Source organism: Opisthorchis viverrini (genome assembly GCF_000715545.1).
Source record: "Opisthorchis viverrini unplaced genomic scaffold opera_v5_199, whole genome shotgun sequence".
Taxonomy (NCBI): domain Eukaryota; kingdom Metazoa; phylum Platyhelminthes; class Trematoda; order Opisthorchiida; family Opisthorchiidae; genus Opisthorchis; species Opisthorchis viverrini.
This window is the reverse complement of record NW_008751857.1, coordinates 724,636-796,724: the sequence shown is the minus strand read 5'-3', so window position 1 is coordinate 796,724 and position 72,089 is coordinate 724,636. Positions and strand designations below refer to the sequence as shown.

The following is a 72,089-nucleotide window of genomic DNA, read 5'->3' as shown; positions in this document are numbered from 1 at the left end:
ACTGTACATTACACTAGTCGCACTCGTTCCAGGTCGCCACGTGGCTCACTTGTTTGCACCCAAAATAGCTGTTTGTTGAGGAACTTTCTAGTATGAATCTATTTTATCAGCCAAACAAGAACATAGGAAAATTCTCTCGATCTGCTGTCTGCGTGAGACATGAGTAGGTTTCCGTCTTTCGAAATTTTGTATCCGCCATCAATTTGGCATTGTTTTGTGCTTAATGGCCGCAATACTCACTTTGTGCGTCATGTATCTCTGGCAAACTCGTCTACACATTATCACCAGAAGACAAAAATTTTCACATGTTAATCTTACTACTAGAAGCTTTCCGACAGGAATTATGGGTTTAGCGGAATTTTTGAATTTTTTTGTGGGTTCTGCAATTAGAGAGTGCTGTTATACATTCTCCCTCGTCTTGATACCCGATGGGCCCAAAGGGAATTCATATATGATCACCTTGATAACAGTTAATAGCAGCTTAGTGGCGGATCATGCACCCACCAACCGCTCCAGAGGAAATCGTGATTCGATTGGAGTGGCATGTTTTGTTTCTATCAACTATTAGCTCGCGAAAACATTCGGCGAATAGTGGGTAAAATCCTTCTTTGTTACATTGGGATTTGTGAACTGGTACAGCTTAGCACTGGCACATCACTAGCTCACGTTTGACGTAGCATCAATGATGCAAAACCCATACTGCTTTTGGTGGTCGTTCAACATCAGCCTCCTAACTGTTCTGTCAGCATTCTCATAGTTCCGGTCTAATGGCACACCTGGTTTTCTTTGACACAAAGTTGACGATGTTTCAGTCAACGTTTATGATAACGGACGTACCCAAGACTTGATGGTTAGCAACTAGCGTAAACTGCCAACTTACTGCTGCTGGATGCAAGTAGAAGGTAAACTTAGTTTGCAAACGGCTTCGTAGTTATTCAGCATGTGTAGGTTCCATCACCTCTCTTGATATTCTTTTTTGAATGCGTATACTTAGCGTTTGCATGTTGAAGCGTGTGGCCGAAAAAAAAGAATTAGCCTTGCATTTTCACAGTGCAATTAAGTTCCCACAACTCAGAAGCTGACGACTGCCTTAGAAGCACCGATTCTCTTGTCGAGGTATACGGACAGCTAACAAGCCACAAAAATTCACCTTTCCATGTAGGTTGTAAGAAGCTCAAGAAATGCCATGGTTTTGGCTGGAATGGGGGGATCAAAGGAGAAGGGACTGTTGGAAGATGACATCATCCAGTTTTGGCTTTGATATACGAAGATTAGAAAGACCAATACTATCAGAAAAACGGATCAGACTGCAAAAGTGAATGGAGTGATAATCCCACAAGCTCACATAGCAGATTAGGATAGTAATACTCCAAGGTCAACGTGGAGTCGGCCAATCAGAACGCAAGCCACATATCCACCCAGCACGATACTGAACTCGGTTAAGCGGTCATAATATGCATGCAAGCCACATGTATATGCATCCGCATCCACTAATACAGTAGTGCACTGCACAGCGGTTTAGTGCGGACAGAAATTTAAAAAATATCAGGCTCAGCCAGTAATTTTTTGCGAATAAGATCTCGTGATTTTAGGAGCTCACAGTAGGGCATAATTTTAAGCTTTGAAAGCCGCTTCATTTGAGTTGGGTCCCTCAGCTTTCTTTAAAAATGGGATTTCATTTTTTAAATGAGCAATTTTCTTACATTTCTGTTTATACGTTCAGTTTAAAAACATACACAAGTTACAGCTATTTTCAATGTGCGACTTTTGCTGGGAAGGTGAGGTTCTGCGTGCATGCCCTTCGACGTGTAACCGATTTAGTGAGGTGGCGGAATATGGTTCTGTGGTCAGTATTGCCATGAATAGAATGCTGAAATTAGCTGACAGAGGAGCAGCCACTATTCCACTTGATACTTTCAACATAGGTCTTCTCTATAAAGAAAAATATTGGTGGCTCAGTTGGCGTAGATAGTCATGAGTTTGTTCACTGAGCTGGGCAATTTGAGTGCACAACCACAAATCACTATGCGCCCTAACAACGTACTGATGATGTCACCTCGATTGGTAATGAAACGTTTCCAACCAAAATGCCCAGCTCAATGAACAAAACAACGACCATCAACATTAATCTGTGTACCTAATATGATACTCTCACTTATTCCACCTCACCTTGGAAAAAATATTTTTTGTTCCGAAATACGCGAGTTAGACCTTGGTAGGACCTCATTTCAGGTACTGACTCCACTGAAAAACGTGCGTCACGAAGGGGAGAATTAACCCCGGAAGGGTATTTCAAAGTTTATACTGCTATCAACTTGTGCAAGACAATGAAGGGGTGATACATTTTCGTTCAGTAGACGTCTTTCGTCCAGCATGAATTTAGCTAGCATTTAATGTCCCCATACCATGATACTAAACACAGACCACGTTTTTTACTTTTGACACTGAAAGTCTAAGCACTCCTCTCTGACGCTGGCATTCGTGGACCAAGAATAGAATGCATACATTCCCCCTGTCAGGCCACTAGAACCAGACATTGGTGCGCGCCGGATTTCAGCATCATGTCACATGGCATACAGAGTGATCGAATACGTCTGGAGTTCCGGTAAAGTCCGTGTGCTCGACAGAAGTAGAAGGAAATGTTTGTTTCCTTGGGTTAGTTTTTAGTTTATCGTTTGGGTGAAATGATATAAGCAGCCAGAAAGCAATGCACGATCTGGGGAGTTTAATGAAGCGTCTTCGCTTATGTCGCTGTTTTTAATGAATGTTTACAAGAAAAATCATTCACCACGGAACAGATTTGTCGGCAAACACGTGTACGTTGATGTTTTTACAAGTGTACAGTACAGCACAGGTGTGATTACTGGCTCGACATTTGTGCATTCTTATGAGATGATAATCAACATATGCGGACAGTTAAATTAATAACTAGGAGTGAAATAAGTAGCGATTGCGTGGTGTTCTTACGCTTTGAGTGGAACTTTCGAGTAACACGAAAAATGCTTTCATTGAGATTTTATACTTAAGTAAAATCTTGCGATTAAATTGCAACAGAACAGAGCCGGTTGCGTTGCAGGATATAGAAATGTTAGCACATGCCTTATCCCGCATGGGTGATGGTTGATCGGATGTCTTGTTTTGCTCTGATTTTTTATTCAAAAACAATATACATGTCTTCTATATTGTCAAACTGAAGTAAACTTTATTCACTGTCCAAGTGACTAATCACCAAAACGTTAAAAATCAATCTTTGTACACGTGACTTATCGGCTAGAACTTGGGTATAGAGTGAAGGTTTCGTAGTGGATTTGCTGCTTTCTATATTAACAAACTGATCAGTTTGTGGAAAGTCCCGTTTTGCAGACGTATTATATGTGTGTCTATGTCGTCGGAGGCCCAGTGTTTACCAGGGAGTCGAATATAAGACCAGATCTCATTTAGGCTGAGTGAGCTTACCTGAAACCAGAAGTGGAATGACCTTGGTATCACTTCATGAAATGTTTATAAACTCGTCGCACTAGAAATTTTGCTTACATTTTCTTCTTTAAACCGAGAGAAAACTGCAGGAACTCCTCATACTTATTGTAAGCTTTGTCGTCGGTCGTTGGAAACAGCGCTTCCCAAGGTAGTGCTCAAATCCCAGAAGGAGCGTTGGGATTTTCAGGTTAGTCTATTTAAATGCAGAGCGCCACATCTATGGTAGACGGTTTCCTTCTGAGGAGGAATAACTGAAATGAGGTGTAAGCCTCCCACTTGAGAAGTCATCATTCGAGAAGCCTATCAACATGCTAGCACGTGGCGTGGACTCCGTTAGTGAAGACTTAGTGGCGCTAAATCTTCTCTGAGTGCTAGTTGATCATATTATAGATCGGTTGCTCGGGGCTAAGTGGCTCAGTCTTCGGATATTTGCTGAAAGGTCGCGAGCTCAAATTGCCTCAGTGACTCTAAGGATACGCATTGTTGATGGTTCTCAATAGGAATAAAACGGCTCCCCAGATTTTACCATTGAATTGGTTCACTTAAAGGACAGAATCTCGTTCGAGTATCATATCGGTCACTGGGAGTCGTGCAAAATGAAAAGGTTTTCTCCAAAAGTTACATCCCATTGGTAGATGCTGTTAATAATGTTCTTCAGTCGCATCTGCACATTATTACAGCCAACCCAGAGAACGCTCTCCACTTCTCTTTAGTTCAGGCTTAATGCAGAACGTAAAAATGATTAGGGGTTCTGCATTTGACCGATCATCCTGCTTCAGCTCATCAGCCTAATGCTCTCTCCAACTATCTGAAACATTATTCAGTTCTTTTTTCAACTGACCGAAAAATACATATATTCCTTCACTTTGTCCACGTTTGGGACGTTCATAAATAACTATGATTCTCCAGCATCTGCGAAATCTTTCTAGCCTTATCATTACGTCCCTTAATTCTCTATAGTCCATCACTCGGCCTTCGGCTAAATCTGCAAGTGATTGCATACTAGCTATTCCTTAATTCCGACGAACATGTAACAGATGTCTATATGTGTAGACCATGGGTAGGGCTTTAAAACTGATCAGAAGAGCATGAAATGTTACGCAGCTTGTGAACTTTATCGTTGATGGATGTCCTGTTTTGGTCAGCAACGAATACTTCAGTTGTTGTAAGTCGATACTGTTATGTAATGGTCACTCGCACAACCACGTAAAGAAGCCAAAAACTTGGAACTCGCCCATAATAGCAGATTTTATAACAAACGACACAAATTGATTCAACATTCCGCAAAGCCAACCAAACACTGTGTTTGAAAACTGAAAACTGTTCGAGAGTTCAATCCACTTGGGTTAAACTTTCAGAACACGGAAAATCTGCAATCCAATACTCATACTGTAGGTAGATATGAGCATAAATTTCTGGCTAGTGCAGTTGCCAAGCCATTTGGTTTTCAAACTGTAGTTAGTGTGCTGAGTACAGGGGAAAATCCAAACATATCTGGTCTAAGGTAGACTTTATTGGGAGGCCATGGAAAATTCTACAGGCTTGTAGAATATAATTTTCTGAGCAAGTTCCTATCATTTGAAATGCGTTTTGAAAGCGTTTGCAACATAAATTATAAGGTAACTGGGCTGTCCATCAGTTGTTTGAGAGTACAGTCGCACTGAGGTTGTCCACTATTTCAGAAGGACTACCATGCGTGTAGAACGTGTTGTTAGCACAAGAAAATAGCGCAGCTATTGCCGACAAATTATGGTAATTTCGAAACACTCATGTGGAGCCAAGTATGTTCGTTTTGTCAGTAGTACATCAAATCAACAAATTACTCCGAATGTAGACTAACTCTAGAGGAGGGTGAACGAAGTAATTTGTTGTACAGTCTTTTTGGATGCGATAGGAGTGTGTAAATGGGCAAGAAACTTTCATCTCGGCAGTATCTGTGTATTAGGAGAAGTAGGTAGTCTAACAACAGAATATTTCAACTGTTCCAAAAAGACAGCCTTTTGCATACCATGTTGTCTTTCCCTGAATCATCTCTGAATTTCTCGTATATGACATTATTCAACTAAAAAAACTATGAGGTCGCTCGGTACGGCTTCACAAGTTGGTAAGAGATAATATGAAAGCGTCCATCTGAAAGGTTTCTATTATGGCTAGTCCGACCACTTACCAACTGGCACGTGACTAGGTCACAGGTTGGCCAACAGAGTAGGACGTAAATTGAGCTGTATGCTTAAAATCCATGTTTCCTTATAAAGACTTCAAAATTAACAATACGTTTCCCAAAAACAAAAGTGTTCTTTCTAGTCCATTGGCTAGAGGAAATTTTCCTTTAGAAGGTTGTCATTTATTGAGCTGTCGTTTCACAAAACCATGAGTCTGATCATTTCGGCTTCAGTTAATCAAATTACAGACGATCATTTTTGTCTTTTGCTCCAGTATGCAGATTTCCTTGAGGGAAGAGTTTTTGAGTTTGATGAAGGAAAGACCGAATGGCTGTCATCCGAATCGGATTAACCGGTCAACAATGGACAGGCCAGTGGAAGCTTACGCATAGATAACAGCCGCGAACTAATATCACACCAACTGTTTCCGGTTAATTTCCTTCCGCAAAAAGTGAATAATTATGCATTTTTTGTGTTGCTTTGCAAACCCTACCATGTCAGTCAGACAGTCTGGCATTTAGTAAATGGTAGTTCCGAAAAAGCCGATTACAATTTCACTGTGCTGGTTAAAACAATTCGTCCGGGAAGTGTCGCCACAAAATTTGACCAGCAGGAGCTTAAAAAAGTAGATAGCTTTGTCAATTTCTGCACAAAGAGGAGAGCTTTAGGGGAAATTCCTGCGGTGCCTTCATTTTTTGCCACACTGTCAAGTTATCAGTAGTAAAGCTCAACAGTGGACAAATTACATTGGTGCTAACCTGAATCTCTTGTTCGCTTTATTCTTCATCTGAATAAGTTGCACAAAGGTAGCCTCATCTTTGAGTGACACACTATGGAGAGGTTTTTCGTGACGTATTACATTACTTACAGTGAGGTTTTGAACACCATTCAATGGAGGTTCATGAAGTACAGTTAGCTGATGGATCTCAAGCGACCTCATACTTAGCAAGTTGCGTTATGAGCATCAATTATGAGGATACTCCATTCTTTGTCCTCGAGTTGCTATTGACGGAAACTGTGTCAAGTAGTAGGAAGTTGCTGATGGCCTACACTTGGTGCTTGCTTTTTGTTACTAAAGGATCAGTAAAACAAGTTCTTCACTTTATCAAATGCCTTTTTCATATCAAATTTGGCTGAAGGGCAAAAGATCCTGCTGTTAGCAATCACCAAGTGTAATTTAGGTTTTATATCATTATTGGGAACAAGTATCTGAAATTCTTGAGTCACCAATATACTGGTTTTTGGAATCGGTTTCCTACCGATGATAAATTTAAGCGGTGAAAAGTTACAAGTGAGACAAAGATTTCACTAGTTATTGACAGTTTAACTTAGACAAGTTGCTTTACAGCATAAAGAGACAAGTTTATTTAGTCTGAGGGATGCAAATCTGCGTTTTTTTATCTCAATTTAGAGAATTTTGTAATAGATGCTTGAAGATTCGTGACGAGTACACACAGTTGGGTTGACCAAAAGGTAATTCCCATGATCAGCTCGATTTGAATCACCAGAGTTGATCTTGCCAAATGGTCCCTGTGTATAAATGATAGGACAGTGTGAGACTGACCACTTGCGTAAGTGTCAAAATCTACTACTGCCCGTATCACACATTCGAGTGCGTTAAAACTCGAAGACCCGGGAATTTCATTATATTTGGGAGACGACTTGACGAACTGTACTTGGCTTGTGAGGATTCTGGATTCATGAACAACACTACTACGTACATGATGTTGCGTATTCTACTTATCTAGAGAGAAACAAATCACTATATTTTTCCCGTATTTTCAACCGGTTTCATTCAACGAAAGCGCTCGGTCTACAGCGTACGTTTATTTTTAGCCCACCATCCAAGTTAGCTTGTTTACAGTTCGTTAAACATGCAATCCTCACGCGCAAACGTGTAATTTTTCAGACAAAATTATAGATCTATGCCTCCGAGGTTGGCAACATGCCCGTGTTCAGCTAGAATATCCGGGAACGAAGCATAATGTATTCTTTTACATGGGCGATTGAACGTAAATTGCGATGTCCTGCCTCTGGAGAGAATAACAAAGGGTTGAGCGGACTCGTGCCACCGGATGGTGTACCAGCGCCACTCCAGAATCTAATTGACAAGGCCGTGATTGACAGTTGATAACAAAAGTTGCCACAAATCAAAATGTTCGAAAGCGCCATGGGCTAATCCATCTACTTCCCTTGAGGCACAGATGAATACCTTTGTGAAAACGCGTGATGATCCAAAATGACGTCCACATTCCAAAATTGGTTACTTATTATTTTCCTAAAGCATCTTTCACCTGTCTTCTTACCACTTACTTCCTTTGCGACAGCGCTCAGAAGCACATTAACAACAGTACGTATTCCCTAGAAGAGAACAGCATAGTACAGGGTTTGTGTAAGATTTTTACTCACAAATCCTTTACAAAACTAGTAGCCGATTGTCAGTCTATCTGCATGCTTTGGTTAAGCTAAAAAGGACCTTGAATCTCTTGGCTGAAAATCAACCATCGCTCTGAGGGTTATGAACGCCTCTTGTATATCAATGGAATTTTCCTTATTCAGCCAATCAGCGTGAGGCGTCAGCTGAACAATTTTGCGTTATCACTATCGTGTTTACCGCTGAGTCTAAAATCACAAATCTCGGGGCGGCCCAATGGTAAATATCCTGAACGAAATTGTTCTTTGTGCTACTTGCCACCATGTGGCCTGGCTATTGTGGTCGAAACGTCACTTGGTAGCCTTGTGCATTTGGTAACTTGTGTTATTATTAGAGCAAATCAAACACCGACCACTATTGTATATTTTAGTGTATTTCTTGGTCTTTTATTTTAGCACGTATTTTTCCAACAGTCCTTTCCTATCTCTTAGATAAATCTTTCAGTTTGCTACTGCGCCTAATATTCATTGCGGCAACTCCATAACTGGAAGTTAAAAGGCTATTTTTGTGCACACTATTACTCATCTTTCTCTTATAGGGAATGAGTTTTCCCATGACTCACCTAAAAGTGGGCGTAATCATTTTAATAATGATAAATTCTCATGAGAAAGCTACTCACAAGGTTGCTGAAAACACATCGACATTCCACAAACAGTTTCGCTGTTCTTGGGACTCATGAGGTAGGTGCAATCTCTGTAAAAACCAAATTGGTACGCGAATGAGTGTATCTGCTAAAATCAGTCCAACTGGGGCTTAAGGACAACGTACGATTGACGAATGATAATGATGATGAACCCCAAAAAGAGTGAGACTGGTTGTGGGCTGTTGAAGTGTTGGCAGGAACCTTGTGAGTAGTTCGTTTTATGAAAAAGTACTGCAATATTTTGAATATTATACCAAATAAAACATGAGGTGGCTCTATGCAACAGATTCAGTTGCAGAATATCAGAATGAATGATTCAGTTGAGTCTTTCTGTGGCAACCAGATTGATATACAAATGGGTGAATTTTTCAAGATGATAGATTGTGTTTGCATAATCACTGAATCAAGTACTTCATAGTTTATATATATATCATATATATATGTATTATACCAAGTAATTTCTTTGAAACAAGAAACGCCCAATGAGTAAACCGTTCGTCTCAATTTAATGTCAACAATGTTTCGACGTTCTTGTGCACAGATACAACCTTCGAAATAATTAGGAGAAGGTTCTGAACTGACCGTTTCTTATTCAACGAGACTTGATATGAGATAATCATGAGTTTGGTATGCGCGCGAGAGCTTTTTCAGCTGAGGAACGAGAGTTGTAAGTAACTTCACAAGCTGTACTCATTCTTTGGTTACAAGATGCTGTAAGCGTTTAATTTTAATCCAAATATTTTGGTGTCAAATAGCTTTCGGGTAAGCGCACTTTGACTTTATTCATATTTATATGGGTGACAACCTCTTCCAGCTCACAGTTTAACCTGTAACTCTCATTCAGAATTTATGAGGAGCACTTTTGTTTTATGCGATTAGTTTGCAAATACAAACTGAGAGAGCATGTTGGAATCATTACAGAAACTTAACTAGGGAAGCCAACATCCATTCGACAGGATTTGAGTGCTGATTGTAGAGATCGCACACCACTCATACTCAGTCAGACAAGGTATTTGTAAAATGATAATCTAGTGGACTAACTTTCGAGGTCTTATCATGTTAGTGCCACAAACGCATTTTTCTCTTTGTCGTCTGCTGCATTACACAACTTTCAACCCGGAGTGTCAGGTTGCTGGTTGGAATTTTCAAGTTCAGAGCCGTCAAGCATACCTTAGCAATAACGTTGTAGAAACTCTCTGCCAGTGAGTATAAAGCCCACAATTTTGATTGATTTTGGTCGATTTTCACCAAGAAATACACCTGTTTTTCACCCTTCGCCTATCGTTCACAAGTAACCAGTTCATCCAAAATCATTCTTATTATATCTGTGCATTATTTGATCAAAGCATCTTGGTCGCATTGATATATTAGTGACACCATCTCTTGTTTACTTTGTACCCTCTAAAGTCTTACGTGACATGCTGCTTTTTTTGACACGGTGGTTTTGATTTCACTCAGGCAAAGTGACATAATTTTTGGCCATTTGGTAGGCCTTCGCAACCCAGTCAACGTCATGGTCGAGTTCATGAATTTTTCGTCGAGGGACGGACAGAACATAAAGTATGTTAACTTTTTCCAGCAATAATTCATTAGCAACAGAGGGCGAAATTTATGTGGATAATATGACAACACCAAAAGTAGCTCAAAACAACGGACGTCGGAGAACAAATGCAACAGAAAAGAAGGCGTAAGTTTAGGAGTAAATTTGAGAATCTGTTCCGTTTCACATCATACCGAAGTATCTCGTTGACCAATAACTGACCATTGTTTCATTGACGTTTAGGGTGGGCCAAGGGATCTTATTTGCTGACCGTTGCCTTTACGCCCTTTTACGTGTCATTGCTTCTAGTCTATTACAGTAAACAACTTAAATAGGCTTTTACTGAACGTAGTTATGGAAGCAGCTAACTTTGGGCCAATGGGCAACAAATGATTTTGCCAGACGTCTCGCTTCGCAGTAAGTTAGTGTTGCCTTTTTGCATAAAAAAATCTTCTGGTTGAACAGACCCCACAAAGGAGAATCCACAGTGAAAACTGATTGATTTCTGCATGAACGAGGGAGTTTTTTGTATACATTGACGAAAGCCCCATTAACTGTTTAGTCTTTGTTTTCGAAAAATTTAGGTGACAGTCGGTAGGTTTATTGCTGGACAGAGTTTCGCTTTTGACACATAAGCTTCGTCAGGCCAACTGACTAGGTTCCGGGGTTGGTCGAGACATAAGGCGGAAGGGGGACCAATCATCTAAGGCAAGTTAAATCTCTGCTGAGTGTCGGCCGAAAGGATTTGTGTATTAGGGTGGGTGAACAAGTGTTGGGCCGATGGGGAAACCTACATGTGTTTGGGTCCAGCCTAGGGTCTAAGTTCTTCTGGTTTGGTCCATTAGATGGTTTCTTAAACGTTTGAAACTTCTCAAGGGTCTAGTTCTTCTGGTTTGGTCCATTAGATTGTTTCTTAAACGCTTGAAACTTCTCTCCGTCTGTGTGGATGAGCTAGTGCTAAGATAGTTGTGTAAGAGGGATGCTGTGACCTTTGGCCGGGTTGTGATTTTTACGCCCACCCCCAGTTTTTGCTAATGATTCTACGTGGACTGACAACCACACAGTCGCGTGTCAGCTCGGCTTACTTAAGAATGCTTTCCGTTCGCTTTGTTTTTTTTGGCATGCACTTCATCCTTCTTTCCCTTGTTGTGAAGCTTTCCTTTGTAGCATTCGTATGCCCATCACAAACCAGGTATTTCAGGTAAACTGGAATCAGATTTTACTATAACGAATACGTTACACTGAAGCTACATTCGGATATTTGAACAAATTCTGGTGGTAATCTAATCCATGAGTACGGTCCCGATAATGCAGTGGCCTTCATTCAGATTATACCGGATCCTGACTGTCCTCACATCCCAGGGCTGTGTTAGCTGGCCATCTCGCGTGACTATACCATAAGCTCCCTTAAGATATATTTCTGATAGTTGCATTTATCTTTGATCTTGTGCGTCCTAACTTGTATGCGCCAGCAGCAGAGTTAACTCAAAGAATATAGATGGTTTCGTCATACTGTCAATAAGTGAAAACGTTCGGTTTAGGGATGACTTTCGACCTTTTGCGGTGTGTAGTTCTATTAGAATGTAACTACAAAGGATGAAGAAACAATACTTCACTTACAAGAAATTAGAAAACTGTAAAGTGTGGCGAATGAACGTTCTCTCGATTTCTCCATTCATCCATGCATTTGCATTTAAACCCGAGCAACTTATTTAAGTCAGCTGACTAATAAAATACAAACTGTTTGAAACGGTATATTGTTATCTCAACGAATACAAAAAAGACTCGTGAAGGGATACTGTGTACAAGAAGGCTGAAGAAGCACTTTGCGTCGTACTTTCAAAGAAAATTGTCCGAACTGTCAGTCGACAGGATGCGTTCGATTTCTGATTGGACAGTGAAGTTAATTCGGGTTTGCACCTGAGAGAAGAAAAGCGTGAACATTAATTCCATGGAACGTTTATGATCATACTGGAATTGTGTGCACTGAATGATAAAGTATTGACAACATGGTGGATGTGATCTGTAAAGGCAAGCTTCAACCAGGCAAAACTTTGAGTTCAGTGATTACACATCCTTCTTGTGACTTTCCTTGGCGAGACATGAGGGTTTGTTTCAACAAACAACCAAAACAGTAACGTTTTGGCGACTGAATTAATGACAATTGAGTACATACCTTTTTAGTACAATCGGATTTACAAGGGTCGCAAGTCAACCATTTTAGACCAATTTATCCCTTTGCTCATCCAAAGGTTCTGCCCATTTCAGTGGAAGCCAGCACGGCCTTGTGCAAAAAATATTCAAACCGGCATGCAAGTAAACCTTCGGCAATTGAGAAAATGTCCAGTAATGCAAACATTCAATCAGTTAGGCTTTGCAAGTTCACCCTCAACGGACATGTGAGGTGTTTATTGAAGACTAGTCATAAGTAACATTCCCTGTCCCATTGTTTTCTTTTTTCTGATTCACTGAAACGGGCTGACATCAAGGAACTGGCCGAAATTGTTCCCTCCCAAAATCTAACCTCTTTCTATGGAAGAACTTTGCTACTGAAACGTAAGTGAAGAAGGACAATCGAATTGGAATCCATTAAGATGCCCTGGCTTTTAGGATGGTGTTTGTAAAAACGCATAGATCCAGACTAAATTCAGTGGATGCACAACCCTACGGAAAATCGTCAAAAACTAGGTTTTGAGTAAATTAGAACGTAAAAATAATGAAGCTTTTAGGTAAAATCTAGCGTATTATAAAGCCTGGATTGCATGGATTCGTAGCTGAACTCTGAGGAAACAGAACTAGAACCTTGGTTTTGAGTAGAACTTAAGACTGACGGAATTTCAGGTTTTGCCCCAAGAAGAACACATCAGAGACATCCACAGTGAATTTGACTTGACTGCGCGACGCTACTGAACAGTTTTTCCAACAATGGCGTCTCTAGTAGCTGTGAAAACCAAGCTGCTCTAAAATCATGTAAATCGGCTGTCACGCAACTTACTAAACTGATGTTCTGGGACATGTGAAGGACCCAAAATCAAAATAATCTTCAACAACAAATTTCAGTCTCGACGGGCCTGCTTAATGTAAACATTCTTTTATTGAAATTCACAGATCCAGTCAACTGAAGTTCTTGATTTAGAGCGAGGCACAACCCAACAGTCTGCACAAGGACACGGCCGACGTGGTTGCACCTTCAGAAGAACTGTGTAATGGGTTAAAGTGTGAATTCGTTGTAAAAACTGGTGTATGCATCAGAATTTTTATTATAATCAAACAACAGACAGCGTCTAGATAATTTTACTTCCTTCAAACTGGTTTCGGGGGAAACATCGCAAAAGTTTTGGAATTTGAAGGTATTTATTGAACAACTTATGTTTAGTAGACGTAGGCGGTGCAGTAAATTCATCAAGTCCCGCTTTCACCCCATTTTGTCATCCTGCCGTCAATCACTCATCGACGTTTGCTGCCGTGTATCATGTGGCTAGGTTCGAAAAATCCATGTTCAAACCATTATACTTCAACTGTAAAGCTATAGTGAGATCCCGGAAGCCTCAACTACGTGAGCGAAATCCTGTTCACTGAGACTCGTCGGTTGAACAGATGCCCCTAAATGTGACATTTGATTAGCTGCTTTCGGATGTTATCGCTGTATGATGCGTCCACCGGCCAGTTGTTGCAGGTAAGCGATTTGCTCTTTATATCAGATTGGCGGTCTCACGAGTCACTGACCGAATCAGCTCACCTGACCATTGGTATTACTACCATCACTTAAAATTAACAGCTTTGTAGGGTCCAGAGGAGTAAAAACAGCTGTAAATTAGGCAGCCTTTAAATTATTCTTTGGGTGAGTAACTTAACTGACACATTTTAAAACTAGTATAATCAACCGAAACCACAATATTGGTTAGTCGTTGATGTCTGCATAATCGGGTCGCGTCGATTGTTCTAGTCTGCGCTGGGTTAATAATGCCTGCTCAAAAAGTAGAGTTAGTTGTGTTTTTGCTATGAGTTGGCGGCGGTGAACTTTGTTTGCCAAGGGCAATCGGTTCCGTTATTCGAATCAGATCTTTGGCGTAGACAGCAAGCCTTGCACAAGAAAAAAACAAATCCTCTATTCCGATTTTGCGCAATGTTGAAATGTTTAAAACGCATGTCCAAAAATGATGGTGGAGAAAAAATCTACATAGTTGACAATTGGCAGGATCCCCACGAGTATTCGGTGACATTTTACCTAATGGACAGCACGTCGAAACAACCTAGTGTTGCATCTCAGGTGATGCATGTGCTGTGCAGATTGCACTGCTAACGGTCAGTGTCGCCGCTGATTAGCCTGCAGCCACGCTACTCTGTATGGTTTTTGCAGCAAAAAGTATCCCCAGGTTAGTGACTCCACTAATTAGGACAAACATGCTGGAACGAAACCGTTCTCTCCTGTTTTACTTTTGTGAAAACACCGACTCTTTAAAACCAAGGCAACATTACTTTATTACAGGCTTTAGCATTGTTGCTTGGCTTTATTCCTGGATATCGGTCATTCTTTATGTATATTTTTGAATTTGGAAGGGCTGTCAAATGAGGTTTTGCCCTAACCCCTAGTTAATCCAGTCTATGATGATAAGCAGAGAATCGCTGCACAGTTGTTTCACCTTTAATGACGGTTATAAGTAGTACGCATTCACGAGACCTCGGGAGGTTCGAACCAGTGACACTCCACCCAATGACTATAAAAGTCTGTCTACACGCAATTGTTTTTGCATATTAATGCCAATAAGTGAATGACAGGAAATCAAAAAGACAGTCATACGATGGGCGTTATTTATGAAAAACGTCCGGAATATTGAACGAACGAACGATAAGTCAACATAGAGAATGTTCGCAAAGAACAGACATAGTTACTTATTCGAGGGCAATTTAAATTCAGCTTGTATAGATAATAGCCTACTGTGTCAACGCCGGAAGGGTAAAAGGTAAAATATTTTACACTATGGCTCACCGGGCTACGTCATTTCCAGAGCCGCACTATGTTACTAGCCTTTTGTTCCATTCAGAGCGGTAGCTTGAAACACGCGATCCCGTATGAGGTGACAGAATCTATTCCAAATCCAAAAACCTGTGTATGTTGATCGGACTCTACGATACACTTCGGGGTTTATAGATACACATCTTACCTTGGCGAACCTTTAAACTTAACAACCTTTGTTTCAGCTTTTACAACCTGTGCATTGTAAATGTGCGTCTCTCGAAGTTTTCTACATTTGCTTTCTTATGCTTGCCAATTCCTATGTCGCTCCCCTTCAACAATTTCAATTGTTTCAAAAGGCATCCTTTAAGAAGTAACCACAACTTCAGTTACTAACAAAAGGTATTCAAACACAGGGAGAGTTATCAGACCAAAACTTGTGCAAGGCATCTTAGCTGCAAATTCTTCAGAACTGCCAGATGGTACATCAGTCATGTGATGTAATTGACAGTAAACTCCAAGTGCGTTCATGAGGTGTGCTTTAACGTCAGTTGCTCCTGATCTGTTCGGCAACCTTCTGGTGATCCACTCTTCCTAATCTTGAGTCTGTTTAGGCGCCATATTTGCGAGTAAATGGAAAATGTAGCAGACGCGTGCGTGATTCTTGGAGAGATGGTTGAAAACCTTCTTCAGGTGAAAATATTCCACCAAGGACGACAGTGTGAAGAACATGCGCTTATATGTGATGGTGATTAAGCGTCCAAATTAAAATTTTGCCGTAAGATTTTAAAGCGGTGAATAAGCTACCCGGAAGCCTTATATACACCAATCATCTACATTGCTTTATCCCTTACAGCTTGGAGTTTTACTACCGGATTCAGTGGGCTTTCTGTTATTTCACGTGATAGCAGCAGTCCAGGATAGCCAAGATACATGACACCCTCAGTTTAGCCATTCAGGCCATCAGCATTAAAACACCGGTACATCAAAGTTCATTCAAATCAGTTACAACGAACATGTGACCGAGAAATATTTGGACAGTATTAATTCATTCAAATGTTGGAATACTTTCTGCCACCTGCACGGCAACTTTGATTCTTTGTCTTTTTTGATGGAATTTAGGGAAGATCGAACTCAGGTGCGTGCAACCAATGAAATGTTATGAAATCTTCTGGTTTTCTTGTCCATATATTTGATTATATTTTTAAAAATACACAATCTTGCTCACTTGGATGGCTTCCAAATTCTCCTGTAGTTGATCCACTGTTGCAGCGCCAAGTAGCACACAGCTCAAAGTTGGCGTTTTCAGACACCACGCTGATTTGGATAAAAATAATCACAATAAGCATTGTGCAGTGTTTTTTCTATAAATGCTTTTCAACTAAACTTCGAAACATGATGGTATATGAATGTAAATTTTTGGTTTCAAATCGATTAACCACTTTAACTGCACATCGTCAAGTGTTTGGAATCTTAATCCTCTTTAGTTTAAAATAACACGTCTGATTTCACCCAATATTTGTAATTTATCCTTTTCGTTACGTTAAACAGCTTGTCGCACCATAACACAAGATACCAAACCCAATAATCATCTTTTGTTTCCCCGTTTATTCTCTTCTCTCCTCTCTGGTATCTTTTGCCTTCAAGGCAGCAAAGGTACCAGTTCGTAAGTTCTTTCTCTAAACCAGTGTGAAGACAAGCCGGTATTAAGTTTGATCATAGTCTACTTCTGGTTTTGGGATTCAGATTTGCCTAATGGTGGTTAGCCGAGAGAAAGTGAACAGCAATGATCACCTAATAATAACATTATGTTGCTTCTTGATGTCCAAAGTCGCTAGCCTGCAAGCAATAGCTCCGATAGTTGTCTTTAGTAGAAACCATTTGGAAAACAGTGGATTCAGTTTTGCACTCATTTTTACTGCTTGTTTCATCTTGTTATATTTAATATTACTGCTCTCTTTCGTTTCTGTCATGAAAGCTCCTAGTTGAAGGTTCAACACTCGGATTGCACTAAGTGCTTATGATATTGGATTTGGTGGAATCTACTCATAAGTTTGCTGAACGCTTTTCGACAGCACACGACTGGTTTCATCATCCTTGTGGCACATAAAGTAGTCTTAGTCGGCCTCATGTTCTTCATGTACTGAAGGTGTACTACACTCATTTTCCCACCAATTTGGTTTTCAATCGAGAATCAGGCGAATCTCATCATAAAATTCTTCAAATTTATACAGTGTACAAAGATGACCTCATATCTCACTCGGTACGATATTCAGACTATGAGAGTATGTCTTCCAGATTGAATCTGCTCACCAGTATAATAAGAAAAGATTCGGCTGTGAACTACTTGAGTGTTTAACAAAATTGGTGTACAAATGTGTGTCAGGGGAGGAGTCTCACTAAGTTGAGTTTGGAATGGTTGGCGTCATTACGCATCGAGAACTATTTAGCTTCACGAATACTACGCGAAACACATGAGAGTCTTATGAGCACAGTATATTTTAACAGTCCGCACTAACAGCACGCAAAACTCACCGGAATCAGTAAAGGTATACCTTAGTCTAAATACCTACTTGAAATACAACATCAGACCGGTTAACCGATCTGATCAAACGTCATCTGAATGATTGAGGAAAAAGCGTAACTTGATTAAATTCACATGCATAGTCGTCGGTCTCTATTGTAAATGGAGGTTTAACCACGGGATTTAAAGTAACCGATCAGATACTGCGATTTACAGTAAAGTACAGTAAAGTATGACTTACCAATGGCAAGTTGAGCACAGGTGCAGTGTAGCCGGCTGGCTAATTTACATAACTGCCTCACTTGCGTCTGATGCATCCTGCCTTTGGGACTAAGTATGTGTTCAAGCAGTGCCTGGTGCCCCTAAACCAGTAAAGTAAAAAATATCAACAAGTTGGATACAGCTCTTTTCGTAGCTCTTTTCAAGTAGATTTTTCATTTTTCATTATGTCTAACTGCGCTTTCTGGTTGCGCTCTTCCTGTGGGAGGAGCCATCGGTGGCTAAAATGTGACTAAAAGATTTTACAAAAGCACTTGTGGTGAAGACGATGGCGGTTGTGAAAACATATTGCCGAGACTCCTTCATATCCTCTGATGACACTGCGGACCTTCTAAAGCTCGTTTCTTATTGTGGTAAAAGGATATGCTTGCACCATCTGGGTGTGTTCAAAGGTCTGCTCAAAGCAGACAATGCAACGTAATAAAGTGTGAAATAATAACGACAACACATGTTTGTCAAGAAAAAAACTATGCTTCATTTCTAGGCTAGTCTCCCATTGGTATACAGGTAATCCAGCCCTCTCTTCTAAGCTGGCATTTTTGTGCAAGATCCAAGTGGGGTTGTTGAGGGAAACAAAGTTTTCCTGAGGAAGTCTTGCACGATATCCAGTAGATTGTTTGCTAGTCCATGCTTTGCTTACAAATACAACCTACAAGTCTGTCAAAGTCTATGTTTTCTAGTCGTTTAGTATGTTCATTCAGTGCAAGAACTTACGGGCAAACAGGCTCGTGAATATGTGGGAATTCCATCACAATACTTCCCAGAGAGGATACCCCCACACAGTGGTGTACCGGTGACCAATCCGAGATCCATAACCAAGAATAAAAGAAGAGTAAGAAAATAATAACTTCAATCGAATCAGTAGTATGAGCGTCTCAACCAACTTCTGCTATGAACGATTCTCCATTTAACTGAAACTTTGGATAATCCAAAACTAACCACAAAGAGCCTAATTTAGCGCATTATCATCTCTGTATGATTGTTCCAAGAACGTGTTCAACTATTTGAGCGTTTCAAGCCTAAATGAATCGAATTACGGTCTAACTGATGCCTAACAAAAAAAGTATTAGCCTCACCCCTAGACGTAGCTGTATTCCGAAATCTACCGATTCACGGAGTAAATAATAAAATGAAAAACTCACTAAGTTTTACGCACATCTCTTGCATTTGTTGTAACCTTTCGCGTTGAAAGATGTGAAATCCTGTCTGTTCAACTGCCGCAGGAATCAAGTTGAACTGTCGGGCCACAGACTGTGCTTGCTGAAGAGGACATAACAGGGAGACAGTGCGGAAATTCCTGAATCTAGTGCAGAATATCTCATGATAGTTAGCAAAGTGAACGCTCTTTAGTGCAAGGATTGCATGTTTTTCTTGACTTTATTTTTCAGGAGTGTTGGAGAGTAAGGCTAATTTAGCCAACCTGACGGTAAGCTTTTTGCATTTTGTTTCCATCAAGGAAAAGCACACAAAAGAATACCACCAGCAGCCTCGTCAAAATGATAACTCCGTAGATCCTAATGTTCCTTCACCTTTTCGCACACGTTAGACTAACGAGAGGACAAGTAGTTCTCCACTCTGAGTTGCCTAAAACTTGATGGAAAGTTGTTTCATCAAGTAAATAATTGCAATAGGGGGATAACCAGTACATGATTGAATGGTGCAATTTCTGCGATTTGGCCCACGTAGATGAATAGTCCTGAACTATCCGTAAAGAACATGCATGAATTATTCTTTGGCGAAATTTCAGGAAAGAAGTTTTGGTGGAAAATCTTTCACTGCAGAAACTCAGACCAACGTTATCTATAGAAATGATTTATGAAACGATGTCACTCCACGGAGAAATTATACACCACCACTAAATATAACCGGGAAGAGAGTAAAATTACCTAAACGCATGTTTTCTATGAAATGCATGCATCCACTTAGAAACCCAAAAGTTTGTCGTCGTGAGTGGACAGCATTTGAATACATTTGATGTGAACGCATGTGTTTCGTATCGGCAGGCCACCGGCGGAACGCTGTAGTCGAGGGATAGAGCAATCTACGCAAGCCAGCGTTGGCAACACAGATTTCGACAGACAAAAAGAAGACATACAAATCGTTAACCATTGGGAACAAGGAGCTTACTGCTCACTTGAATAAGGTCGTAATTAAATAACTATTATAGGTTGAGTCCATGAAAAGCTTATAATCCAAAAACATTTGCTGCTGCCACCATTTTATTGAAAACCGCGTGACGGTCTTTCGGCCGACAGAACGAGCGCGTGAACTCCAGTTACTTAAATGTGGGGTTGGCTTTGCACATTCAGAATGCAAAATTGTGGAGCAAATCTTTGATGAAGTCATCAATATTGCATGATTTCAAGCTCTGACACGTGTACTCAGTACCACCTTGTAGTTATTCCCGAACTCATCTGCAGTTGCAAATATTTTTGTGCCAAAGTCCAGGATGAGGGTACCGTGTAAAGCGATGAGAAGCAGAGCCCGTCATCTTGGTGTGAAAACCCGAGTGTGCGCTTGAGGAATCGCCTCCAGCCTGTTTAAAATAGGTTTTTCCTAGTGCCATTTTTGTTCACTCGCTATCTAACTGTGAGCTATGGGAATATCCTTCCCGGATCCAGTGATAAAAACTCATCTCGACAAGTCGGAGCGCCCCTTGGCCAAAAATATGAAGGCCATATTTGAACTTATCAAGCCAAGTTCAGCGTTCGGACGCCTAGTCACGGGATCTTAATTTGGTGCGGTTATGCACGCTGTTGAAGCATGTCTTGTGTCAACCTACAGGGAACACTAAAACCAGACATTCTGAGTACAGTTAAATGGTGGCAGCACTAGCTTCGTCGGCACTAGCATGTCAACAGCATGATAGTGTAACCCAAACTGCATTCGATCGACTAGATTACAATCGTTTGTAAACGCGCGATCTGCATGTGGACACTGGTGTTTCAGATCTATTGTTCTGTATTTACTACTTTGTTACAGCAGAGCATTGATGCTTTAATGAAGACACTTTGCACTGTTTATAACTTTTACTCTACAGAGATTCGGTTGAATCGGTCATTTAAAATCCTGAGAATTGAGCCCAAAAAGACGCAATATCAGTCCAAACGAGCAATCTTTAGTACACATTCAGCTGCACCTAATCAAGTATGTAAGACGATCATCTGACAACGGCGTCCGGAAACAGAATATCTAGTTCTGATTGAAGGAAACAGAGCTCGGACTGCAGGACGGCCGAAATTCCAACATTTCGGTAGAATTCCACGTGATTTCTGCTACCATATAAATTTGTGATGTACTAGCCAACATGAACAATCACAGAAAACAAGCTTTTTTTGCTACCTTCTTCGTTCTCATAGATTCCGTTAAGTTTGAATAGCTGGAATATCCAGTTTGGATCCTGCACCAGTTCAACGAGGAATGAGGTATAGCTGATGTCGGGACATGAAATTTCCGATCTTATTTATACTGAGTACAACCACAACCAAAGTGACTCAGCTCATCACTTGATGATGCAGTCCGATCTATTGAGTTGAAAACCGACGAGCACGACTTATACAATATTTTGACATCTTCAACTTCCAACTGAATTCGACTCAATGAACCGATTACTCACCGATTTCACCATTATTATATCAAACACCCGAAAAAATAGCGCTGTTCGACCAGATACCAATCATAAACCTACCATGATTTCTGCAGGCGTCCACTTGCAAGTGCCCCAGTAGAATGCCCATCCTAATTCGATGAGATGTGTACACGTTCTGACAACATCCTCAATAGGGATTTGTGTATCCGGTTGTCTGGTAACGATAATGATATCCACGTATTCCAGCTGGAGACGGTCTAGAGAACCCCGGAGGCCTACAAGAATTTAGCAGGAAAGACAAATTGATTGATTATTTCTGAACTGTGAACAGTCGTTCAAGTTACATTTGCGCAATGTGGGCCCTAAACTTGAACTTTGTATCCCGCGTGATTTACAATAATTTGTCCAGAACATCATATGTTGTAGTCCTAACATAATACGATGCGCTTTTTTTCGTTCAGGGTTTATTCACATAGAATCTGCGCACCGTTTTTGCACTAACTCCTTGATTACGGTTTCAGTTACAAAGCCAAAAACGAGAATCTGTATGACAGATGAATTTTGTATTGTACATTTCCTTCGGATCTCAAAAGTTTTAGAATGGGATGGTGACGTAACGGAAAATGGGATCCCCAGGTCTGGAAGTCATTTGGATAAGTTTTCTGTTGGCCTTCCATGATTCCATTATCAAACGGACGAAACAAGAAAACCCACTACCATTTGGATAGAATCACAAACATAAAGCGGCCTTGTTTGCTTACCTTCAACAAGTCGTTTCCGAGAGATCCCTTGCTCGGTCACTGCACTAGGCAAAGCAAAAAAAAACATTTGGCAACAACGTAACTCAAGCTCAAGTTGATGGTGATGGTATAAAGTTTATGTTAATTGAGAACACGAGGGATACTCGTGGCAATTTTAGTTTCCTCAAACAAGCGAAGCACTTGTGGCCTCCGGTGCTCAAAGTTCTTTTCTAACGCCCTCAGCATCCAAAATGTCAAAGGTGGCGAACAGTTTGTGGAGATAAAAACAACCGCGTGTGACTTTCAGCTCACCTTACTCTGATAACCATAATGACCTGATGAGCGTGGCAACGAATCACAATTCTTTATAGTATTGCAAAATTCACGCAGATTTCTTGTTTGCCATCATAATTCTAGCGTTTTCGAGACCGATTACTGTAGGTCACTTAGGTTTGCTGAGGTTTCCCTCGGACAATTTAACCTATCAACCAGCTAACGGCTACATCCAGAGAAAATTTTGAAGCATAAATATTCTGATGGGAGTAGGTACAGTGAACGACACGTCCTCAAGCAGTCTTGGTGCAACAAAACATCATTTTAATTGATCGAAACAAGTATGGTCGAATAAAAGATATGAAAAGGTGAGCGCAATGCTAAACGTGTCCGGCTCAATGTGGGCACTCACAAATAATAATAGTATATGCACCATTATTCAAAAGGTTGAAAAGGGAATGAAACACCCGAGAGAATAAAAATTGTTGTTTTGTGTATTCTTAGGGTTTTACAGATAAAACGACCTGTTAGATTAGTGAACCTACAATATATTATGGCTTACCTAGGTTGAATGGGGCAGCATTTTGTGGGGAAAATGTTTTTATTATTATTTCATCTTCTGAGTTCTTGAGCATTTTAGCAGTATTCATTCACATGAGCTTTGTTTTGAACTACATGGAATGCCTGCTAATTGCCAAGAGTTTGTGGGTTCACAAGTCTTTGGTAGGTCTGTTTTTCTTTGCCAGTGTGTACAGCTATGTTGTTGTGGAAACAAGACAGTTTGAGCATAAAAACATGCTTTTGACAAAGGAAAACAAAGCTACCGTGTAGCTCAAGACAAAGACGACGTAAACAAATAATGGTAAACGGCTCAAGTACCCAAAAGAAGATAGTGTATTATTGCACATGCGTCCATTCTGAACTGAAGCGAACTGCCACTAGGGCGTGAAGTATGCTGTATTCCACAACAAGCCATCACTCTATGTAGTTTGGGCTATTCTGTGTGTACGGAACTACGTGTTTTATTGAGAAGAAAAAAATGCAGATGACATTGTCAGTCACGCGTGCAACGATTGTCTGAAATTCTTAGCGCTTGATTCAGCTACTGCGATGGATTTACATTGCAAAAAACGATTGGAGAAATTGTTCTCTTCAGAGTGTTTCACATAATCGTGCCTATTACAATGTAAATCCTTCATTCTTTTCGGCTAATAGAGCAGCTTTGGTGTGGATAAAGTTTGATTCCATTTTTAGATAATACTTGGAGCTGTTTTATCTACTCTACTTGAACCAGAAATATTGTCCCACAGTACTGCATAACGACATCAATAAGGAAGAAGCAACAAGCTTCGGAAGCCATACGGACGTTCCTGCTATAACAATGGTGTCATGACTCTCCAGAAGACTCTAGCATAGAGCTGAACTAGAAAGTATATTCCTGTCATTTTCAGATTCAAGTAGAACCGTAGGATTTTGATACACGGCACTAAATCACCGCTGATTTTACCTGCAAGTTTTATGGTGTCAACTCGAGCGGTCTAGTGTCTGAATAATAAGTCAGCAAAAATATACACCGCATGGCGGTTATTCGTGCTGTGATGTCCAGAACAGAAAGAGGGCACCAAATTTATGGGATGACTGAACGTTAGTTCCGGGGCTTCTAGGTGTTGTAAAGCGATAAAGAGAACAACAACTTACTCTCCAGAACGAGACAGACGTGTGGAAATAACGTAGCTTGACCGCCTACAAACAAAATGTAACAGCAGAGCACGATATGTAAGCTCATTTGAAAACAAAAAAAACAGTTACCAAACTAAGTTTCATCTTATTAAGTGGTAAACTACCCTCGTGGGACTACAAGCAAACCAAGCGCAAACACGAAGCAAATTTCACGGCTACTGAACGCCAGTCGTCACCGGTTTATTTTGAAAACTCCAGCAACTGCGGACATTATTCTCACCGGCAAGCTGTCAAGCGTGCAGTTGGATGGAATACTTCGGTTGAGTCGTCACACAATACATCCAAATTAAATTTAACACTGCAGCACCGTGAAAGCAAATCGAGTCCATAATGCTGTGAGTACGTTGAAAGGAAAAAAATTATGCAAGCCATAACAAACACAACAGCATTCAACGGGCGTTTTTCGTGACAAACTTGTTGTTATCACGTGGAGCTTCAATTTCACTACAACTGCACTAGTGTGCTTATGTCAGAGATTACATATAACGGTAAACAAATATTGACGATTTCAGTGGTAAGCCAATGTTAAAATGCCACAGATGGAACTCCTGAATTTTTCCCAGTGTCATTAAATTAAGGCAAAGAGAGAGAGAGAAACAGGAAGTGCGATGTAATCCGGAGAGTTTGTTTTTGACGTTCACCGAATCAAACGTTTCCAACGGTCAGACCACATTGTTATACAAAATTGCCACGTTTAATGAATGTCAGTCAATGGATAAATGCAGGAAAGTGTGGAACCATTTTGCGGGTTCATCCTTGACCGAAACTAGAGTTATGTGGAAAAATCAAATGATCATTCTTTATGACAAAACACAATACACATATAGTTATTGAACACTGGTCGACAGCCCACCATTGGTTTCTCTCCTCTTTTGGGGGAGGGGAGGACAGTCCCCAAGTTTCTTTCAAGCTCGCGTTCTCCTTAAAGTTAAACTCGTGAACTACCGTCATATTCATACCAGTGGGGTTTGGACGGAAGATTCAATTGGGTCCGGCTAGACCTTTCGTACTGTTTCAGACAAATGCACTGCATAGGTCCGCCTCAGTAGATTCGACATATAGCAGCATGTTGTTTGGATGGATCACACCACTCAGAAGGCTACAGAAAACTCTTCAAGGTCTGGATTCAGATGGATCCTGCGTCAAAACAAACTTGCTGGGCTTTTCAATCGCACCAGTACAGAGAATGCAGATGACAGACAAAACCAGGATTATTACAGAAATAATCATGCTGGCGAAGATGTGGGACACTGGAGGGTTTAGTAAAACCCAACGAAATGTATACATCTATCCTCGTGAACCTGACCCAGCAACAGCAGACAGGGCTGGACCGGGCAATTAAACCGAAAATGGCAACATTAGACTCTGGGATCATTTAGGCGGTACATCCCAGGAATCTTCAAAACAAGTGCGAATCTAGTCATGTGAGCTTAACCATGAAAGTGTGGAGATTCAAAGATATTCAACTATTTGTTCTGCTGCCATTTCGCGTCCATATATTGGGATTTATCCATATTAACTAAATCCTCAAGAAGAATTTGTAGCAGGAAATCAGCAATCTCTCCGAAATATGGCAGTTTATCCTGCACAGCACATTCATTAGACATGATCGTCTAGCGATATTAATCGTTTGTAAACACTGACTTAGGGACTCCTTGATTAGGGTGGCCGTTGAGACATCCAGGAACCAATGCCTGAACATACAAAATATTTAGAATAGAGCAACCCATTTTACAACCATACAGTAAGGCTGCCTTTTTGGTTATTTTGGGGAGGCGGTCCATAAGCTGGTGTCAGAGGTTTTTTCAGGCTCCGGAGTAAACGCAGTCTGACGCAAACACGGACGAGCCTAGGGTGATGCCGAATGCTGTCGTCAGTTTATTCACAATTCTCGCAGCCCCTTGTGTAAACTAGCGGGCAAACAAACTACAACTGAAACTCCGTAATCCCAAGTTCCAGGATGCTTTGCATGCGTTTTGTGTGGTCAATTAGTATGAGTGCGTAGAACACCCGTTCGGGGTATGAAGCTGAATGTGACGGAAAAAGATACGTGATATTGCATGCCACTCAAACCAGGTTAGCTCACCTCCAATTTTTGTTTTTCAGTATCTTTCCAAGAGTGCGTTCAGCGCTGCAACGGAGAACAGAGACGTTTCAAAACAGCCTGACTACCGTGTTTTCCTCTAAACGGTCGTTCAGCTAAAAGTGCTGTCATACGCTTATCCGAAAAAAATTCTTAGGACTTAGCTTTTTCTTAACGATTTCTGCAACGGCATCCACATGAAATCGGATTGTTTATTTGGGTCAATTACATATTGATGTATTTTTATCGGTGCACCCTTCATGCTATCTATAAAATCTGCTTCACCTTTTTACCGTTCTTGAATCTCACCAAACAGGCGCTATTTTCCGAGCTTTTCTCAAGCTTGTTGGTGACTTTGGCAACAAATTCTGAGTGGGTGAGACGGAATCTCACTTACAATTCGAAATGGTGTTAATGCTAGTCACACTGGAATATCTCGCTTATTCTATTCTTGTTCATTCTGATTCCAAGGTTGACTTTCAAGCGTCGACCCGCAATGTGATACTGAAATGGTTCAAAGAGTGCAGCTGGCTCCCGAACAGGTCGTAGCAACCTTGTAATAAGCCTTGAATGCAGAATAACCTTCTCTAAGTATGGGTAATGACTAACTTATCCATATCGTCTACATAAATCATTACTTCTTTTCTACCCACTTTTTGAGGCGTGGTCGATTCGGTTCCCCATACGCTAGAGTTTGATATTCAAATGTTTTCCGTCCTCTCACTACGCATTATCACTGGAAGAACGCTGTCTCACTTGGATATCAGCGTTATCAACTACTAAACTAATATGTCTGATGAAATATTCGTTGAAGAGGAGCCTAGCACTCCCTTTCACACCTGGCTAGTTTGGGCTCGTAGCGCAAAGGAAGCGTCTTGGAGATCCAATTTCTGGTTTGTTTGCCAAATATTGGAATAAGTGCCACAAAAATATAGATGACTCATAGCCTAGAGGAGCACTTGGTCAACATTTGTCCGCACAATGATAGCGCGGCCTCTTTCACTACTTCCATCACTCCACTAGCTCACAGACCCAGTATATTATTTGAGCAGGCTGTTCTAATCTTTGATTCGTTAGGGTGCCGTCCCATCAACTGGTTTTCATATAATCCTTGAACTTAGCCTCTCACACGTCCATTAGTTGGTATGCTTTCCAGAAAGCTCTGACTTTGAACTCCTCCTGGTCCCGCGATGTGATCAGGTCATCATTATCGAGAAGCGGATTTTAGCTACATGGGTAGGTTGCGTCCCCAAACCTTAGCATGTAGTTATGCGTAAAATGGATCACATTTATCGTGTCGTTTGATTAAACCTTCCATAGAATATCCCGCTTTTACGAATTCAACTGTGCCTGGAATCACAGTCTACTAAGACTTGAAAACTGCCTTCTACAAAATGAATGTTTGTCTTGTGAACTATTAGATCTAATCGTCAAATTTCTTTGACCTGCCAGTATTTTTCAAGAATTTTCTATTAATGCAAACTTCGTTAAGCACTGACTTCGACAATCTCACTTAAGCTGCACATCAGGAAGAAACTGTGCCATCACGAAGAGACTGGGAGCTGTCTCCGCAGCACTCACAGAGTCTCTCACACCAGGTTGGTCGATGGCTGGAAGTATGACGAACACAGTCTCCTGGTCCTCCATGTTTGAGGTTGGAACATGTGCAACTTGTTCTTAAAAGTGGTAATGCATTTGAATTTCCCGCCAAACACCGCTGCCTTGCGGTTAGGATTTTGAGCCAAAGGCTTAGGTTGAGGATCCTAATCGACGTCTTGTCAAGGTGTGGTCGCCCTGACAGTGTCCCAACTCACGTACAACAACGAACTGCACATGAGATGTTGTACCATTTGTGAAAATTTGGTTGTGGAGGTGCGTATGACGTGGGGTCATTTTTACATAAAGATGACATTCAACGTTCTACATGCTGAGTACATACATTTATAAGGGGAGTATTATATATTTATGCATGCATATATATGTATAACCGTTGGGTCACGAGTGGCTAATCAGCACTGTGATTAAATCCCTTTACACCGAGTGAAGCGCTACTTACCAACCAATCACGGTAACCACATCACCTGGTCACGCCTTGACTGACTCCTAGATTGACGACTCCTCAGATGGAAGTTCCACTGATCTTGGGAACCCAATCTCCCTCAGAGCAAATTTAAAACTGATCAGTTGAGGTTTCTTCATGGAATTGAAGCTATTTCAAGCTGAAAAGCTGGGAAGCGCTGTAAATCCGTTTTAGTTTTATTGAAATCATCAGTGCGTTTTTCTCGAAGCTCCTTTAACTCAGAACGCGCGGCCTCCCCATTCGGCCACGAGCAGCGAATTAGCGGTGCGATCAACTGGATCTTGGAGAGGAGGTTTACGACTCTTGATCTTTTAGATCAGATTGGCTTTGCTTAAGGTATGGCACTTGTTACCTTTTCCCGCAGACCACTCATTAAAATCCAACTGACGGGCATGCTGCTAGTCACTCTCCGAAAAATCACACTAATTTTGAATGGGTTGCTTTCAAAAACAGTGAGGGATACAGCAGAATAGTGTATAACAATCTGTCGGTCTAAAGCAACAATTTACAAACCAATATGTTAATCAGACGTAACTGAATACATTCACAGTGATCAATGCTATTTTATCCGTTTGTATTCTTCATGCTAGTTTCAACTACATAAACGTAGTTGAATTTCTGATGCAAGTTTCGGGTAATAGGTCCTATCAAAAACCTTGTTTAGTGTTGGACCTCATCAAACCGAAGCAAACACGATTTTGGTAAATAAAGCTCTATTTTGCGCTTTCAAATTAGTTAGACTACTACATTTTGTAGTTGAACGGCTTGTTGCTGATAGCTCTTTCAGTAATTCGTATATAAATAGAACACTAGAATGGATTATTTTTCCAAACATTTAACACAAAGATCTCATTTTCAGACTTACGCGCCATTACCGTATGCTTCGCTGGTTTCGAAAAAATTCACACCCTTGTTATAAGCAAGGGTAACGATTTTCTCAGCCATCTAAAAGAAGAGAAACAGAACAGGTGTGTCAGCAGGTAGGAGAACCCAGACGAGTTGTGACCGTTTAATTTCCATTTTACCCAGACACCTGGTTATCTGATATCATTTCTAGCCCCAAGCTTAAAAAGCTGTAAACCTTGTGGTGTGAAGGAATTTCTAGCGGGTATGAAAAAAATAATGGCTTATTATTGGGGCTGTTTTAGGTTTTTGGCATGGCCGCTTCAAATTCATTCCACGTTATTGTTCTAAACAAACAAACCTTTTATGAGAAAATGTGACAGGTACGAAATTCGATAAGTTCGGCAATGGACTTCGGGGAGGGTAAAACACACATCATCGAGGCTACCCAAGTTACGAAATATCATACGCATAATTTTTTATCCAGTAAGTTATAGACACCGCATTTATTCATCGTTTACGTTGGGAATAAAAAATCCAGTAAATAATACCACAAGGTGAGGCAATCAGTGTAAGGTATTCCACGAAACGTTATAAAATACATCAGAAACCAGAAGCAAGCCGTGCACTTAGAAAAACAAATGTGCCATTCAAGAAATCGCCCAAGTTTTTTTGATTGAAAAGGTAACTCTTGAGCACTAAAAGGTGTTTCCAAAATCCACTACTTTGGAAAAATTTTCAATTCAGCTAGCTTTACACTGACGACACCTGTGTAAACTTATCGCGGTTATTAGCTTGACGCCAATCATGTTGGTTTTCTAGTGATTCTTTAGGTAATGTTTATGGTTAATCCATCACATTCTATACCAGTGGAGAAGCATTTAGTTCACAAAATTTATCAAAGAGATGTAAAGCCAAAGTTCAGAATGTGAAAATTTTAAAGACTAAGAATTCAACATTGAAATGGGAAGGAAATTGGACACCCAGTTTGATTTGGTAGCTGTATATGGGAAATCAACTACAGTAATTTTTCAAAGAAGACTGAGAGCAAAGATGATCTCGCAGTAAAATACCAAGCAGTTCAAAGCCAAAGTTCTTGCGGTTTTTTCTTGACAATCTTTAATCTATATCTGTTTTTATTCTTACTGTTCTAGAGCGCAGTCTGAAGGACTAAAATTATTCCAGCATGCATTTTTCAAAATTGAGCGCCTGAATGATTCGCACGCACATCTATGCAGTTTACCATACTACGAGAATGACAACACATTTCCGGGAAAAGGCTTGCATCTCAACCAATATGTTGCATCAGAGAGGTTGTAAATACAGAAGGACAGTTTTGACAAAGATGCAGGTAAAACAGTCGTGATCCAAATCAACCGCACGGCCTCCATCGAATATCACACTAGACAGGCTAGAAGAAAGCTCTCCGTATAGTTGAAGAAATATAACAGCTCTCAGAAGCCACGACTCACTATCCATTTTATCCTTTCGTAATAATAATAAAGGTCGCAAGTTCATCCAAGGAAACATGACGATTTTTTTCGCATAAAATATGATACAGGAGAAACTGAGAAGCAAAGAATCCAGTCAGGTGGTATACGGAAATATGCTCTGTCTAGCAACTGCTATGAACTAGGAACTGTCCACTCAGCCAATAGACCAATGGATCAACAAACAGAGCTCAATTTAGACGCAGAAGGACACGGCGGAGTGAACGTAGAGAGTGAACGTGAAGAGAGTGAACGTAGAGAGCTGTGTCTCATGGCCACTGCGATTTGAACCAATCATGGGACAAGTCCACTGACAAGGCAATAGGATCACTAGCATCAATGAACAGACCATCGACCTGCGTTCACAGACGCTTTATCAACCCTTGCGCACACAAATTCACGCACCTCCATTCACAACGCATTGGTGATTTCACGTCGAGAGCTCAGCGAATAAACAAACACCATCTTTTCTACTGTTTAAACAAAACCGTTGCTTTTCGTCCCATCTGCCCGACCGTGTGACTTGCCACAAACCCTTGACGGAAACCGAAAAAACGGTGGCTGAGGGCGAATTTAAAAAATGGCTCTTTGTCAGGCGTCCGTGTACCACAATAGCTGCGAATTCCATTACAGTGCTTATGTGGAAGTAGCTGTATCAGATTATGCAACCAAATTCATCACGCAGCTGACCACATTGTTGTTGTGTTTGTTGGTTCATTAGTTGTGAAAAGACGAGCGATGTTGTGCGGTTAAAACGCTTAAGTTATTATTAAATTACAGTTTTAATTTGGTCGCGAAGGCATGTGACCAAAAACAACAAAAAGATTGCCTATTGGACAGAATGAACAAGTATTGGACAAGATTGGCTTTGGCGATGTTACGCCAGTGCAGCCGTTTTTAGAAGAGTCACATGGCAGAACTGCCTAAAAGACAAATAAAAATTCACGTTTGAAACATCTCATCAGATTGTCAGCATCGTAAATGATCATCAGTGGAGTGGTTGTGCAATCCATCTCACCTGCGTTATACCATAATAAGCCATCATGAATGGGATCAAAATCTAGATGACTTTAGTTTCTGGTGCGCCGCAACGTACACCATGAGTAGCCCAAGGTATAATTTAAATTTGAAAAAGGATGAACGGGTTTTCAATGGAGATGTCGTCCTGCAAGTGAAGCTAGTTTGAGCTAAAAAGCCCAACTGCACAGTACAGCCTTTTTATCCTTACTGGAAATTCCAAACAATCTACATCGCACGAAATTCCAGGGAGTCTCGAACCTCCGACCTCCCGTTATAAACGTAGGTTGATCACTGTTGATCATCCACACCGCTGATTATTCACAGTAGGGATAAAACAAATGTACAGTGATTCTCTGCTTTGCAGCACAGACTAGTTTCCCTGACATGACAAACTCCCAAACTTTCCGGGTTGTCTTGAAGCCACTTCCTCAAATGTGTACCCATGGCAGTTCGTGGGCCAAATCACACACCGGACAATATCATTCTCTGGAAAACTCAGACCAAATTCACTTCCATTTAATGTAAATCAGGCTAAGGGCGCCTTTGGAAAAATTAGTTCACGGTAGTGGAAAGATCAAAAATGTGGATGCAAAGGTTAATAGCAAAAAGATTCTGAACCACATTTGGCAACTGGCATTTTCCGGTCACTTTGAGGCCTTACTGGATCTGCACAATGGAGATGAATTTTCTGAACCTCGTAAAACACCTTTTTATGGTCTCATTTGTACATGCGTACTTGTGCACAAGCGTACAAATACATCACGGAGAGCTTATTTCATTCATTTGAATTACATGTATCGGCTGCTTTTATCTTGTTTTTCTTCCCCTCAGTTCAATGTTTGCAGTATGTTGTAGAGGACCTATGTTACCGATCAGTTTGAAAATGTAAGAGTAATCAGGAATAATCATTCAAAACGTGTTTGACCTTTGCTATCACAACGCGTTATTCTAGAGAAAGTAAGGCTTGAAAAGTGAACAAACCGGAATTCTCAGCGTTATTCACTGGATGTCTGGTAGTGACGGCACATTCAAACTAAGTGCATCACTACTTTACTTGCGGCAGGAAACCTCTTTCAAGTTTGGTTACCACAAACAATCAATCAATTTTTGTAAACCAAGGACTGAGAAAACCAAAAGCTGAAAAGCTTCTTACATTCCCGTAGGTTCTTAAAACCAGTTTGCATTATTATTTGACATAAGAAGAAAATGTGCCAGTCAAAATTGATAACAAAAAAGCGCAAAATCCACAATACGCTACGAAAATCTACCAAAGAGCCGGGACCAAACGATCAATAATGAGAGTATGTACTCTTAAGCTGAAAATGATTTCTTATGCGGCATTCACCTAGTCCGTCAAAAGCTTGAGTTATCACAAAGTAATTCACCCAAGGGCAATCGGGAAGCGCCCTAAGCAAGAGACGGTTCATGGCAATGGTGCTTGAAGTCTAGCTCCCTACGTTGAGAAAAGAACCGCTGATAATTTCAACGAATAAATGGTGAGTTCTATTTCAGGTATGAAACACATGATGGCACTCTTCTTTGTACATTCACTGTGTTCACAAGTCGACTGTCACAGAGATGATCTAGTTTCTGGTGGTGCTACTAGACTTCGTGGCGTTTCTTAGACAGGAACTGACTAAATTTGATTAAATGTAAATGTGCAACACCGTCGCCGTATGTTGTGAGGTTGCGTGAGTTGGGCAACTTTACTACCCAGTTTTTGGTTCTGCTGCTCAGCAGAAATATACTTGTTCGATCTGAATAATGGGCAATACGCAGTTAGGTAAACAAAAGCATTAAACAAGTGAGACATATTTAAACTAATTTAAGGTTTTTCGTTTTTGAGCGGGATAAAAAGCGACCGATTATGCCACAAACTTCCGTCTGTTATACTAAGTACGCAAAGGCGACAGACGTTTTGTCAACCAGGAGCAAAAGTCTTGTCTATTTACTCATACTTATCATATCGTGACACAAAGACAAACGAGTACTCCTTGAACGTATATCCTTCCACCATAGTTCTGAATAGAAAAGTATGTCATTCGAACCGATGTGAAATTATTGCATAGGCGGAGTATTCTGAATGAGTAGAGGGAATCCCGTCGTTACTAATGAGGTAGTAATATCATGTTCATTTCAAAAATTCACATTACCATGTACTTCTTTTATAATTGTCATAAGAATTTTGTCCCCCCATCAGTCTTTTTCTTTCAGAGTTTGAAGATAAATTTCTGACGTCAGATTAAAATAAAGTCGGACCAATAATGGAATAAAGTGTAAATAGTGCCAGAAACATGTTTATGTCTCTTAAGTGATAATCTACTCTACAGATAAGAGAGCACAGTGTTGGTCTTTCTTGATCTCGGACAAAAGTTCATCGCTTGAGCTTCTGTTCCTTGTCAGTACTGCTGGACTGTTATTTTGCTTTTGCGCAGTTCTTACTCTTATTCGTTCTGCAATGGACAAAATTTTTGTTTGACAGCATTTAAGACAATCACCCCACAGAAAGAAATGGACTAAGGTGTATAAATTCTCAAAAAAGAATTAGATGTGCTCGAACTATGATTTCGGCTTCTTTTAGCAAAGTAGCCAAATTTAATCAAAAGTCGTTTTCTTTTCATTGAGTAAGCGCCTTTTCTTGTAGTTCCACTAGATGCTTTTATAAGCGTGAAAAATCCTCATTGGAAATATTGCCTCAAACAAATGATTACGGTTGAAGTATTTCTTCACCGAAGCTCTTTCTAGGGATGATATTTCCTACTTATAGTATGCAAAGTCAATACCTTCCAAAAACTCTGATGCGTTTTTTAGACAGAAGTTTATTATGAAGAGAGGGTAGTGCAGAATCATTCGTTTTAATCAAACCTGTTTTTTAATGATCTAAGTAAGATACCACAACAAGAAATTAGGTATTCCACCTTTTGTGAAAATCTTTCTTAGGGTGCATCATGCATTGGTTTGCGTCCAGTGTAGGTCAATACTCCTGGCACTCTTCTTCAGCAGGTACTTACTGTTTTTTGGGAAAATGTCTTTCTCTCTGTCGCGCGTTTACTAGAGAACTCTTCACTAGAGAGGAATTTGTAAAGACAAAAATACTCAGGATATTTTTATCGCTTCAAGTATTGTGGCGCACAAATGTTTAACCAGGTAAACCTAGAGTAAATACATTTGAAGCATCTACATGCAGCGGTTGGTGTGCTAGTTACAAAAAATTGCCTTTGGCACCGTTTGGCGAATGAAAAAACACCACTAAACAACAATCAATTTATGTACAGGTAAATTAACGGGTCAACAACAAGCGAGTCTGCGCTATCTGTGGAATTAGGCGAAAATCCTGATTATAATGTTATCTAGAGAAGGACGTTGTAAATTGTCTGGTAGTCAGTTACTTCTAGACTGTTATATATGCTGTCGACTAAAGATGTGTTTCGTTTTTTGCGCAGGTTCCACTTCGCAACGGTTACTGAGTCAATGTGGCGTTCTTTAATTAGGGAATCACAAGGGATCTCTGCTTCAACCAGCCCCATAAACAGCCAACCTTGTTCTAATGGGGGTCGCCTAACAAAAGTGATAAAACTGGATTGCTACAGAGCACAAGGCTGTTCTGGTAGAGCAGATTGTGCGACCGACTGTGCTCGGTCATCCCAACTCAAACACGCAGGCGGTTTGCCATATCCGTGTATAATGGAATAAGAGCTGATGTCTGTTTATATCTCTACAAGGTGTTAAACGTTGATAGTATTCGTATACTCCGTTGACTTTGGTGCGAATTGTCTTCTGTTATTCCAGAAAATGGAGACGTGAAGAATCATTCATGAAATTCAGGTACACAGGCCTGACGACAGGCGAGGGTTTCGGATACTTCACCCGGTAAAAAACCCGCCCGGGAGGCAAGAGGCCAAAACTTCTGGTGCGTCCTGAGGCGTTCTTTCCGCTCATGCCAAGCACTCTTGAACTTTCAAAAAGAAAATTTATTTGGAAAGTTAAATTGTGATGGGACGCTTGAGGAAACTTCAGAGGAATTCCGAGGCCTTATTTTAAGCAGTCTTGGTTGTTCTCACATTCTGTGATAATCAAGATGGCAACATTAAGCAGTGTCTTTGAAATGTTAAGCCTCCCTAACATGTGTGCATTTTAAGCTGTTTCGCGCCTTGTTGAGTAAGGATTACGATGTATGTCGAAACAGACTAAATTGGTCCTTGCATCATTCATCCACAAATAATTGCACGTGAATTAGTGGTGAGAAATGCATGTTGTGGGATTAATTCACACGGAGCGGATCGTGTACGTTTTGAAAACAAGGGGTTCAAGTGAACGGCACACTGCTGACGTAGCAAAATATCAACGGACATTGAGACTCAAATCGTTGTTTAAGCAACCTTTATATAGCACTTTTTTACTTAATTTTGTGGCCTGATAAAGCCAAAAACTGGAATTAAAATATAATTGACACCTCAAAATTTGTTTAAATGCACGCTCATTACTGGGTAGAAAGCAGTGGAATGTTGCAGCAAATAACTCGACTGGATAGTGCAAAACTCTTAATGCCAAGCAGAACAGGAAGGAGACAATAGTCATGGAAATTTCAGAGTGTAGTATTGAGGACAAGGACTTCAATCTTCCTCTCTCCCTGAAATACGATGTTCTTGAGCTATCCAAGGACTGAAAAGCAAAGTTCATGGCTTGAACTTGTTTGGTCATAATGGAAGAAACACTTTAGGTAGCACTTAGAATAGGGCTTTGGCTTTCAGCTTCGATCTCCATTCCCGAAATCAACTGAGATCATGTTGAGTGAACAGCGCGTATGTATGCACTGCCTTCAGATTGGTCCCATATTTCACATGGATAAAGAGATTTGTTGGATTTGTTCACATTAGCCTTATTCGTCTTGTTCTGCTGTCTACTTTGGTCCGCAAAAAATACAGCGATAAAAGTAGATTGTCATCTGTCTCCACATAACATTGCCTTCTCAGGGGAGGCCATTTACAAATTTTTACATCATTTACCCCTTAGCCCAAAACATTTGAATGGTGTATCCATTTGATTCCTAGTGAATTGGGACAGTTTCCTCGTAGGGTTGCAACCTGATATGATGATAGAAATTAGCAGGCCCTTCTCCGCCATACCAGATATATTGAAGTAAACAATATCATGCTGATTCGGTCCACATCGCAGCAACAGTTATCACTGAGATGCTACAAGTACAATGATTCACGGCTCGGAATTTTCAGTTAGTGTATTCTGTCAGAACTGTGGCCTCAGTTGACACGAAAGGGTGCCTCATATGTTGTGATGTATCTGATCGAAAGCACAGCCTTGTTGGATAAGATATTGTTAACGGGGGTACTCAGAGATTGAAAGATTAATATACTATATAATTTGATAGTTGTTTACAACAGCGGTTACATTGGATAACTAATTTTGATTTGAAATTGTACACAGAAAGATCAATAGAAAGAGCAATAAAAAGCACGATATTTTTATCTATGTTGCACGCGTGAGTTCGAGCTAAAAGTCTGTTGAATGGCATCCGGTCTGTGATAACACGCATTGTCTGTTGGCTACGTTACAAAAATCTGACATTCTGATAATCCAAACGGTCTGTTAATGCATGGTTATTGATGGTATGGTTGTCCATATTTTCTGTGAGCTTGACATCTGGCATACACCAGAAAGCCTGATAACGCAGAGAATGTACACATACGACTTCCTTTGATAAAACACGATCAGTGTTGTGACATTTGAGAACGGTGCCTGACAATGCTCAGAATTGCCTGAGCTAGAAGCAAACAGACACGTACATGAATAACAAAGGCTTCATGAAACGTTCGAAAATGGAAATGATTTGTCCACTGTATTTTTCAAAAAAAATTTTAAAATATATTTAAGAGCCGAAAGTATTTTTCTACGGAGCTTCATTCCAGGAAGTATGAAATTTGCACAACAGTTGATTGAATTTCAAAGGAGATCCAGTGAGGTCTAGAAAGGACTGTCTTGAAAGGATATATGTTACTTGCTTACCTAAACAGCAGAAAATGTATGACATTTCAAATGAAAATGTAAATGCGTGTAAATTTATCAGGATGACATATTCATATAGCGTGAAAAACTGCTCAGGCCGGTGGTTCTTAGTAAATTTATCCGTCGTTGATAAATGCGAAACGGGTTACTTAAATGATACCAACCAAGGAAACTGTTGACTAAGAGTACCGTCAATATTAATCTAGTACGCCCACCTTTATTGGATAAAAAATGTCCATTGGGTTTGCCCAAAGTGAGTATGAAAGTTAGTGAAACCCAAGGCTTGCGATGTGTTCTATTATCCGTAAGTGGGATTCGACATTTATCGGGTATTACTCTTTGCATTATGATAAAGTTTTGCTCTCAAACCTCACCACACATCCAGGGTTTATTCCACCCTTAGTATCGAAGGTTCGCGCTCAGCTGTGCAAGCCAAATATATCGCTGAGTGGATTGTTTCGATTGATGTTTGGGAAAAAGTTTGGTGAGAATTATGGCCTTGTGAATCGGGCAGCATAGATAATGACAAAGCTTGGTTAAACGGTCATTTTCTACTTGTTTTTCTCTGTTAGAGGGGGACAATTGTCCACAATGTCCAACATTCAAAAAGCCAAATTTTAATTTGCCGTATGGTTTATTCACATGGTTTAATCTCACAAAATTGGGATCAAAAACAGTAGAGTTTTGGCCTCTTCTTCTCTTATAGTGTGCTAAATTTAATCCAGGAAAACCGAGCTGTCTTAACTGTGCTTTAGACATCACTGTGAATCACTTCGTTTCGTGTGGCTAGACATGTTTGGTCCTCATTCGTAACCTGGGGAACTAGATTGTACTCCAGTTTCTTAACGCTCCCACGGTTTTAGCTTTACATTGTCACAGAACGTTCGGTAACTTCCTGGCTACCTTTTACCCCGTCGGATGAAACATTGGCGCGGAAAATTTACGCCAGAATACATTCCAAGCAAAATCCTCTGCACTTCATTCATTGCACATTCAAGTGCTTACGTGAGTCTAAGTGAACTACTAATCCACAGGCGTTAACGAGTCTCCCTACTGCAACAATCGTTACTCTCAGTCAGCCTCCCACTTTGTTTAGTCTGAGTGAATAACTCATAAAACAGGATCACTAACAATCAGGGACCACAATCGCGGACTGATTACATACGTGGGCAAAGTGAATTGGGGGCAGGAGGAACACAGCATGATCGATAAAGTACCCGCGTGCTGCTTTATACTTCTTCAGGATTTAAGATGACGTCTTAGAATAGTATGCGATGAAATCTCATCTGTTTGCAAACCCATGCAAACCGATGCACTGAGTGACGTAAGCTGGAAAGTTTGGTGTTCTAAGCTGGACGACAACGAAGAAAAAATCAGGAACAGTCAGTAGAATCGAGACCGTTTTGTATGTTAGATGTCAGCTGCGGAGCACGGTTAATTAGTTACTTTTGGCAAGCATTTATTCATTTAATTTCCCTCGGGCCAATAAGCCCCCAAATGTAAACCTTTTAGAAGATGCACAGTGAAATTGCCCTATGATCTTGAAATATTCGGACTCCGTTAAATAGGATTTACTCATGCATTCAACTGCTACGTTAAACGTTAGGCAATCTCCAGGGATTTATACTTGTCAAAGGGAGATAATTTTGTATGTCTCTGGGCTGCTTTGTTACGTCATTTCTCGAGTTGATAAACGTGAACCAGCTGACTGGGAACTCAAGTCTTCTAGCTTCGTTTGGTGCTATCTTTCATCCGGTTTTTCCTAGAAGTTGGTTGATGCAACGTGAATAAAATGTGACCACCTCCATTGATAAACGGATACATACCAGGGCGAGACTGCTCATTTTGTGTTCCCGGGAGACACTGCTTTGGGATATCCGAGAGCGCAAAAAGTTCGTTCAGCAAGAATCACTTTCATCTTGGTCATTAGTTAAGTAGAGGAGAGCGTTTTAAAGAAAACCTTATATCACACAACGTTATTTTTATCCACAGCATTTTACGAACATTATGCGAAACCGCAATAATCCTGTTTCACTCCATTTCGTAGAAGCAACTCTAACTAATATTTGATACCCAGGTTTTCTTCTCTTAATGATTTTATAATGACCTATTTGTCACCTAATAACGAGCATTTTGACTTTCGCCATACAGGATGAACAGAGTGGTTCACAACGCAAGTCGGGCTCTCCCCAAATAAAGGTCCATCAAACACAAAAAACAAATCAGTCACCAGCTTCTAGCAACTTTGCTATGGTCAGTCTGAGATGTGTCCACAAATGTGCGTAGAGTCAAAAGAGTTGCCTCAAGTTAACGTGCTCAGATTACTTTGCATTTAAGTAATCCATCATTGGTTTACTGATATAAGAAGCATTTTTTTCACTTGGCAAGTGATTATAGACGAGTGATTCCGATGATAGCTAGCTGAGTCTACCGTAAACACTGAAGTAATTTGCAAGCAAGTATGCAACCAAAATATTGGTCGCTATTTTCCAGGATTTTGTATCGACGAATGTATAAAGACAGACTCATGAGACACCCTGAAATAAATGCAACAACCATTGTTGCAATAGACGCTTCAAGGTCGATTTATAACACGTAGCTTTTTTCCATAACACAGCAGAAAAATTCGGTGCATACACTATGGGAAAAACATTTTACATGTCCAAAAATTAGACCATCAAAGCATGGACAGTGAGTTTGGGACCGCGGCAATTCCGTTTCGGTGTCTGACTTGGAACACTATTGTCGGAAATAGCTTAGCTTGCGTGACCGGCAGCATCGTGCTTTGCAAAAGACAACCTTGGACTTATTCTTACTTTTTCCGTAAAACTGGATTGACATCTGACAAGCTGTTTGGGTGAACTACAGTCTGGGGTCGTCAAAATAACTTTCGTGGAGTAAAATGAGACATCCGGTACTTGGATTTTTGGTGTGGGTTGGACAAATGACAATAATCTTTATCTGCCTGCGTTTCCAATCCCGTTCGCCAAACCGGAATCCGACAAGAATATTAATGATTTGTGAAGCAACGAAATTGTACGAAGCCGTCATTTGATAAATGGCTAAGCTTATGATGCTTCTATTTCTAAAAAAAACACAGAGAAATAACATCAGTGTCCTTATCTAAGAAGCGATCTCGAGAATAAGTCTAACGAAACAGTCTAAAGTTTCCAATAAAATTTATGTTGGACTATGCTTTACTCAATCAGCTTGGGAAGACTCTTGACAAAATTCCGATAGGGCTAACATGCGTTTACCGTCCTTCCTAACATACACAACTACCGCATGATCCCCACAGAGGGACTGAAGTGCGGTTTTTGCTTAGCCACCTCCGCGGTGCAGTGTAAATTTGCTAGGAAAGGGCCAGAGGGCAGTTCTAAGGCCATCGGCGTGCGCTGATGAACTCTTATTGTCAAGTCACGTGAAGTAACTTCTGGTGCTGGTGTTCACTTAACAGTGTGGAATGATCTGAGTGTTACCGAGCACCGTGCGTGGATATATACCCAACTAAAATACACATGATGCGTATCTAACTCAGAATATTAACTGTAAATCAAAGACAATTGACAGTAAACAACATTAGGGTAGTCCCAAAATCCAAGTCAGTAATAAAAGTGGGGAACTTAATGAAGTGAATCCCAACAACTACTTGGGTCGCTTACCACCAATGTCAATTCCACATAAGGCTATGGATGCAAATACATTGTAAGTAACTGGAGTTGATAGAAGATATTCGGCGGAATTTTACTGGAAATGACAGTTAGTTTTTTATACGTGGGCTGCTTTCGGGTAATATGGGCACACATCTCGTAATAAGGGGAGATACGAGGCAAAAAACAGCAACATTAGCAGAGTACAGACCAAGTGATCAAATGGCGCTTGATACCACAGGCTAGGGATTGTTCGAGAGAACGTTTTTTATCCCGAAATGCACTGGAATTTCTGCATCATATTTATTCAGACAAGAACTCAAGGGAAAAGGGTATATATGAGGCATGAAAGTTGAGAGAATATTGATAAAAAAACAGAATAAGGCTGATTCAAGAAAGCACAATCCGGGAAAATTACGTACTTTTATTTTCTCAGCACAGTGGGTTTTTTGAAAATACAGATTCGTAGCCAGAATTAAAAACGGAGTAATTTTTTTAAAAGCAAGAATCTTTTGACTTTCCTAATGAATTGGTATAATTATTTTTCTGTATGACTCATATGATAACACAGTTTCGATCGCTTCAAGTGGTCTTTTCAGGAGCTTTCATGTAAGGCTTTTAATTTTTTTCTACTCGTAATCGTCCGGTGGGACTTCTTCTGCCCGGTTTCCTGTATGAAGTACAGAGCAATGAGGTAATCGGACTTGGTAAATAAAGCCCTACCAACTGAACGAGAAATGGAAGAAGAGATGCCTCAGGATTGGCTGGTGGAACGCTGGTCTCCCTACACTTGAGTATGAAGTTCAAACAAATTGATAAAATGGCGCAGGATTTGTCCTGTTTTGGAGGCTTTCCTCGGTAGCTCTGCAGAAAGTATGCTTTGGCATTTATTGATACCTTGTGTTGATTAAAGCAATTCGCTACTCAGTGACATCCAACAGGTACGCCTTTTCTTTGAATATGGATAAAAGGTTATTCCCTCATATTTTGACCACCAAAATGCAGTTAAATATCGTTGCGGTTGTGAGAAAATTAGATTAGGTTGTTAAAAATGGAAGTGGAAATGAACAGACTGACAAATGTCGTATCAGAAACAAGAATATTTTATGCTTTTGTGATCGGAACATAGTTTACAAAACAAGCACAGTTGTAAGATGACGAAATATTTGTCTCGTTTGAACAATCCTTCTTCTGTCCTGGCGCGATCACGCTGGTGGGTCCACAAAATGGGGGAACCATTCGACTCAAGTATCGCTCTCATTAGAGCTCACCAAGCGTCTTTGGCACTAACTGACTAAGGTGTCCTGATTGGTGGGCCAGTCGATCAACAGAATTAAGGTGTTACTGGGTTGTCGTTTGAGGGTTCGGGCTTTCCGCTCACATCATTCGTGCGCGCAAATTTTCACCTGTTCAGACGTGAAACTTCAAATGAGACCAGCATGTGCTGGTGAAGTAGTGGTAACACTCCCGCCTTGTATGCTAAATGCGCGGAGTTCAAACTCCGGCAAGGCCAAGCAAATGCACAGTTAATGAGCTGTAACAAGAGGGAAACTCGAGGACGGTATGGACTCTGGTGTGGACTCACCAGAACGATTAATTCAGGGTCATGTGAGTGTGCATTCTGCAAAATCTCGCAACGACCAACACCAGAAATTTGCGAATGTTATCTCATGGAAAACTCACTGTGATATTAAACGGAATAAAACGCTCTTACATCTGTTTATTTACTTCTGTCTATTTATTGTCGACGCAGTTGATCGATGGTTCATCTGAAATCTTCGTGGCATCCAACATTGTCTCATTTTCTTACCTCACCTAGTTCATTAGGAATGGATTTTACAATACAGCTTTGTATCTCCTCATGAGTGAACGGAACATTATATTCTGTCTTCAGACATAAAGCGGGATAACACTTGATGCCAGTGTTCGGCCCACGATTAGGCGTAACTGAAATAGCCAGAAGAGTTATTATTTTTGCAACTCACAAGCACATTCGTCCTTGTTCCTCGACGCGGTTGTTGCACCCAAAATCTTCGGCCAGTGGCTCGTATTAAATACGGCCTTAGCTGCTCCTACATAATTAGTGCTATGCATTGGAAAGCAAAAGTGTGTTAGTAATTTCAATCAGTTGGCGCTGATTTGAAAATCTCACTTTTGAGGTTTTTGGTTCTGATCCATCGTTGGACAATTTATTCTGTCACCCAAACTATACGAGATAGATTTATCAAAACGGTTTCATTTTTTACACTCAGACGCTTTAAAATGATAATCCCTTTGTTACCATCGATAGGAGCAAACGAAATTCAATTATATAAACTTATTTAATATCTTGGTCCCGTGAACAATACTCTTTAATTAAACCACGCTGTTTATTTCGTTTGACACTGTTTTTAGGCGCGCTTTGACGTTTTATCTGTGTCACCGGGTTACAGTGACAGTTTTCATACGGAAAATAGTTTTGGCCATTATGTGGGAGAGTAAAGTGAAAGCTTATGGGCAACCCAAAGAGGAGCTCTGATTTGCTAAATAAGTTATCCCTTATAATAATCCTTGGGTAGTGTGGCAACATAAGGATAAAAAAACCACACCAATCGAGGACCCATCACGTAGGCTAGTACCGGGAAGTGACCCTTTTATTTTATTATTTTTTGCAAACTCGCATGTAAATTTATTGAATAATAATTGTTTAAGTTGTTGTTAATTAAATTCATATTTACCAAAGGCTACTTTCAAGAAGCTTGACTTTTTTCGCAAGATGTCAACCCAAAAGTATGCAGAAAACACATAAGATGATACAGATGAACTTCAGTACAGTGTCACCATTCGGCCATTATTGGGTGGAGACGGTACCTTCGATGGGAGTATTGTTCAGCTTATTCCGCAAGCATCACCTATTGGTGAGATTTACGTCTGACTGAAAATGTTTAAAAGTGGGCCAGAAACTGGCCCAATAAATATTGCAAATTGATGTGCATCCTATGTTAACTCCGGGTCACTTGTGAAAATTTGACAACATCTATGAATCAATTGTCCTATGAATTGTAATTTATAATGTAACTAAACAAAGGCATTGGTCCGGAGAAAAAAGCGAAAGATTTAAAAGAGTTCCTTCCATTAGGTAGAGTATTCATTCTTGGCTGGCTTTGCAGCTAAATATGATTTGACAGGATTAACCAAAGGTGACATTACCTGAGATCTAACCTCGAATTCCGAGTTGCAAGAAAAGAAACAATCATGCTGGCGTCAGTTTTGCATTTCTTGTCTGTGCCTTTTTTATCGGGCATCCAGTCCGTGTTATCCCAGACTTTGGTCCAAAGAGGCTTGGTGACTGGATTTTGGCTTTTATATACAATTTCACCTTTCTTTTGGGAAGAAACAACATCCCTCTCTGTGCCTACTGGCTCACATGTTAATACGAATGTTTGCAGGGATTTTTTAAACCACTGCCTGTGACTCACTAATCAGTAAACTTTACTTTATTCTACCGTGGCTACAGAGAGATGGGGTGATGACCTTGCTTGTAAACTCAAAAAAGCTGTAGGTTGACTTCTCCACAAAGGTAAAATCTTTCATTATGCTGAGGTGAAACGCAGTCTGTTAAAATCTTGGAAGAGAGGGGTCACACATCTGCTTTTTTCCAATAGAATTAGCATGCTGCTCTTATGATTCTGTGAAAACAAAGCACTGAAATATATTTCTTATTTACGTGCAAAGTTGAAAGACAAATGCATTGTCATTAAGCGAATTTGGAAGTTCCGACTGAAATTGAACAATCTTCCGAGTCATTGACATATAAACCGACTTTGCTTTTTACTTATAGTGCTTTATACCAGGATTAACAGAGTGCATAAACAATCTGTACATAAAAACAGCAAGCGAACCTAAGAGATAGTTCACCATTTAGGAATGACACAATAGTAAATCAGAAACCTATAAATGTCCACAAGGAAAGCTGCTGATTACATTGGACAAACTAACTCACCTCATCAGAAATTTGTTTCCCAAATGTAACCTTTGTACCTGCAAAATAAAAATGTTAGCAAGTGTTTTCAAGGCCTTTTGGATAATGCATCAAAAGACTTGCACAAAACACTATAAATGGTGCAAAATTAGAAGGAATACCAACTTGTTCCGTTTAAAATATATTACTAGCAGCAGACTGCAACTACAATGAAATAAATTCTGATCATTAGTCCATCTAAAATTTGTGCTTTTGGTGCCAATTTGTTCACTCAAGCATATACAGTTAATTCCAATATATTGTACAGGTTAAATTTATTGACTGTTTACCCAAGTATACGAAACGGATAACACAGCCTTGAGCATTTTCCGGATAATGTGGGTGTTAAAAACTAATTTTCAAACATGGGTTAAAGCGAAATGTTTGCTCACAAGCTATATGATAAAAATTAATGCATTTAAAGTGAAATGTTCCGGAAATTTGTTTTACCGTTCGAAATCAATAGTGTTTCACAGTAGTCCGCATTTGCGTCACTAAAACTGTGCTTGTGGTGTGATTTCCTCGTAACCGACTGGAGGATTAAGCCTTCTGCACGAACACTGAAAATTCACAGTAGCCACTAAATCTCCGTAATTTTCCTCAAACTCAATATAATGGTACTGCTTTTATTTTTGATTGTGGGCACAGCACTCTCCTAGATTTTTTCATAAATGTTGCCCCGACTTCTCAGCGAATTCTATCTGAAACCTGTGTAAAGCGGTTTGATTTAAACGTTGATATTTTAAGAACTGCATCAAATTCTCAAGAAGAAGGCAGTAATTGGACGTATGTGCCCCGACCTGATGGGCTAAATTCTTTGGGATATGGTAGGTATTGCTTTTGATTTGGTCAGAAAAAACGCTTACGGATTGGTGATATTTGGTGGGCATCCCCAATTTTAGGAATGTATGCCAATGTAAGTGGACACATCCTATGACCATTCATCAACGGATTTAGAACAACCATTTAGTCGCGCAACATATCACTCAAAATATTACGATCATTCAGACAGAGGTGGTGATGCGAGCGTAGAATACAATGTCTGAATACTCTGAACCAGACAGATTTGACTTCCATTTTCTTCCTCAGTACAAAGTATTTCAACATGTGGCCCCAAATATTCACGCAGCACTTCTGCTCCGTTCAAAATCTACCACTGTAAATTGCAACATATCAAAATTTTGAGTTCTCCCGGAAATCATAAAGAGCGGAGGCTACTCTCAGAAGGTTTCAGTGTCGACTGATCAGTGCTCGTACATTTTCTGAAATAATGATTTTTTCTCACATAAGGTAGCTAGTGAACAAAACAATATGTCGCCCACTAACATCTAGGCACTTTTATTCAACGAGTACATCTTTAAATCAAGTTATACTGTTTCAGTATGAGTCCACGTCAGCTGACTTCATTCCCTTAGAAGCAAATGATGGGTTGCTAATCTAGCTCCACCAATCAACCACGTCCATAGAAGCGGTTTTCCCCAACATATATTGCACAGTATCGCGCCACATAATAACATAATCGGGGAAAATGCAGTCGCTTCGCAGGCAAAATAAACTGTTTTCATTAGGGACCACAAGTTTACATGTGTCTACTTAAGGTTAACCCAAACTCTCGCAAAAGACAGGCTTTTGATGCTTCCAACGGTCAGGCCTGTTAGAATTTCATCGGTTGACGCGATAGCTTTTTGCATCCAAAAACTTTAAACGTGCTCAGTTGGCCGGATCTGTAGTGTGTGTGGTAGTGTAGTCGCCTTTTCAGTTTCTTTAGACAAAGCATTCTCACGTCCCACTCTGTCACGGCTAAAGAAGTAAATTCATACTGTTCACAATATTTGACTAACTTATCAGGTGACTGTGGTAATTACGTTAATTTCCTGAGGAAATGAAACAAAATGGGCGTTCCCGCTCGTCAATTTCTTTATTTATTCCTTACTTTGAAAACGTCTTTTGAAAAAAATTATCTAGTGCACTTCAAATGGAAAGGGCTTCCCCCTTAATATTGGTTCTGAAATACGCTTGTCGGATAAGTAAGGCCACCACAAAAAACTGTAGGCAATCCGCCAAGAAAAAAGCCGATTCACTGGTCGTATGTGCTTCTCATTTGACGATTTGTCAGTTAAAGAACAATTTCAGGTGAAATGAATTGTTGAACTGAAAAGTTCGACACTGTCACTTTGCTGCTCAGTCACTCGTAGCTGAATGCAGCAGTTAGTTGGAAGATTGTGGGCACAAAATTCGCTAGATTCACAGAGCGAACAGCATTCAGCGAAACCAAACGGCTTACAAGCATAGGTTAATGTCATGTTTCGGTTGAAACATCCAAAGAAACATATGAGTTGATTACACGCATGTGAACAGCAAGTGTATACGAGGGAGCACTCTTACAACCAAGAACATCTGGATCACTTTTGAAACACCATTGTGTAAGACACATGAAGTGGGATACAAATTGGCCTCACAAGAATTCATGTCCACAGATCAATAAAAGTTTCTGGATCATTCTTACCACTAGAATTCCATGACTATTTACATTTCCTACTCTTTTAACACGGTTTCCCGGAAACAAATCATGTCAAATCACGTACAAAGGTGAGTTGTCGAGTATACTAATGGAAATTTACATACCAAACCCGTCAACGGTTTGTTGAGAACTGAATCTTCGCATTTTTCTACTTATAGCAAAGTTACAGCGCCGTCATTAATGTCAAAGGTACCACCAAGAAGGCATTTGGTTGGGCAACACACAAGCTCCAAAGCAAACAGGATTTTGGCAACGCATATCATGTGAGAACGGTGGAATAAAGTTCCCCACTGAAAGGTGTAGATCAATAAACTGGACATCTTCTATCGCAAAACACAGTGAACAAATTGAATTCACTTATATTTTGATTGGGTTAGCAATATCTCATTTAGAATGGCGTATCTTGCACCAAGTTTGCACCAGTCTCATTTGCACAGAGAACACTGAAACGGCTATCGAATCTAAGCTAAACCTGATCTGCTCCCATACCACTTATCGTGACATGCTATCTCGTTGCTTGTCATCCGGTATTTCCCCGTGCTCAACGGCATGTCTCGCTCGAGTGGAATGGATTGTTATCTAAATGTGATTACGTCGTTCTTGAAATTTTTAGAGCATTTTTAAGTTGACATATTGGTATAACAGCTATCTCTTTGTTCGAAGACCAGTGGGCTGTCGAACATGATAGCATATTGCACGTATGGCAAACCTTGGCCCAAACACACATTTCAAGCGGAAAATATTTCTGTTTTATTATCTGCAAATTCTCACTATGTTATCTCCGTTCACTTGCTAGAAAGTTCACGTTTTTTACTTCTCCTGTCGCAGGATATCATGAAAAGTTCACGTTTTTTACTTCTCCTGTCGCAGGAATCGATATCATGAAATTTGGAGTGTGTCTCAGGTTTTAAGGAAAGTTTTACTCTGCCAGTTGTAGGTCACGTGAAAGTCTCATTCAACTTTGTTAGTTTTCTCCAGTCTTCCTGTATCAATGATGACGAAGTAGCAGTCAGATTTGACGTAACAGCTCTTTTTACTAATGTAACAATTAACGACTTATCAAAGTTTACATCCTACATTTTGTGTGATGATTTGTTTCTAGCGGAGACAATACCCTTTCTCCCTATTAACATTATAGATTGCGCGGAAGAGTTTATAACCGCCACTTAGTTCACTTTTTAAAACATACTCTAAAGATAAACCAACACTGTCGCTGTGGACTCGCCTCAATCACCCACACTGGCTATCATTTTCCTGCATAGGGTTGAAACAGGAGCCTTAGATAGTTTCGTTTATGCACCGCGCCACTGACTTAGATACTTAGATGAATAGGTTGTAATTATACCAGCCACAAAACAGCCAGCCTTCTTAAACAAGTTGGATTTTCAATTTAGTATTATAAATTACATGCTGAAAGCTGAGGGCAAACAAAGAACTATAAGTTTCCCAGTCCGTAGGGTGTGCTTTCAGCCATACACGGATCCCCGCATGGAATAGAGAAAACCCACATAACTCAACGGCCGCCTGCATCCTCACATACCAAACACAGTGAATGGGTAAGCAGTGAATCATGTCCAGGGGGTAAACTCAGTAAACCCATACAGACCGGTAAACTGAAATTACGCAGCAGGGTACTATAGCGTATGGCTACTCCGTAGAGCTAATTAATCAAGAATTGGCAAGTACTCTTCCTCGAAATGTGTATCAGGAGACAAAGACTCGTTGGTCGAAAATGGAATACTGTGTAGAGATTAAACCATCGAGAAGATACCTCTGTTATTTCATACTGAAAAGTTCTTCTGGAATGATGACACTGTATAGCAGTATCCTGTAGGGGCTAAGAACCTCAAGTCGGATCCAGACCCCACACAAGCTGTGTGTACCAAAAGTCCTGGTGCAGAATACCTAGCCAAATGGATATCCTAGACAGCCGGGCAGTTGCGCCTGAGAATGACGAGGTACAAGCAAATTCAGTTGTTACACACACTCCAGTCGGAGCGGGCATTTGCTGAAGCAATGGAGACAAACACAAATCCGACCCAGCATCTAGTCTACCCGGCTTGAACTTATTGCAAACCTTGAAGGATTTGGTGGTCGAATGTCAACCTGTAATTACAGCAGTTAAAAATCATTGCGGATGCAAAACCAAAAGGAGGCAAATCATGCTAAAGGTACACAGAGCCAGTACGCCCAAACATGATGACCGCATTTGATTGTCAAGTGATCTTAGGAACGCATAAACTAGCGGGCCCGAATAAAGCTTCATTTGGTCCGTAAACAATAAAAAAATCCCTGAAAAAGGCTGTTCACGACTTCTAAAACGTTCCGAACGTTCTGTTCCGACTTTAAACTTTTCATTTTTGCTTTAGTCATCTGATATCAAGATTGAACAGCGTTGAGGTACATTACTGTTCTTGGTTGACCATTCGTCGAGTGTTTGAGTCTTCAAAAGGCGTGCCCATCGCTCTTGTTCAGTCTGCTTGCATTCAGTTAAGCTACACTGCGAATCAGGATACTAAAAGATGTTGGAGAATTTTTAAGTTATCCTGAACGCAACAACTGGCTTGAGATTGCGACCCTCACGTGTGCGAATGCGACGAGAAGTGAACAGAAACCGGGCATTGGTGAATAGTGAATAGGTCGTTGGGGTCGGTTAGTTAAGCATTTTCTCTTCATTTCGATCAAACGGCAGAGCTGTATCTATTGGACAGCTTTGTTTGATCGGAGGTCTTGTGGATGTGTCGGACTGTTGGTTCGTTTTGCCAAAGCGTATAAGAAGGGCTACACTTATTGACTGGATTAGAGGCAGAGCTGGGCCATGATGCGGGTTATATATGGAAATCGCCGTCTAGGATGGGTGTTTCACTGAATGAAGGGTCACACGAACAGTTCTGGTGATAATGTCATATATTCAAGAGGATACAGAGGTTATTGAACGCCGAAGGTGAATTGGCCGGAAGAGCTTATCAGCTATTCAGTTTTTATATAACGCAAGTTTCATATTTTCTTGTGGACAGGGACTCACAGGAAGGATAGCTAGCTGTTAGGAGACAAATTACTTCATCAAGGTTATTAAAATCAATTTAGGTTGTGCATTACTTACAGGCGAACTTGTTCTAGAGGTGTGATGCATCCAGTTTGAAAGACGAAATGTAGCTCTTAGACAGTATTATTGAAAACAGCTGACAAAATGAATGATGATTGAACTGTTTTAACTAAGATGGCGATCAAAGAAACAGAGTAGCCGGAGGACGGACATTTTGTCTTAAGAGTGTTCGCCTAACTGATGTTCGTAACAGATGTAACAGATGTATGTAACAGATTGCCAAAAAAATCAGCTTCTGAACTGCGCTGTTTCATTAACCCTCGGGTAATTACGTTTGTTTCACGTGTTTCCGGGTATTTTTCGTATGTTGCGTGACGAGAATTTCTTTGGAGAAACCATGTTTATCGGTCCATTTTTTTCGTCGTTTTTTCAGGTAAACGCTCATCTAAGCCCCGGTATACGGGACTGAGTTAGTAACTTTATCGACAAATTTATTAAACTTAGCTTGAAAAGTAACGCCGTTTTTTAAAAAAAAACAAAAAGCGTTTTACGGAAACTGCTCGGAACTCAGTGTAAAAAGTAATGCCCTGTTCAAAGTTAACCCAAGACGAAGCGTTTTCGGAAGCTATTCAAAATATCCTCGCTTAAAGTTAAGTATTTATGTTCTCTATGTTTTTGACGTATGTGGGACAAAAATACACCACACAAAACATCGAATTTTAAATGTGGTAATCTTGTCACGCGAACCACTGTTTTTGTAAGATATAATCTTCAGCACGCACGCGATTGTATTTTTCCTGCCCCTCGTATTCAGAACAAAACTACCAAGCAGGATTTTAATGCCGATTGAACTAAAATCCCAGAATGAAAAGGTGGCAACCACATGGGTTCGGATTCGGAAACTAGGCCCTTGGTATAGAAATACCACACGATAACCTGTTTCAGCCTTATCGGCAACTGTTTCCTGTTTAATCTAAGCTAAGAGTGGCGCCTCATCAATAATTGACAGAAAAGCATATTTGGTTGTTGTACAATCAGGGTCTCATCCATTATGTACCTGATATGGAGATTAAGTTTAACCTTACAATACTGTTACATCCTCCGAAAGGAAAATTCAAAAAAGAAGGTTTATGTTAGTGTTCACATCGATGCCGGATCGACCAACCCTGACCCACAATGCACAAAACTCGCAGTTCGCAAATGTACATTATTTTAAAGAAACTTTGGCCACAATTGACTTTGCTCATACCTGCAGCAAGTAATCCACTTTGGAAAATGGGCTTACAACATTATTTTTATAGGTTTAGATGTGCTATTCAGGAGTGTCACTGTGACAGAATTTGGTAAGCAAACTTTCCCACTTTGTCCACGTATATCCCTAACAGTTACTAGGAATGTTGACAAATCACCACAATAAATTTGACGGCCAAACAAAAGTGAACTGTGTCTGATAGGAGGTTGGATGTTGCCTGAGAAGACTAGTTCACAGGACAAAGGTGTTGTGGTCTGGGCACCTAAAGTATCTGATTGACATAACAAGAATGCAACACTGCACTACAAAACTACTGTTAAGATATCAACACAGGGAACGTTTGTTTAGAAATATTCATCAGGTTCCACAATAGGGCAGCATTTTGCAGATGAAAGAATAGATCGAATGTAGTAAGGTGTCCATCACAATAAATTATGATTGAAAATTACAAATGCAAACACTAACAGAAACGTGACGACCAAAGGTGATTGCCTCTAACGGAGTTTATTCATCCAAGAAATAATACATAAAGTTTCAACAACTGCTTTAACCCTTTAAGATGGCCGTACAGAAATTATGTGAATTTAAAAGCGACTAGTTGTTTGCACGGAAAGCTCCTGCGGTGCTTCCGTGTGGCAGACAATTACGCTTTCTGCAGAAGTCTTCTTCTGGATCAGTGGTTTTCTGGTTAATTGTAAACATCGATGTGTGATGATGCTCCATTATGGACTGCAGAGGGATGCGGTTAATTTTATTATCTAATTAAGCATCCAAATGGAATTACATTCTATCTGTAGATTCTGCTGAATGGGTGTGGGAGGAGGATTGCGAAAACCATTGACTGAAGAATATCTCTAAAAATGCAACCGAAGTTTATACAATACAAGTCATTTCCTCTTCTATCCATCAACGTCAAGGAGGTGCTCTCGTAAGTGATGGACTCATTGGGATATAAACAATTTAACGTATATTTTATGAGAATGAATTGAGCTACCAATGGAACTTGTCGGCTTTGTTGGCGAATAAACCACGTGATGCTGACTGAAGGTCAAAGATAGATGAATTTACGAATTCAGTCGGAGGTTCATAGTTGATCAAGTTGCGCAAATATCATACTTGTGCCAGCCAGTTTAAGAAGATTATCTTTTCTAATTGTATTCCGAAGTATTTCCGGAACAGTTAAAAAATTCAGCTAGTTGAAAGAATATGTCGATTGGACAGAAGCTGCAAATAGCAATTAAGGATCAACTACTGAAAGCACACTATATAAGCACAGACAGAAATTGCAAAGGTTTGAAACTTCTGGTCATTCTTGAGACAGTCGGATGAGGGAAAATTCATGTAAAACTTACCCAAGCCAAGAGCGGAGACGCGGAGTCCAGTATTTCCGAGGTTCCTGGAAAAAATAAAAAATGTTATAATTTCCTTCAATTATATTTTTCCTCGGTATGGATGATAGTGAAGTTACTGTTTACTAGCTTTTCGCTTCAATTAAAGTACAATGTTACCACTGCAGATGAAAGTAAACATCCGGGAGCAGAAAATCTGCAGTAAAAAAATAACAGCTATAATAGGATTTTGATATTTTTAGGTTTCCATAGTTTTATTGAAGATATTGTTGGCTGGCTATTTCGTACTGTTTATAAATTATATCTATGTCATACGTATATAAATATATTTAAATTTAAATCTTTTGAGGTAAAATCTTTGTAGTAAAAGAAAGGTGTTTAGTTCCTGAGACATTCGAGTTGCATGACTTGTTGCAGTTTAGTAGGTTTTGCAGATAAATCCAATGCTCAAATCCACAGCCGGAGGACGGCATCTATAAAAACACTTATTTTCCGCCTGCATGACAAAATAAAGGAAAGTGGAATCCCCATGCAGTTTTACAAAACACTTGCAGACAACTGTCGACTGGCTTTTGAGAAGTGCAGTGCCTTGGTAAAAGAAATAAATTAATCGTTTTCCTATATGTTCGACAACTGTAGAGAAGGGTTTATAACGTGTTTTCCTTCTCCGCTTGACGTAGAACACGAAAGAAAGGAAGAGCCCTTTCGTACATGCTGGTCCGAACAGAACAAAAAAGCGTAACTTGGTCAAATCCAAAATCTAATAGCTCTTTGGTTGTCTTCATTTGGTTGTCTTCATTCCATTGTTACAAATTTTGTACAGCCAAGTAGCATTTTTGTATCTGGACGCAGGATTTTAGATTAATATTACAATGCCTGTTTATTAATGTGCTAGAATCACACAAGCTGTTTTTTCTCGATTTCGTTTTGTTAACAAAAATTGCTAACCATTTTAAATGGATGTATATTTCAGTCTGTCTACTATCGCTCTGACCTCATAAGGACAATATATTTGAAAGCAATATAAGCGTCTGCTGTTAGACTTGCAATTGTACCTACAAACCTGTGGTACTTTCAGTGCATGATTTTGTTTTTTGAAACTGCATATTTGAAGCAATCTTATTGTCATGTTTTTGCATAGAAAGTTTTATACGAAAAAAACACTTGAAAAATGTCATGGGTTATATGTCCAGGTTGTTGCCTATTTATGCGCCACGTGCTATTTCTGTCTTTGGCGCCACCTACGCCAACACTCATCGTGAAATTTGATTGGTTGAAATCTTGGGAAATGTTTTCGAAAATTGGTACACACATTCAGGCTTGCTACTTTTTATTTCTAAAATAACGCGCCTTAAATGTCTAATGAGTTGGAGAGCAACTTATGGTTTGTCTCCTGACGGGGTGCTTCTAATATTCTCGCCCTTGAAAACTGCACGTTTGGTTTTATTGAGCTGTGTTCCTTGCCTCGGCAGAAACAAAACAAATTTCAAATATAATTCAAGTAACTTTACCGAAAACTCTTGGGTCAAGCGCAAATCATTTACTATAAATGAGCTTTGTACATGGCGGTAGCTGCATGTGGCTTGCTGTGTTTTCCATCCTGAAGTTGGGGATTTCACATAGCTGATAATGTTTGAAAAGTGAGCCGCGTAAACGTAATTAGTCTGCTTTCATAGCCCTGAATCTCGCGTCAGATATCGTAGCTTTTCAAAATGATATAAAAGGGTGATTTAGACGAGCGTACATCGTTGTTAGTTAGGTCTACGACAAAGCGTTAGTAAATGTGGAAATTACATAAATGGATGTACAAAACGAAAAAATGTTACCGCACGAGCAGACTTAATCCGGAAAATGACAGTTGGCATCCATAAAATATCAGTTGAAAGCCGGACGATACGCCAATCTATCAGTTTTAACCGGTTGTCAGTTACTATACCTCAAGCTATGAAAAATCGACGCACCTGCAAAACATCAATAAAATTTAATTGGAAACATTTTGCTTCATCAGATCCGTTTTAAAAGGCTTCTTTTGCGATAACGCAGGTATTTACAACCCGCATCACTTATCTATGAAATACTTGCGCAAAATTAATTTGTAGTGATAGAGTTCATTGAACTGCTACCACTCTTGGCCTAGCCAGTAAATTCCGAAAGGTGACTGCCATCCTGTTTAGCGAACCTTCCTTTATTAACTCCAATCCACAGGTTCTCGCGAAATTAAATATTCGTTCCGCGAAAGCTGCATCCACAAACGGACACGCTGACGTCCGTTACTTAATCCTATGTTGAAAGGCTGAATTCCCAATACATACATACTATTATATACATATACACCTGTATGTATGGCCACGCTGGGGTTTGTTTTTTATTTTACTGGGATTCCCTACGTTTTGCTGTCGATTCTGTTCCCTTGTATTCACATTGTCGCTAGCAGCTTACAGGTGATCTGGCATTTGCCCGGAACTCCGCTTTTGCTAACTGAGGGAGGATGTCTATTCACGCGAATTTTGGGACCCAGATGATCTTGCCTGGATGCCAGGAAACCACATATCTAAATTAGATGCATGTATAAAACAACACCTTTGGATTTGTAGAAGCTTTGGCCAAAGAGCTAATCCTTTCACACCGGTAACTCGCCTTTTGGCTTTTGACATAGGTTTTTATACAAGGCGTTCAATAACAGCAAACCATCCCGGTTCACAAGTGTCCCCTAGCGCTGACTACTTTCAATATTATAGGTGAAAATACTCACGTGGAATTTTGGTTGATTTTTATTCCCTATTAGATTATTTTTCAACGATAATTGACGATGTGCTTTTAATGATAGTCCAAAAAGCAAATGGAAATAATTGTAAGGAGGTAAGCAAAACACCAAGCCAACAATTGTTTTAACCATTGTGCTCGAAATTTACGAAGTTTAAAAAAAATACGTGCTTTTCTAAATGTAGCGCTCTGAATGAGGCTACTGTGGATACGCCAAGCAGCAAAACTCTCGTATTACGCACTTGACGGTCGCCTACCGCGTGAAATGGGCGTTATTGTGCGCAGCTGCTTTGTTCATAATGTACTAAAGGGGATCATGTAATTTGGACAAGCTAATGATGATGAGAGATCACGACACTTTTACAGCCTAAAACAAGTTTAGCCCATGCAATTTAATTGTGCAAATTAAATGAACTTCTCAGTGGTGAGCATAGGCTGGTTGTCAGGTCATATAAATAAAGAATTCTGGTTAAATAAAAGGCCCATTTGATCTTTTTTGTTTGTGCGCACAAGTATGATGGGCGACTGAGCAGTACTTAACCTTTGGTTCTAGAGTAAAATTGTTTGCATTCAGCTGCACGTATTCGTTATTTTCCGATTTGAACATATCAAAAATGACCATTTTTATTTTTTTGTCGGTACCATAGAAAGATCATTTACAAAAGACATATTGGTTCCAAGTGGTCTGGAAACGTTTTGACGATTCTCCACCGGTTTTGTCCGGGTTCTTCAAGCAGGTGCAACCTTTGAGTATCTTGCCGCCTCATGTTTTAACATAAGGCCTGTAAGAAGGATAAAAGCGTTTGCTAACAAGTGTATGTTTGCTGTATTTGGGTGACAAAATGTCTCGCGATACATCCAATGTTGTTTAACTAAAATATGAGGCTGTTTTGTGCAGTACAATCACCCAAAGGACTCAGCTGGGCTTCATCTGAGTTACCAGGTATAGCCGTTACATTTTGCAATTGAGTGAATTTCGTGAAACGATTGGTCTTTACAGGCTGCTTTTTGAAGCCAGTGTTACTATGAAGAAAGGAAAATTTCTGAAAGTTTCCAATTCTAATTGACGACCAAGGTAATTCAGCAAACGTTACTTACAACATTTTAAAGCAATTTCTGGTCTGGTTACACAGAATAATGCGTATTTATGTCACGCATCCGATCACTGTAAACGTTCGTGTTTGTGTAGGAAATGTCAAAGTTTTGAATTGATATTTTTCTGGGGAGGAAGTAGCAAAGTCAATGGGTGCTTACATCGTGTTGCGTGCAGTCTCGGCATACTTCACGAAGTGACATAGAGTGCATGCTATCCTGATATTGCTTCTAATATTTTGTTAAAGGGATTTTCCGTCCCTTTCTAAATCCGCTATTTGTCTTTGAACTTTGTCACTAAACTTTGTCATTAAACTAGGACGCTCAGAAAGTATGTTATTGTAATAAAACCATCAGTTCGATTTTACTGTTGTTGATTATATTCAAAATATTTTCCTTATCTTTGTTGGTTGGATTTTTGTGCTTTGGAGGCCTGTATCAAACTGTTTCCTGTGCCAATATTTTCAAACCAGAAAATGCATCCCATCTTGCTTAGATGGGGACAAATAACAAAATTTTTGTGAACATTCACGATGAACATTTTTGAAAGCTGCTATCCCTATGGATGAGAGAAACACTTATAACCTAGCCCTAAGAATATTGATTTAACTGACTTGAGTAATCCGCACATTATCTATGTTTTCTTGTTACTTAAGTAGTGCTTCTCAGGTTGTCGGTAGGTTGCTCCATAACTTTCTCGTTGTCATAGCAATTAACGCCTGCGGGTCCAACTACTCACGAAATTAAATCAGTGCCTTCCTTACGGAAATACCTTTTTAGGACGCAATTACGGTACTCTCACCTTTGTCGGACACCATACACAGAGAACGTCCCAAACGGCCTCACTTAGAATTTTGATCTCTACCAGAGGGGGGCGGCACACCGCTATCGACTATATAAGGTGTTCGTTTGCGGCAAAAATAATAGCTGGCCATGCTTATATCGCAAAGGCAACATATTGTCTGCTCTGTCTGATAATTTCTGATTTTCGCCTTTGCATTCCAAAGTCTAAAGTCCTGAATTCATATTTAAAAATCCATTAACACGATGCCAAGATCACCGCATAGGTGATAAGTCCTCATTCGTTTGTTGCGTTCAAATTTATATTTTTTCCTTAAAAAAGCGGTATCGGCCACTGTGTGGGGTACGTTGAATACTATGTAAGAGTAATGTGTTGGAATCCTAGGGGGGATAGTTTTCTTTGGATGCATAGATCGCGCAAACGTGTGTTTTGAAGAGCTACTTTATGCCTTCTCCAACACATCGTCTTCTCTCTTGCAGCCTGCAAAACATACATGTGTACGTTTTTAAAATTTTTTTGACAACACTGGTCCTGCTGTTTTAATAAGGTGCACATAAGAAGAAAAGGAATGATGTTGTAAGCCATGTGTCGAATGGTGATGTGAGTTGTTTGCTGGTCACCACACAAACCCCAGAAATATGACGATGGGTAAGTTAATGATGCGCTCTCATTATGATAGGCTCGAATCCCATCGTTATGTATTTTAACATGTTTGTTTAACACGTTTGATGGAATTTTAGGATCCAATATCACATTGTTCTGGTTTAAAAGCCTTTTTTTCTCTTGGGGTAGTTGCATTGTTCAGCCTATTTAAAGTCGGTGAGCACTACGTTTGAATTTGATCTAACTGGATCACATTCAGCATCTGCCCACTATAAATCCATACCGTCCAGTAGGTTTTAGGTCTCCCTGGCGTTACCCGAAAGACGTATTGTTTTCAAGTGACGAGAAAACCAGTCTTATCGCTCAATCGTGAAGAAACGTGTCCGTTTAGATGTGAGGACTCGGGCGTGCACAGCGTGTGCTGTGGTGTAGTGGTAACACCCTTGACCCGAATATCAGATGTCATGACGTAAATCTTCCGCTTGACCGAAACTGTGTACTACTGATAATGACCAATAAGATAAGATCTCGAGTCCGTTGTACTCCTGTTGGGAAGGACACAAATTATCAAGAAAGAGGAAGACCATCCAGATGAATGTGACAAGATTCAACATCCCAGTGGGCTATCAAATTGTAACATTATCTGTCTTCTTATTTCACGGCAACGTTGAAGCTTTGTGTTCCATGGAAAGCAGCCACATTTGGTCCGATGTATTTTTTTTCCAGAGACTGCTTACTGTATCACTTGAGAATCGTATGGCTCACAATCATCTCCACAGTATTCACTATCTCGATTAGCGATGTTCTTACAGGCGATTTGATAGAACAAAACCCAGAAAACAAGAATTTTCATCTGTCTTTTTTTCTTTAATTGCGTCACTTACAATCTAAATCTCAGAAGATTGGGGTGAGTCGGTTTTAATCAGAGGTCTCTCTTTTACTGGACTTAATTTAGGACTACCATATATTCAAATTAGCATTTGATAAGCCGCTACATGCCCACTCTTAAAGCGTGGCGTTTTTTAGAAGCGCACATATGCACTCAGTCATTGAGAAAATGTGTGAAGATAAAAAAAGAGACCTACGAAATGATTTGATTCATATTTACGGCAATTCAGTGGCTAAGGCACCCCAGCACATAAACGCTATGCCCACAACCTATATTATAAGAAACTGATACTCACTGAAAAAAGAACCATGCATAGCTTGGAAGCAAAAGAACAAATGACTTTTAAATCCATTTTTCTTTTCTCGGTTGGACACTCTGCTGGGTGGAACCTTTTTCTGACCCATCAAAGCACATGTAGTAATGTGGTGCTTAGAATAAGCTCAGAAGAAATTAAACAATCATAACCCGTGTTTTCTAACTGGAAAAATGTTTACTTGACTTTCCTTGTCAGTATTATGAAAGGACTTTATATCAAGAAATGTCGAGAAATTTTGTTCATTTACTGATGCTGCAGCAAAGTTAGTGGGAACATTCGTAAAGTGCATGACTTGTACTTCATGGTTATCCAACCCAAGCGCACGTTTCAGGTGTCCTGAAGTAGAGTGGAACGGTTGACTAACACGTTATGTCAGGTTAGTGATCAGTGAAACCAAGGTAACCTGATGGGTAGAAAACTTTATGTCGCCTGCCCTTGTTCGTTTCACTTGATTACTAATGGAAATCAAATGCTTTTGGTTGTTAAGGATCAATGGGCGCACGTGACTGGTATGCCCTGCAGGCTCTTGAGGGATAATTCAATGTAATTTGGCAGTGTTAATTGGATGCAGTCTTCTGCGATTCAGGCGTCATATCCTCACGCAATTTATGTTATAAAGTTTACATCATTACGCAAAGGAAACCGTTTTGGATATTTCGGTCTTTAGAAACTACATGCCAGGCTGTATTGTAGCTTGCAAGAATAAAAATTAAACTTTGTGTCAAACCTTGAGAATCAGAAGTTTTTACGGTCATGTGACCACGGACACCTGGGCTACAAACTAATCGTGTCTTTAACCGCAGAGAAAGTTTTGATGATCATCAGGATACAATTTCATCAGAAATTATTCAAAAATTTGCATGCGTATTATGCTGACGCTGGACGTCACAAAAAGGGAAAGTGAACGAAAAATAAAAAAGGATCTCCAAGGGTGCGCCTATTCAGAGAGGACTACCGTAGCACTTGCACCTAAAATGCCTTGTCAATCAGTTGGCTGAGTTTTGATTGAGCATTTTAATTGAATGAAATAATTCAAGCTATGTTAGTACACTCAATGAATGTACTCAAACAAACCGGCCGAAACAGACGTTGACTGGTTACGGCAGTTAACGCTTGGTCATTTTAACAAATACTGAGTTGATTTAGAGAGTTTGGCCTGCCCAAATAGTCATCCGTAGGGAGATAACTTTATCTCACATCCGTCTTATCATGAGCAGTTCAATTTAACTGAAAAATGATGCTCATCCGTCAGTTTGCTACTGTTGGTTACGAGTGAGTGTTCTAATGGCAAAAGATACACTGGTTTTCGACAATTTACTTTTTTCAAAATAACCGATGGATAGATAATGTTAATGAGCGTTCTTTCTGTTCGGCCTTCCCAAACTGATGATATCATTTGTTCGAATTCTGTCATAATAGACTTGCTTCAGTTATCTCGCAAATCCGTCATTATTGGATGTAACGGACAGTGATAGTTAAATACTTATTCAGGCTATACGAACGACTTATTTCGGTGCACCACGATGGACCGATTGGATCAAATAATATTAGGTAGACACCTCAAATGAATGTTTTGCCATTCTAGCCATAATGAAATCCGTCCACCACAAGCTGTTTGGTTGGTTCATTGAAGCATGAGCTTTCGTTTTTTGTTTTCTGACGTTTGTAAATTTCAACCAAAGTTTCGGCGTGACAGTGTTGTCGGCCTAACACTCACGGACGACGTGACCGAGGCCATTCTGTTGAAGGTACTTATTCTTCCGTCAACTCTACACAGCTTATAAGTTGTCATATGTAGTACTCATAAACCTGTGGTGCAGGTGAGACATCCTGTTCATTTGCACACGCAAACCGTAGGACTCTTTTTGGGATTATGCTTCTAAATAAGATGGGGATGTGTCGGAAAGTAGCACTTAAGGCACAAAGACTAGCGATGTGTTACGTCGACGTCCGAAATCCATTTGGAAAAAATCTATTTTTATCACGATTTCCCAGTTACCAATCACGAACGCTTTTAGCTCATTTTCTGCACCTACCATTTCCGGTGGGACCTAATTCAGTTTTATATCGGAGAGATCAGAATTAAAGCTTTCCATTATCGGATAGTTTGGTAACCAGGTGTTTCGGCCGAGAAGTGCGGCTAGTAAATCCATAAGGAACGGGTGATATGTCTAATTTTCGTGATTTATCAAAGCCTAAAGTGTAATTTACATAGCCATAACTATCTGTTCTAGTTCCCGTTCACATGATAAATGGCGAATTACTGTCAAGACTTCACTCACATATAGCATTCGAGTAAGTTAATCAAGGCTCCTGACTACTAGGATACCGTACGTCGTTTAATACTTGTTTTTGAAAAATATCTCTATGGATTTCCTTTCAGGTATTTTCGTCTGACTGGCGCTGGTAAGAGGGGAATGCCCAGAATCGCAGTTAAGCTGTCTGCTTTCAACTAGGACAACCAATTCTCAGAGCTCTAGACTCCTACTACTTTGTCCCCCTATTCAATTTTCTTCAAGGCTGCTCTCTTTTACCAATACTTGGCGTGAGTATGAGCTCAAATATCTTTAAATGCTGCTCGCAATCCGAAATCGCAAAGCCCCGTCAATATCTGCCTAAACAACTTCAAATTATTCTGGAAAATACACTCATTTCATCGGTGGCTCACCTGATGTATCCCAGCTGAGTCACCGGTGTACTGCACTGGGTGGCCTCGTTTTCTAGTTTCTACGAATATTGAGATACCGCAATAAATTGTACGAGCGTCAACACGACCAGTTCCTTTTGCCTTTCTGGTAAACCCAAAGAAGAGCTATTGTGGATTTTCCAGCAACCTAGTTGGAAGTGTGTTACGTCAACCTAATCTGCATAAGCGTCTGTTGAACATTTTGGTCTCAAGTGCTGAAAACTGCGTCGAAATATGAAACAGGCTTAATGATTTGTTAACCGAGTTACGGAATTGGCTCTCAGTATTTAACTGCTCGTCGACCTCTGTTTTACAGTATTGATGTAAGGCGGTGAATTGGAACAGTACATAAAGTGAAGTTACATTAGAATTTGGGTTGTCTGTTTTCCGAGCTAGGGGAATCTAATGTTCAGGACAAAAAGCCATCGGGTGATATTTTCTGGTAGCGTGAAGGTATTTTCTTGCCATTTGATTAGAAATAAACCCTCTAGATGCATGTGAAGTTAAACAAAAATCAAACTACATCAGAGTTTTGCGCGCTCGCAAGGGGATCAGTCAATAGCGATTTGGCCGTTCAAATACTATGTCTGTACCTTCGGTATTTTTTCAGGGTCATGGCACTCTGTATCGTGTTCTGGACCAAGATTTTTCCCGCAGTGAAAGTGAAGTTCAAATTAGCCTAATGCACCATATGGATAATTGATAATATGAGACTCGTAGTTTTAGGAGATTTGAGAAATATTGATGAAGGTGTTTTACTTGTAAATGAATCCGATCAAGGTGTAATTATTGGTTTAACTATTTCCTAGTGGCTAATAAGTGTGGTCCACGAATCTTGGATATCAAATTTTGTAGGTTTGTAAGTAGAACTACATAACCAAAAGGTTAACAGAGGTAGTCGGTTCACAATGAAGAAACATTTGAATTCATCCACGGATAAAAAGCATCAAATCAAATCACGGAGGCGCCCCAGTGAAGTTTTAGTAACTTGTTGAATAAGCTGCAGGCCAGCTGAGTGGGTAATTGTGTGCGAGCAAACAAACGGTATAAGAGGACGTAATTTATCTATTTTACGGGTAGGTGCTTTTTCCAAAAGTGTCCGGCAGCACTTCAGATACACCGTATATAAATGTGGAAATCGACTGTACCCCTGTTTACATGTCTTTGCCGTGCCTTGGAAACATTTGCGGTGCTCTTGGTTCGCTGTTATATGCCACTTCAACTTTAAATGTAAAGTTATGATAACTTTATTATCTCTCTGTTATTATGCTGAGGAATCTTTTCTGTGATTTAATATTTCTGTGCAATGCATCTACTTGTATCGCACCCTGATTGCTACACAATTCGAGGGGTATGACCCCTTCAATTTTACTGACTTTTAGGCCTAAGACCAAAGGAGTATTCACCCGACGCTTATTTATTGCTTGCGAGGAAAATCATCCTGAGTTCTTCAGGAAATTTGCTTACTGAACATCGAACAGCTCTCTGCAATAAACTCAATTTAACCTTGAAAACAATAAACTGTTAAAGGGTCATTCGCATGTTGCCCATCACTACACATTTCCGACTGAGACATTGAAGTTCAGCACAAAAATAAAAATAAGCGTGGTGAACATTTGTAATGCCGCTGAAAAATGAAGCGCCAAATCAGCGTAACATGGTTTCCTATATGTAGGCTACACAAAGATTTTTTAAAACGTACTGTTCACCACAGACCTTCATCAGCAACATTTTTAAACAGTTGAGATTATTGCTGAGATTTGTGAGATTCAAACAGTGAACACAGTTCTCTAGTGTCGTGATGCGCCACGGGAATCTGTGTAGGTAACAACACAGTATGGGGTCATGAAGCAGCTAGCGGACAACAAAAACGTAGGTAGTTGAATGCTGAGTTGGCATCCTACTGAACAGACAATTTGTATTCCATGCTCTCCAGGGTACCCTAGTAATGTAAGTAATCAAATCCACGAGATTGTTGCATCACAGAAGCCAGACGGATTGTTTCCTAAAGCCAATTACGAAGTTCAATAGCAGAAGCAGTTTCCAGGTCTACGAAGTTATTACAACATACTATATGTATTTAGATAATTTAATTTGGAATCAAGCAAAATATGTTTCCGTCGACTTCACCTATACATAATCACCCATTTCAAGAGAAGTGAACCTAATTCAGCGCCACTCTGGAAATGAGACAATTGTTCAACTCGAATATGTGAGGAATCATTGTTATTGATGCGCGATGATCAGTCACTTTACTGATTAACAGAGATAGAAAATACTGGTAGTTGGTAGGTCAAATGCATGGCAAACACGAAACTCATAACCGTTGGTCAAAAGCAATTTTGTGGATAAAAGGTGCTCGATGATTTTTAACGATTCACAATCTTCCATAGTTCGGCAAAACGCAATCATTTCTGACGTCGAGTAAGTGACCTCAAATTTACTCGAAATATATACTTTTCATCTGTTCTGATGCGCTGAATGCACAAATTGCCATCCTGGCAAATATTAAAAAATAATGGCATTTTGTAAGCAAAATTAGCACGCACCGCCCACATGTGGACAAAAGCTTAGAATGTTCACCTTGCCTCCATGACAATTAGAACAAAACGTTTGACTGTGTTGTCATGTAGCAATGCTTGTTTCGGCGTAGGTATAATCTACTACGACAGGTTGCACTCAGCGCAGACTACAATTAAAAGTTGGTGCACTTTAGAATATCAGTTTAACTCAAAAGATATGTGTACTGGTGTGCGTTTCGCAAAGAGTATTTGATTCTGACACTGTTTTTATGACCAAAATTATAAATTTCTTTATCATTTTCCGGTCATAATGCAATACACTGCAGATTTTCGCCTAATGGAAAATGATAGGCTGTGTGATGAATTTAACCAAAGTTGTTTTAAAGTGGAATCAGCGTATTTGATCATGTCAACAATCTAAAGATTAAGGATTATGTGTTGCTTCGTGACCGGCTACAACCTTTTATTCAACAAAGACCTATAATCAACTGCCAGTTTTATCCAGAATGGAATTTGTATTTGAATTTTACACATGATCTCACGGTTGCATGATCTGTGTTGCAAACATACCTGGTCATTATGTGTTCCGAATTATATATTTGCGTAATCTTTATTGCACATCTGGACCCAGGGAAACAGCTTAACGTTTCTTATCCAAGTGCCAACAGAGTTCCACCTACCTGCCGGTTCTTAGGTCGTCAACCCCCTCTGTTACCTTGCTCACAATTCCCTCCAGCCATGAGGAACATGTTAGCCTTACACACTTTCGTGGCTGGCACGGTATCTGCTTCAAACTAGGGGCTGTTCGAAAACTCCAGAATATGACAAAATGGAGGCTTGATAAAAAATGAATGCTTAACCTGCAAGGATCAAACTGTGTGTTCTGTATTCTTAATAAATCTTCGGGATATGTGTCTCATGATACACAAGCCTGTTTAAGAAACAGGCTTACTGATGACCTTGTAGTCACTAATATACAAAAATATTGATGGTCATTTCCTGATCCAGAAAAGTTATGCTACTGTGAACAAAGAAATATGTGTATTACAATTCTGGCGAAGCCGCATTTCCTGTTGTGAATTTTAAGAGGCTACAAGAACTTGTCGCATATATGGTTTGGAGTTAAGCCAAGCACAATGTTCCGCAAAATTATCCTGGTAGCCTAGCTTTAACAATTTAGTCCGTTTCTACACATTAGCCAGAGAAGTCAACTTAGATATTCATTTAGCTCATATTAAACACCACATGATCCATTTCATCTTCCGGCAGACAACCACTTTCACAATGGGAGTCTACAGTTTAGTACCGTAAAGCCGCCCTGACGCGATATTTTGGCGAAAAGTAAGGGGTGTTGAAGTTTCATGTAAAATGTTAGCACTTTAAAGTCAACCAGTTATGGGACGAATCACAAAAATCTTAACAAAACCACCCACTGTAATCTCTGTCACCTATTTCAAAAGAGTCAAACATCACAACTCACCTGTAGGTCATGGCATTACTGATATCATTTTCCATCATTTTCTTTCTGTCTGGTTGATATTCATTCATTAAGAGGTTGTTCAAGTCAAGTCATTTTGCGTTGTGCCTCTTACTGCGTACCGAAAGGTTGTAAGAATGGTGGCTCCAGCGTCCACCAGCTTCAGCGAAACGGAATAATCCTGGAGGGATTCATGGACGAATGTTAGAAACTTTTCACTGTGATTGGTTTGTGCAGGCTGAAACCTCATTGGTCAAACGTGCAACCAATAATGTTTCCATTGGTATCCTACACCCAGCTAGACGTAAAATTAATACGACATAGCCGATTCCTTTTTAAAGGTAGTATTTGTCCACATTAATTGCAATGGAGCTTTGTCAGAAACTTGCGTGTACTTGTATTAAAAACCTCAATGCACTAGCTTAACTCAGATACGTTGGCCATCACAAAATAGTCTATTGTGAAATAATCCCAATTTCTGAGTTGGTTTCCGGAAGGGTCCTGGGTTGAATTTTCTTTAACCGACACATATTTTAAAAAGTTTTAAAAATTTGCTAACATTTTTGGCCACGGACAATGGTGCCACGCAAAACTCTATAACATCAAATTGGGTAAAGATTTCATGGGAAAACTGAGACAAAATGAGTGACCGCAATAGCCACGTATAACTTTCATTGATTTTTCTCAGGCTTGATAATTTGTAAAAGCTGAGACGCCACAAATCTTCATTAAATCGCTGTTTGACTATATGTGTTTTTGTATGTGGGCTAGATTTCCACACATACAAGTGTGTCGGAGAAACACGGCAACAGGTTTCAAGCGTAGCTAAGTTCGCAATCGATTTACCTACCTTTTCAATTAAAACCATGGGATTCAGCCCGTAGAGTAGCTTTATATGAGCATCCTTATGGTTGGCAATTTATTTATAGATGGCAATTAACCGCTCGGAACTGTCAAAAGTGAAGCGGCATTGATTTCGAACAAGTATTTAAAGGCGAAAATTCCTCACTTTATTTAACTTATCAATAAACCTAACGCTTTTTAAATCCGTTTGGCTGAATTAACATGTAAAGACTGATCAACTATTATATTCGCAGCTTACAATTAAACTGAAAACACCAGTGACCTCATGTAAATATGCCATCTGTTACTGTAGTTAGACCGTCTTGTTGGAGCCATAGGCAGCTCAGACGTTAATGAGCAACCTTACTGACCAAAATATCGGCGGTTCGAATCCACTCTAGGCATCTCGACTGTCGTTGTCTAGGCTTCCCCCTAACCGGGGCAAAGCAGCTAGGCATCGAAGTAGCGTTACAGCGGGACAATTTTTATTTTTCATTGTGTTATATTATAGCTTAAAATGCTTATGCGAGACGCTTATGGCTACGCTGAGATAAATTTACTCGGATTTGTGGTAACATGATGTGTACCCTTCAGTGCAACGTACTACTTGACAGCCTCTATAATGTCTTTCGTCAGGACAAGTTGATAGGTGGCATGCATCTTTCGGCAGTCAGACCGCAACGGAATGAAGTGCAGGCGCCAAAATTTTGGTAGCCATTTTGATGCTTAGACTACCTGATAGCTGTCATCAGACCCGTGTGTGATTGCACACAAACAGTACTCCCAGGTGCACATCAACCTAGCTAAATGTAACAGTGCAACACTTTCAGTTCCGCGGGCAAATCTCCATTAATATATGTACATACAAGTTTGCTTAGTGGAATACGCAACACCGACGAGCGAAGCCACATAACCCCACAGGTTTCTGTTAACTTCAGGCGCCGGTCATCACAAATGTGTGGCACCAACGATGATAGAATGGATAAGGCGGATGTGCCAAATTCTAGAAATCATTTAGGTAATCTATTGTAATCATGTCACTTTTGTCGAATCCAACCCAAGTGAATTAGCAAGCATGTCGCCTAAAACAGACACGCATATGCATTCTACCAAGCCTTTTCGTAAATAAAGCCTAAAGAACGGTAGAATGGAGGCAAGTTCGTTGTACTTGAGCTCCGGGAGAATTTCGTTCTAAGCCAAGGGTTCTTTTCTTAGAAATCACGGCTTTTTTGAGCCTCAGATATACTTTAGTACGTCCAACTACCGGCGAAGGATCATATGATTTTAGTTTCTTAAAGGATATTTTAACCTTGTAGTTTGATTCAGATTTAACGCGGACGCCTTGTGACTGTTGGAATAAATACTATTTTTCCGTCAAGTATGTGCCAAACAGCAACAGAAGCCATGTTAATTAAGCATTTTTGGACATTAAAAACTTGAGCTTAAGTGCGACAAGTATAGCTATTATGGCCTCTGGTCACCAAGAGAAATTATAACTACTCAAATTAAAGCACTTGTGCCGTCCATTGCGACACAGCAAACGCCACGTAGCAACCGGTAGAGAACTATTCATTCGGTCTAGTTCATGTATCTGTCAGGACTTCCCACTTCGTTTCCGTTTGTTTAGACTGCTCAGCGGACCATCCGGTGGATTACCAGTCATTACTTCTTTGCGTTGCAAGGAGACGAAATGTACGCCCGTTCCGGTATTTCTTCACTGAAAGGAAACACGTGAGGCATGAGATGGCATTCTTGCTGCCGATGATGCTGGCATACTGTCCATTGATAAAGGATAGCGCAATTCAGATAACGCGGATAACTCAAATATCTAGGCGATACCACTAACTACCGACAATAGGCGCTGATTCGGTGCCTCAATTCGTTTACGGGATTACTATCTAGACTGGCCGCCGGATTGAGTAAAACCCAAGGTTTTAACTGTTTCATTGAAAAATTGATGGAATTTTTAATATGCGGCTACTATTTAGGATGCACCAAATACATCTAAAAATGCCTCACTCAAGATGAATTGACGCGTCATGGAAAAAGCTTCCGCAATGCAAAATTTTTGTCCGTTCTGTATGACACCCGGTGGTATGCCGGAGTTTGGCGGATCCAACAGTTGAATTTGAACGACATCCAAGTTTAAATTTTACAGAGAGCCATAACACAGAGAATGTTGCCAAACATTCGGCACTACCGGAGTAGCTTTTTACTTCCACTTAAATCATTTTAAACGTTCACAGGTGTGACCATCTGCCACGTGTTGCTGGGCAATATTTATGAGGGCGACAGCCAACACAAATTGTAAGAGAATGACTTTCTCTAGAACAGTCACTTGGCTGTTTTAGATCACTTGTTCAAAACTGGATAAGTGGATCTTCACAACTGCTAAATTGCCACTGGCAATCGGACAACTTTCGAGATGAAAACTAAAGGAACTCAACAAGATGATAGCAAATATAACTGCCGGATATTCTAAATAAAAATGAATTTGCTAAAATCCAGATAATTCTTCCTAACGAATATTTTAGGCTTCGCAGCATAATAGAACCTGAGTTTTACTGATGGTCTCAGAGATTCTTTAAGAAACATAAAAAAGACTCCGTCTTACGTCGTTGAACGGTCCTGTTTACTGCAAAATATCACGGGTTATAGGATTTAGGTTTTCAAGATCAACAGTTCCAAAGATGCTGACATATTATTATGGACAGCTGTAGTCAGCGGTTCACAAAAGGGCGGCTATCGATTGTCCGGTAGATGGCACGTGCTCACAAGGGACGCTTCATTTTTCAACTGCCAAAGAGCGGAATGATGATAGAAACACCGTTGTGCGTAGACCGCATGGTCAAAGGGAATTTAACATACATAGTCAGCGATTGAGTTACTTGGTAAGAAATTTGGTGAAATGTTTCAATCCAATGAAACACAGAAAATGCCTTTTTCGGTCACTCTAAGTAAAGCATTATTTGTGTATTCTATAGCTTATAGGTCAGTATACAGATTGAAGCAAGCCGGCCTTCAGAGGGCGATTACATATTTTTAAAAAGGTCGAGGATGCTCTATTTGAGCCCCTTTGTTAACATTCACATACCATACATATAGGGGGTTGTCAGGTTTCAGGAAAACTGTACCATCTGCCAATTGAAATAGTGGGTGGTACAAAGAAATTTAACGAATCATCGAGCGTAAACTCTTATGCAAACCAGGTCAGTGAATGGGAAGTCAAAAGGGCTAACATTTGTTTCATTAGCCTTCTCATGTGTCTACTGAGCTACGTCGGAGTCTGTCATAACTTTGGTATGGTGAGTAAGCAGTGGGCAATGTTACCCAGTTATTAAATCCAGACAGTCTGTCCTTCAAATCGTAAATCTATATGACGCCAGGTAAACGCTGTGGCAACATGTACGCACGTCTACAGTGCACAGTCCAGTTTGACAAGTCTAGTAAGACGAAGATCCTGCCAACGTCATATCCATGCTAGACATAGCCCATAAGTCCGAAGTTATATTTCTAAGCGCTTCTTCCAGGCCCAGGCATAAATGTGGCCAGATAATTCGATACGGTGTTGCAACCAACAACAACCTGGACATTGACTACAGAGGTGCCCCAGCGTCTGTTTCATCGTGATAAGCCGCTCTTTTCGAAAGCTTTCAAGACGTGGATCTGACTGAAAGATGAATAGAAAACGAGTTCACCCAGCGTAGAGGGAAACACGGCGAAATGGGGTTATTTAAATTTCACTAAAACATGCTAATTAATTAACTTTTTGGACACCTACCGAGCCGATCCTTGATAAAGAGTCGTATAAGAGGTGTTCTCTGGGTATCAGCGCCTTTCTAGAACAGACAAGAAAGTTTGGTAAAAATCCCTGAGAGCACTTGGAAAAGTACAGCATGGAATATCTGTATTTGTTACACACCCAATAGTTTAGTAAAGTTAAGGCAAATGACGTTCGTGCATTGTGAGAAGGTTCATTATCACCTGCACTCTTGGCCAGAAAGTTTATATATATATATATATATATATATATATATATATATATGATGTCTAAAGGAAAAACAAAACGTTACTTTACTTGACCTATGTTGTTTAAAATTAATTTGTTATTACCGACGCCAGTTCCTTGGGCGCATCATTGAGGGGGTCACCACGAACTATTTTATGTTCAAGGAGTTTGGGGGTTGGACTGATAGCAGAAGAAAGTAAGCATAAGCGGTGTGAGAATGTATGGTGTACCAAAAGAGATACACTGTATACCACCAAAAGGAGCTAGGCTTCCCTAGCATCCTTCTGCCTGGTAAGTAGTGTTTCCAACCATCTACTATGTCACGAGGGTACACAGAACAACAACAATACAACACAAACCAGTAATGCCACAAA

General features: G+C 40.1%; 1 protein-coding gene across 1 annotated transcript; it reads right to left on the bottom strand.

Moving 5' to 3' along the window:
- Positions 1–12,013: 12,013 nt before the first annotated feature.
- Positions 12,014–66,978, bottom strand: T265_08095 (hypothetical protein; the record flags this gene model as incomplete). Its single annotated transcript, XM_009173794.1, has 10 exons — positions 12,014–12,176; positions 16,442–16,530; positions 17,979–18,099; positions 21,705–21,880; positions 22,367–22,410; positions 24,317–24,361; positions 26,445–26,489; positions 45,528–45,565; positions 53,717–53,760; positions 66,867–66,978. 8 exons carry the CDS (start codon positions 45,530–45,532, stop codon positions 12,096–12,098), a joined length of 606 nt encoding a protein of 201 aa, XP_009172058.1.
- Between the last annotated feature and the right edge of the window lie 5,111 nt (positions 66,979–72,089).